Raw genomic sequence first — 72,089 nt, 5'->3', positions numbered from 1 at the left:
ACCTGGAGCAAATGCTCAGAGACTTTTTTGTACTGGGCATTGGCCACGAGACCATCCTACAAAAACTTTTAACTGAAGAGACAGTGACCCTCAGTAAGGCCATTGCAATAGCACGGACGTTTATGTCCACCAGTGATAACACCAAACAAATCTCTCAGTACAAAAGTGCTCGCAATGTTCATAAATTAACTGGAACTGTGTTTGCGAGCAGAAATGTACAGGGCAGAACCCACGAGTCTGCAACTGCCAGCAGGCCTCAGGTGACCCAGATGACTCAGAGTCCGCAACAAAGGATGAATGCAAGGCAATTAACACCTTGTTGGCGTTGTGGAGGCTTCCATTCAGCCTATTCATGCTGCTTCAAAGGGTATGTTTGCAAGAGCTGTGGAACAATGGGGCACCTCCAACGAGCTTGCAAACGAGCTGCAAGCTCTGCAAAACCTGCTAACCACCACATGGCAGAGGAAGATCGGTCCATGGTGGATCAAAGCAATTTCGAGCCTCAGAGAGAGGAGGCAGATGCTGAAGTACACAGGATGCACACATTTTCAACGAAATGTCCACCTATAATGCTAAACGTAAAATTGAATGGCTTACCCATAGCTATGGAACTGGACACTGGCGCTAGCCAATCCATCATGAGTAAAAAGATGTTTGACAGACTGTGGTGCAACAAGGCACTCAGACCAGCCCTGAGCCCCATCCACACGAAACTGAGAACGTACACCAAAGGGTGTATCACTGTCCTGGGCAGCGCCATGGTCAAGGTCACCTACGAGGGCATGGTGCACGAACTGCCACTCTGGATTGTCCCGGGCGATGGCCCCACACTGCTTGGAAGGAGCTGGCTGGGAAAAATCTGCTAGAACTGGGATGATATCTGAGCGCTATCACATGTCGGTGAGGCCTCATGTACCCAGGTTCTTAACAAATTTCCTTCCATTTTTGAGCCAGGCATTGGAAACTTTTCCGGAGCGAAGGTGCGGATCCACTTGGTCCCAGAGACACGACCCATTCACCACAAGGCGTGAGCGGTACCTCACATGATGAGGGAGAGAGTGGGAATCGAGCTGGACAGACTGCAACGCGAGGGCATCATCTCCCCAGTGGAATTCAGCGAGTGGGCCAGCCCGATTATTTCAGTACTCAAAAGCAATGGCACGGTTAGGATTTGTGGTGATTATAAAGTAACTATTAATCGTTTCTCGCTACAGGACCAATACGTGCTACCTAAGGCAGATGACCTATTTGCGACGCTGGCAGGAGGAAAGACATTCACCAAGCTCGACCTGACTTCGGCCTATATGACGCAGGAGCCGGAGGAGTCTTCGAAGGGCCTCACCTGCATCAACACGCACAAGGGTCTGTTCATCTACAACAGATGCCCATTTGGAATTCGGTCGGCTGCAGCGATCTTCCAGAAAAACATGGAGAGCTTACTCAAGTCGGTACCACACACGGTGGTCTTTCAGGATGACATATTGGTCATGGGTCGGGACACTGTCGAGCACCTACAAAACCTGGAGGAGGTCCTCCAGCGAATGGATCGTGTTGGGCTGCGGCTGAAGAGTTCGAAATATGTCTTCATGGCAACAGAAGTGGAGTTTTTGGGGAGAAAGATCGCAGCGGACGGCATTCGGCCCACAGACGCCAAGACAGAGGCTATCAGGAACACGCCCAGGCCACAGAACGTCACGGAGCTGCGGTCGTTCCTGGGACTCCTCAACTATTTTGGTAACTTCCTACTGGGGTTAAGCACCCTTTTAGAGCCCCGACATGTGTTATTGCGCAAAGGTGAGAACTGGGTATGGGAAAAAATCCAAGTAATTGCTTTTGAGAAAGGCAGAAACATTTTCTGCTCCAACAAGCTGCTTGTATTGTATAACCCGTGTAAAAGACTCATGCTAGCATGTGATGCGTCGTCACACAGAGTCGGGTGTGTATTACAACAAGCTAACGTTGCGGGGAAGTTGCAACCTGTCGCCTATGCTTCCAGGAGCTTGTCTAAGGCCGAGAGGGCCTACAGCATGATTGAGAAAGCGACATTAGTGTGTGTGTTCGGGGTAAAGAAAATACATCAGTACCTGTTTGGCCTAAAATTTGAGCTGGAAACCGATCACAAGTCCCTCACATCCCTGTTCGATGAAAACAAGGGGATAAATACTAATGCCTCAGCCCGCATACAAAGGTGGGCACTTGCGCTATCAGCGTATAACTATACCATCTGTCACAGGCCAGGCACCGAGAACTGTGTGGATGCTCTCAGTCAGCTACCATTGCCCACCACGGGGGTGGAAATGGCGCAGCCTGAAAACTTGTTGATGGTGGCGCAGCCCGCAGACTTGTTTGATGGTTATGGAAGCATTTGAAAATGATAAATCACCTGTCACGGCCCTCCAGATTAGGACTTGGACCAGCCAAGATCCTCTGCTGTCCCTCGTAAAAAACTGTATACTGCATGGGAACTGGTTGAAATGCAAGAGCCTATCAAGCCATTCCAGTGGCGAAATGGCGAGCTGGCCATTCAGGCAGACTGCCTGTTGTGGGGTAACCGCGTAGTGCTACCCAAAAAGGGTAGGGAGATGTTCATCTCAGATATCCACAGCACACACCCGGGTATAGTAATGATGAAAGCGATAGCCAGATCTCACGTGTGGTGGCCCAGTATCGAGTCTGACTTAGAGTCCTGTGTACGGCAATGCAGCGTATATGCAACGCGCCCAGAGAGGCACCACTAAGTTTGTGGTCCTGGCCCTCCAGACCATGGTCGAGGATCCATGTCGATTATGCAGGCCCGTTTCTCGGTAAAATGTTCCTGGTGGTGGTGGATGCTTTTTCAAAATGGATTGAATGTGAAATAATGTCGGGAAGCACCGCCACCGCCACCATTGAAAGCCTGAGGGCCATGTTTGCCACCCACGGCCTGCCTGACATACTGGTCAGTGACAACGGGCCATGTTTCACCAGTGCCGAATTTAAAGAATTCATGACCCGCAATGTGATCAAACATGTCATCTCGGCCCCGTTTAAACCAGCCTCCAATGGGTAGGCAGAGCGGACAGTACAAACCATCAAACAGAGCCTTAAATGAGTCACAGAAGGCTCACTCCAAACCCTCCTGTCCAGAGTACTGCTCAGCTACCGCACGAGACCCCACTCGCTCACAGGGGTGCCCCCGGCTGAGCTACTCATGAAAAGGACACTTAAAACCAGACTCTCGCTGGTTCACCCCAACCTGCATGATCAGGTAAAGAGCAGGCGGCAGCAACAAAATGTAAATGATGGTCGCGCCACTGTGTCACGGGAAATTGATCTGAATGACCCTGTGTATGTGCTAAACTATGGACATGGTCCCAAGTGGATCGCGGGCATGGTGATAGCTAAAGAAGGGAATAGGGTGTCTGTAGTCAAACTAGACAATGGACAAATTTGCAGAAAGCACCTGGACCAAACGAGGCTGCGGTTCACAGACTGCCCTGAACAACCCACAGCAGACACCAACTTTTTCGAGCCCACAACACACACCCAAAGGATCAACGACACCACCCCGGGCCAGGAAATCGAACCCATCACGCCCAACAGCCCAGCAAGGCCAGGCTCACCCAGCAGCCCTGCAGGGCCAACAACACACCAGCCCAGCGAGGGCACAGCCAACATACCAGAACAGACATTTGTACCGAGGCGGTCCACCAGGGAAAGAAAGGCTCCCGACCGCCTCACCTTGTAAATAGTTTTCATTTTGACTTTGGGCGGTGGAGTGATGTTGTGTATCTGTAAAGCATGCACTCCCATGTTCCGCCACCAGGGAGCGCATCCCCTGAAGTCCCAAGGGATCCCAGGATCCCTTGGAAGCAATGTATATAAGCCGGCCCCTAAGGCCTGTTCCTCACTCTGGAGTATCTTAATAAAGACTGAGGTTACTGTTACTTTAACCTCCCTGTGTGCAGCCTCATCTGTGTTAGGAACACAATAGTTATTGATGCTAGTTCATTGGATATATTCAAGAGGGAGTTAGATATGGCCCTTACGGCTAACGGGATCAAGGAGTAAGGAGAGAAAGCAGGAAAGAGGTACTGAGGTGAATGATCAGCCATGATCTTATTGAATGGTGGTGCAGGCTCGAAGTGACAAATGGCCTACTCCTGCACCTATTTTCTATGTTTCTAACCCCCCAAGATGTCTGCACTCCTCTAATTCTGCCCTCTTGAGCATCCTTGATTTTAATAGTTCAACCATTGGCGGCCGTGCCTTCTGTTGCCTCGGCCCCAAGCTCTGGAAATCCCTCCCTAAACCTCTCCACCTTTCTACTTCTCGTTCCTCCTTCAAGACCCTCCTTAAAACCTACCTCTTTGACCAAGCTTTTGGCCATGTGCCCTAATTTCTTATTATGCGGCTGGTTGTCCATTTTTCTACTTAATAATACACCTGTGAAGCACCTTGGGACATTTCACTACTTAAAGGCGCTATATAAATACAAGTTGTTGTTTATTGTGCCACCACATCACATGGCTGCTGTTGTTGTTATTGTTTCTTCTTCTTCTTCTTGCTCCTCCTCCAATCACAGCTTCGCTCCTCCCACCTCGCGCTTGTGCCGTTGGTGGTTTGAATACTCAGGTCCCGCCCCTCCCTATCACGTGACCGCTCCTCTTCCAATCATGGTTTTGCACCGGCTGCTCGCGCTTGAGCCGTCACTCAGCTCAGCGCTGAGCCCCGCCCCTCCCACTCACGTAGGAGCTGCTCCTCCAATCGCGGCTCGGCCTTCTTTTCCCACTCTCTCCGGTGGCTCGAGCATGTGCCGTCCGTCCGCCCGGTGCTGAACCGCTTCACTCCAGCTCCGGCAAATAGCCTTTTCCCATCAGACAACACAAAAGCAAACGGCGGAGTAAGACGGGGGAGTGAAAACAGAGGAGCAAAATGCGAAGGACGAGGAAAAGGTGAAAATATGTTTGTGAAGCGGAGCCTGGGCTGAGGAGGCGGTGCCAGCGAGCTGTTTGACCCACACGGAGAGCCTTTATACCGGGAACATGGCGCTCTGACTCAGGAATCAGTTCCAGTGTGGGAGAAAGGCGGCCAATATGTGAGGATATCATGGTGTCGACTGCTAGGTCCCAGTGACATGCCATTGCCCGAGGAGTGGATGTAACTAGCTGGATCCGGCTGGTCTTGTGCCCCAAGTCCAATGCCTTTGATCTCTCGGTGAGAAATGTGGAAGGAGGGAGGAAATCGAGTTCGGGGCCGCATAGCAGGTTCGCCCAATGAACAAATTCACGAGGTTGTTTTGGTGACTTGTCTGTTTGAGGTAAAAAGGGGCTAACTATTTGTACTGCACTTTTTTTGACCGACAGGCGACAAGCCCCGCCCCCTGCCACGCTCCGCCCCCCGGCCGAACCATTCCTTGTGCATGGCACCGAGAAGCAGCACCTGAGACTCTGACTCTTTCCTCCCCGCGGGCCTGGGCCGATGGCGAGAGAGGGCTAGGGGCGGCAGGACCCTGCGATCAGTCCGACCACGTTGTTGCTCTACGGGTTCTTTAACCGAGCAGCTGCTCCTCCGCGAGCCTGCTTCTCTGGCCGACCGGGTCTCCCGCTGAGCCGTGATCCCCGAACGGCAGCGGGTAGGGAAAAGAGAGAGCCGGAGGAGGTGGGAGGGCGAGGGAAGAGAGGCTGGGGAAAATAGCGAGAGGCTGGGGTGGGTGGATCGCAGGGGAGAGAGGGAACTCAGCGAAGATGAATCGTGTTCTTCCAACCCCCGACAAGGAGGTTGGATGATATCCGACATTGTCACTATTCACTTCATACCCAATAAACCTGTTAACAATCCGTACACAATGCCTGCTCCATCTATGGTGGGGGCAGGATGCACTTGCGCTGCGGTAAGCCACTTTGACTGGCCCTTGCTGTCTTCTGGGGAGCTCTGTCTTCTGTCGCTTAAAGTGGATCGAGTTACAATTTGCAAAGTCAGTGAACCTTGGGATGGGCTGTTCCAGTGACACATTCCTATGAAACTTCAGGGTGTGGCTTATCCTCCAAGGGAACCAATCAGAAGCAAAGGGTGGAGCATGTTGGCCATTTTGATAGCACAAATAAACACGTAATTTTAAAAAAACAAAATGGAGAAGGACAGTCTAGTGACCCTGATGTTGTCAATAGTGGTTTCTAGCCCGAATTCCTAATCTTAGTCGATTGTTGTCAATATTGTGATGTCACCAATGATACGTGTTGACCACGTTGTCAATATTGTGATGTCACCAATGATACGTGTTGACCACGTTGTCAATATTGTGATGTCACCAATGATACGTGTTGACCACGTTGACAATATTGTGATGTCACTGATATTGTGTGTCAACCACGTTGACAATATTGTCACTTCCCTCCTGTCCTCCCTTAATCTTTCCCTCCATGTGAATTCCTCAACCCATATTCACAGCCATGTCCTTGATCTTGCGGCCTCGCTATTCCTACCATGTCAATTACAGATAAGGCCATCCATGACCATTTCCTGTATCGCTCTCCACCCACATCCCCCTTCGCCCACTCAAATCTACTTCCTTCTGCGACCGCCCCTCCAAAAACCTCCAAACTCTCTTTCAACTGCAATTATCAACTACAAACTGTCCGGCCTTTGGCCCTCTTCACCATGATATTTCTGCAGCCACTGATCTGCTCAACCACACCCTCACCACCATCTTTGGAGCCCTGGTCCCTATTAAAACCATTACTCTCTCTAACCTTGTCCGTTCCCCCGGTACAGCCCTCATCTTCCTCGCTCCCTTAATTCCGAGGGACGCAGACTTTTAACAGGTGCAGCGGACAACTGGTCTAGCAATTCACCGACGGGTCTGGCTCGACCACATAAAGCATTCTCGGGTCTGCAAAAACTGCTCACTATTCCAGGATCATTCTGGAATGCAAAGATAACACCCGGCTACTATTCTCTACTGCTAACCATCTTCTTAAACCCCTCTCCCCTGTCTCCACCACACTCACCTCCAACAACAAGTGTGAGGAGCTCATGGACTCCTTTGTCTCAGAGATTGAGACCATCCGATCAGCTGCCTCTGCGAGTTCCCTTCCTTCACCTAGCCCACCGGGACAAACTTGCTCTGAGGTACCTGTTACATATGTAAACTTGTATTTACTCTGTACAGCCACCAAAGGGCTTATCCCCTGGAGTCCCAAGGGATCCCATAATCCCTTGGGAGCACAGGTATTTAAGGAGGCCTCACAGGTTGTAGAGGCACTCTGGAGACCTGCAATAAAAGACTACGGTCACACTTTACTTTGAGGTCACAGTGTTGAGTCTGACTCTTTTTCCATACATAACAGTACCCCACTGTCCTAGCCCTAAACGTGCATCTTTCTCTAGTTTCTCTCTGATCTCCCCTCTTGACCGCTCCGCGCTCATCAGACCCACTTCCTGCTCCCTTGACCCTATTCCCGCTAGACTGCTGACCACCCAACTTCCTTTTTTGGCTCCCATGTTAGCCGACATTGTTAACGGTTCTCTTTCCTCGGGTACCGTCGCCCTCTTCTTCAAATCTGCTGGCATCACCCCTCAAAAAACAACCCTTGATCCCCACTGCGCTTGCTAGTTACCGCCCCTTTTCAAACTCCTTTTCCTCTCCCAAGTCCTTGAACATAGAAACATAGAAAATAGGTGCAGGAGCAGGCCATTCAGCCCTTCGAGCCTGCACCGCCATTCAATGAGTTCATGGCTGAACATGAAACTTCAGTACCCCCTTCCTGCTTTCTCGCCATAACCCTTGATCCCCCTAGTAGTAAGGACTTCATCTAACTCCCTTTTGAATATATTTAGTGAATTGGCCTCAACAACTTTCTGTGGTAGAGAATTCCACAGGTTCACCACTCTCTGGGTGAAGAAGTTTCTCCTCATCTCGGTCCTAAATGGCTTACCCCTTATCCTTAGACTGTGACCCCTGGTTCTGGACTTCCCCAACATTGGGAACATTCTTCCTGCATCTAACCTGTCTAAACCCGTCAGAATTTTAAACGTTTCTATGAGGTCCCCTCTCATTCTTCTGAACTCCAGTGAATACAAGCCCAGTTGATCCAGTCTTTCTTGATATGTCAGTCCCGCCATCCCGGGAATCAGTCTGGTGAACCTTCGCTGCACTCCCTCAATAGCAAGAATGTCCTTCCTCAAGTTAGGAGACCAAAACTGCACACAATACTCCAGGTGTGGCCTCACCAAGGCCCTGTACAACTGTAGCAACACCTCCCTGCCCCTGTACTCAAATCCCCTCGCTATGAAGGCCAACATGCCATTTGCTTTCTTAACCGTCTGCTGTACCTGCATGCCAACCTTCAATGACTGATGTACCATGACACCCAGGTCTCGTTGCACCTCCCCTTTTCCTAATCTGTCACCATTCAGATAATAGTCTGTCTCTCTGTTTTTACCACCAAAGTGGATAACCTCACATTTATCCACATTATACTTCATCTGCCATGCATTTGCCCACTCACCTAACCTATCCAAGTCACTCTGCAGCCTCATGTTGTCGCCTCCGAAATCCGTGCCTATCTTTCCCGCAACTTGATGTTTGAATCCATTCAATCTGGTTTCCGCCCCTGCCACAGTACCCAAACGGCTCTCATCAAAGTCACAAATGATATCCTTTGTGACTGTGACAAAAGTAAACTTTCGCTCCTCGTCCTTCTGGACCTGTATGCAGTCTTTTGACAGAGTTGACCATTCTGACCTCCAACGCCTCTCCAGTTGTGAGACTGCACTTGCCTGGTTCCATTCATATTTATCTACTCGTAGCCAGAAAATCTCCTGCAATGGCTTCTCTTCCCACTCCCGCATCGTTACCTCTGGTGGCCCCCAAGGATCTATCCTTGGCCCCCTCCTATTTCTCATCTGTAAGTTACCCCTTGGCGATATCATCCGAAAGCAGGGAGACAGTTTTCATCTGTACGCAGACGACACCCAGCTCTACCTTATTACTACTTCTCTCAACCCGTCCAAGGTCGCTAAATTGTCAGGCTGTTTGTTCGAAATCCAGTACTGGATGAGCAGAAATTTTCTCCAATTAAATACTAGGATGACCAAAGCCATTGTCTTTGGGCCCCGTCACAAACTGCGTTCCCTAACCACTGACACCATCCCTCTCCCTAGCATCTATCTGTTCGCAACCTAGGCATCATATTTGAACCTGAAGTAAGCTTCCAGCCACACATCTGCGACATAACTAAAACTGCCTATTTCTATCTCCGTAACATCGCCCACTTCCGCCCTTACCTCAGCTCATCTGTTGCTGAAACCTTCATCCTTGCTTTTGTTACCTCTAGACTTGACTACTCCAATGCACTTCCAGCTGGCCTCCCTCATTCTACCCTACGTAAACTCGGCAGTCCGTGGCCTAAATCGCACCAAGTCTCAATCACCCATCACCCCTGTGCTCGCTCCAGGTTAAGCAACGCCTCGATTTCTAAATTTTCATCCTTGTTTATAAATCCCTCCATGGCCTGGCCATGAGATGTCGGTGCTCCTCGAATTCTGCCCTCTTGAGCATCCCTGATTATAACTGCTCAACCATCAGTTGCTGTGCCTTCAGCTGCCTGGGCCCGAGGCTCTGGAATTCCCTCCCTCAACCTCTCCGCCTCTCTACCTCTCTTTCCTTCTTTAAAACGCTCCTTAAAACCTACATCTTCGACCAAGCTTTTGGTCATCTGTAGCTTCATAGAAATTTACAGCACAGAAGGAGGCCATTTCGGCCCATCGTGTCCGCGCCGGCCGACCAAGAGCTATCCAGCCTAATCCCACTTTCCAGCTCTTGGTCTGTAGCCCTGTAGGTTACGGTACTTTAAGTGCACATCCAAATATTTTTTAAATGCGGTGAGACTTTCTGCCTCTACCACCCTTTCAGGCAGTGAGTTCCAGACCCCCACCACCCTCTGGGTAAAGACATTTTCCCTAATATCTCCTCTAAACCTCTCCCCAATTACTTTAAATCTATGTCCCCTGGTTGTTGACCCCTCTGCCAAGGGAAACAGATCCTTCCTATCCATACTTTTGAGGCCCCTCATAATTTTATACACCTCAATCGGGTCTCCCCTCAACCTCCTCTGTTCCAAAGAAAACAGACCCAACATCTCCAATCTGACAAAGGGTCATCGACCTGAAACATTAACTCTGCTTCCTCTCCACAAATGTTGCCTGACCTGCTGAGATTTCCAGTAATTTTCTGTTTTTATTTCCAATCTTTTCTGATGGCCAAAATTCTCCAGTTCAGGCAACATTCTTGTAAATCCCCTCTGCACACTTTCCAGTGCAATCACATCTTTCCTGTAATGTGGTGACCAGAACTGCACGCAGTACTCCAGCTGCGGCCTAACCAGTGTTTTATACAGTTCAAGCTTCACCTCCTTGCTCTTGTATTCCATGCCTCGACTAATAAAGGCAAGTATAACATATGAGTTCTTAACCACCTTATCTACCTGGCCTGCTACCTTCAGGGATCTGTGGACCTGCACTCTAAGGTCCTTTGTTCCTCTACACTTCTCAGTGTCTTACCATTTAATATGTATTCCCTTGCCTTGTTAGACCTTCCCAAATGCATTACCTCACATTTATCCAGATTGTTTTCCATTTGCCACTGCTCTGCCCACCTGACCAGTACGTTGATATCTTCCTGCAGTCCGCAGCTTTCTTCTTCATTATCAACCAAGAAGAGGTGGAGGACCCAAGCACCGCCTCACTGCATCTCTCATCCGCAGGCACCAGCTCAGTGACTGCCACTACGCATTCGTTAGAGGCAAGCTTAGTAGAGGGGTCTGTATGAAGGCAGGGTTGGCTAAAGTGGACTGAGAAAATAGATTCAAGTGTAAGACGGTTGATAAGCAGTGGTGGACATTTAAGGAGATATTTCATAACTCAACAAAAATATATGCCAATGAAAAGGAAAGACTTTAAGAGACGGGATCACCATCGGTGGTTAACTAAGGAAATAAAGGATGGTATCAAATTGAAAACAATGGCATACAAAGTTGCCAAGATTAGTGGGAGGCCAGAGGATTGGGAAACTTAAAAATCAGCAAAGAACGACTAAAAAAATAATAGAGGGAAGATAGCTTATTAAAGTAAACTAGCATGAAATATAAAAACAGTAAAAATTTCTACAGGTATATAAAAAGAAAGAGAGTGGCTAAAATAAATGTTGGTCTCTTAGAGGATGAGACTGGGGAATTAATAATGGGGAACAGGGAAATGGCAGAGGCTTTGAAGAAATGTTTTGCATCGGTCTTCACGGTAGAAGACACTAAAACATTCCAATAAGGGAAAATCAAGGGGCTATAGGGAGGGAGGAACTTAAAATAATCACTGTCACTAAAGAAGAAGTACTCAGTAAAATAATGGGACTAAAGGCGCACAAATCCCCTAGACTGATGGCTTGCATCCTAGGATCTTAAAAGAAGTGGCTGCAGAGATAGTGAATGCATTGGTTGTAAATTATCAAAATTCCCTGGATTTTTGGGAGTTCCTAGTGGATTGGGGAGTTCCCAGTGCAAATATAATGCCCCCTATTTAAAAAAAGGAGGCAGTCAGAAAGCAGGAATCTATAGATGCTAGTTAGCCTAACATCTGTTGTTGGAGAAATGCTGGAGTCCATTATTAAGGAAGCAACAGCAGGACATTTGGAAAATCATAATTTAGTCAAGCAGAATCAGCATGGTTTTATGAAAGAGAAATCATGTTTGACACATTTTCTGGAGTTCTTTGAGGATGTAACAAGCAAGGTAGATAAGGGGGATCCAGTGGATGTGGTGTATTTGATTTTCCAGAAGGCTTTTGATAAGGTGCCACATGAAAGGTTACACACAAGATGAAAGTTGACGGGGTTGGGGGTAATATATTAGCATGGATAGAAGATTGGCTAACTAAACATCAACAGAAAACAGAGTCAGAATAAATGGGGCATTTTCCGGTTGACAAACAGTAACTAGTGGGGTGCCACAGAGATCAGTGCTGGTCCTTCAACTATTTACAATCTATATTAATGATTTGGATGAAGGGACTGGGTGTAATGTAGCCAAGTTTGCTGATGATACAAAGATGGGTGGGAAAGCAAGTTGTGAGGAGGGCACAAAAAATCTGCAAAGGGATATAGACAGGCTAAGTGAGTGGGAAACAATTTGGCAGATGGAGTATAATGTGGGAAAGTGTAAGGTTATCCACTTTGGCAGAAACAATAAAAAAAGCAAATTATTATTTAAATGGAGAACAATTACAAAATTTAGCAGTACAGAGGGACCTGGGGATCCTTATGCATGAAACACATGAAATTAGTATGCAGGTACTGCAAGTAATCAGGATGGCCAATGGAATGTTGGTCTTTATTGCAAGGGAGAGAGAGTATAAAAGCAGAGAAGGCCTGCTACAACTGTACAGGATATTGGTGAGGCCACAGCTAGAGTACCGTGTACAGATTTAGTCTCATTTAAGGAGGGATATAGTTGCATTGGAGGCAGTTCAGAGAAGGTTCACTCGGTTGATTCCTGTAATGAAGGTGTTGACTTATGAAGAAAGATTGAACAGGTTGGGCCTGTATTCATTGGAGTTCAGAAGAACGACAGCTGATCTTATCGAGACATATGAGATAATGACGGGGCTCAACAAGGTAGATGCAGAGAGGATATTTCCACTCATGAGGGAATCTAGAATAAGGGGTTTTAGAATAAGGGGTTGCCCATTTAAAACTGAGATGAGGAGAAATTTTTCTCTGAGAGGGTTGTAAATCTGGAATTTTCTACCCCAGAGAGCTGTGGAGGCAGGGTCATTGAATATATTTAAGGCAGAGATAGACAGATTTTTGAGCGATAAGGGAGCAAAGTATTCTGGCAAGCGGGCAAGGAAGTGGAGCTGGTCCATGATCAGATCAGCCATGATCTTATCAAATGGCGGAACAGGTTCGGGGGGCTAAATAGCCTACCAGTGCTCCTATTTCTTATGTTCTTACTATTGCACTTGTCACTGCCTGTCATCAAGCCATCACAGAATGTTGCCGTCCGGCCTGATGTGGTTCAGTCTACAGCCGGACCTTCCAGGCCCAGAGCTGGATGCAAGGACATCTGTAGTCTATGGTCCTAACACTCAGCAGCCTTCCACCAGCCCTGCTGCATCCACTGAGGAGACACTATGTAGGAGCAGTAGAATAGGTAAGGGCAATGTTAAGAGGGGCTATAAGGTTTCGCACAAAGACGAATAATAAATTTAATAGTTGTTTATATTTGTGCTTAATGTGATGCGATAAATTTTTTAGTTGAATGTTGCACACTTGGTGCTGTCTCTCATTTCAGTTTTGGAATGTGATATGGAATGAGAAATTGATGTACTGAAAGGGCCGTGCACAGCAACGGAAGTGGCCTTCAATTCAATGGAACCGAATTCTGATGAGGCAGTCGCGGACTGTCCTTGCAGAAGGCCGATTGAGTGCCTGCCTCCATTGCTGCTGTTGCTGCTCCTGTTCCTCCTCCTCTTTATCCTCCTCCTACTCCTCCTCCTGAGGTGGTGGAGCTATGCCTGGTGGCAATGGGTGTGCCCTCATGATCGGCAAGTTGTGCAGCATGCAGCAGATGACAATGAAAAGTGACACCCCGCCAGACGTGTACTGGAGGGCATCTCCCGAGCGGTCAAGGCAACAGAAATGTTTCAGCGCTCCGATGGTCTGCTCAATGATGTTCCTGGTGGCAGCATGGCTGTCATTATATGAGTGCTGAGCGGCAGTGTTGGGGGTCCAAAGGGGAGTCAATAGACAGGTAGAGACTGATAGCCCTTGTCTCCAACTAGCCAGCCGCGAGCTTGATGTGGTGGCTGGAAGAGAGCTAGGAAACCAGTCTGGCGCAGGATGAAGGCTTCGTGCCTGCTGTCAGGATAGCGGGCATCGATGGTGAGGATTCGGCGTGTGTGGTCGCACACCAACTGCACATTAAGTGATTGGTAGCCTTTGCAGTATACCTCTGGATTGTTCTGCCATACATGCAAAGTGATGGGTGCAGTCAATGGTGCCCTGCACCGTGGGGAAGCCCGCTATCCGAGCAAAGCCACATGCCTGCTCGTGCTGCTTCTCTCTGGTCATGGGGAAGGAAATGTATTCCCTTCTCCTTCGGTACAGAGCATCAGCAGCCTGGCGGATGGAGCAATGGTCGGCAAACTGGGAGATGTCGCCTGTTGGGTACTGGAAGGATCCGATGGGGTAAAAATTGAGCATGATGGTCACCTTTACTGCACTGAGTGACCCATCCTCACCCTGGTCTGAGGTTCAAGGGCTGGTTGCAAGAGGTGACAGAGCTCTTTGCCACTTCCTTGGTGAAGTGGAGCCTTTAAACACATTGTTCCTCATTCAAATGAATGTATGTGACTTGCTGCCGGAATACCCTGGCTGGGCAAGGCCTGTTGACAGCCCTGTTGGCTCTCCTACCTCTGGCAACAGTTTGCTGTCTTTCTTGTTGTTTCCTGCGTTGGCGACACTGGAGGGCATGGTCCAGTGCGAGTACAGTCGCCATGAAACACGACAGATATAACACTTTCAAATGTGACCTCAGTGAAAGTGAACAATATTTAAGAGCCACACCGCTGGAAAAAGCACAAAATGCTGAAATCACTGAAAACACAATGTCAAACAACGAATGCTGCCTTCTTTGCTGACTGATAGTGAACCGGATGTGGACGCCTTTAAATAGCACCCCTGCAGCCAACATCTGATTGAAATCTGCCTTCTCAAACTATCGTTGTCATATATGTAGACCATGTATACTAACTGTATAGTCACATAAGGTGTGCCACCAGAGGGCACTGCGGTGGGAGACCTGAGGGTCACCTGTACAGGTGTGCCGGGCCCAGTATAAAAGGCTGCCCACCATGTTTGTGCCTCACTGGAGGTAAAATAAATGGGACTAAGGTCACTACAATACTCAACCTCGTGGAGTCATTCATAAGAGTATTAAAGACATAACAACAGGTGACGAGATTACGAACTTTCACGCAAAAATGACTAACGGTGCATGAGAAAAGTTCTCAGAAGGTGAAGATTGGGAAGCCTTTATATAGCGGCTCGACCAATATTTCGTAGCAAACGACCTGGTAGGCGATGATCCGGCCACGCTGACAGATAAGCGCAGAGCTATCCTGTTGACCAGTTGTGGGCCCGCGGTCTACGGCCTCATCAGGGACTTGCTTGCACCAGAGAAAACAACGACCAAGTTATACGAGGAGCTGAAAGTGCTAATTCTGGACCAATTCAAACCGAAGGAGAGCATCTTCACGGCCAGGCATCGATTTTATACACACCGCCGCCCCGAGGGCCAGGAAATCGTAAAGTACGCTGCCAACGCTGGCAGGACTGTGTGAATTCGGTGCATCCCTCGCCAATGCAGTGTGGGACGCCTTCGTAATTGGCATCGGTCATGTGGCCCTTCTTCACAGGCTACTGTCTGCCGAAACCACCGTCACTCTGCAGAAGGCCATCAGCATCAGCCAGGCGTTCATGATCTCGAGCTGCAGCTCCAAGCAGATGATGACTCACTCTCAGGACTCAAACCGGGCAAGTACTGTAAATAGAATGGCGCCTTTCACAGGCAGAACTGTTGAACATGAATCTGCCCAGAGCAGAGCGTACAGGCCCTCGAGTCCTTTAACTCAGAGTCCGCCGAGGGGTGCAAACGTAAGTCGAGTAGCACCAAGCTGGCGTTGCGGAGGTAATCACAGGGCTCATCAGTGTCGGTTCAGAGACTGTGTGTGCAAAGGCTGCAGCACAAAGGGCCACCACCAGGGAATGTGCAATAGAGCTGTGACTCATCACGTGGAAGAGGAGTCAGCAGATGGCTGTGAATCCAGTGCGGATTACGAGGAGATGGCTAGAGAGGCAGCTCAGTCCCAGGATGAAGTGTATGAAGTATATACCTGCACCACAGATTGTCCTCCAGTGATAATGGAAGTCGAGCTAAATGGCGTTCCAGTCTTCATGGAAGTGGACACGGGGGCGAGTCAGTCAGTAATGAGCCAGGAAGCCTTTGAGAGGCTATGAAATGATCAAGCTGAACAACCCAAGCTGGTCCCGGTTCAGGCAAAGCTGCACACCTACACCAAGGAACTGATATCAGTTGTTGGTCGTGCGGATATAAGTGTATCCCATGATGGCGCGGTGCACAAGTTACCATTGTGGATTGTTTCAGGTGATGGACCAACGCTACTTGGAAGAAGATGGATGGGGAAGATTCATCCCTCCAGCAATCGACGTCCCCCGTGCTCAGGAGCAGAGCGAGCCCCCACCTTCGGTTGGACCAGGCACCAGAGAGCAGATCCGCGCAGCCCCCGAGGCACAGACCGCTCATCACGACTGCGTGGCGATGATCCGGCCGATACGACCCGAACGCACCTTCCCGGTTTCAGTGGCAGAATCCCTGGGGAGGAAGACTGGATCCGAGGGCGCCTTCCCAGCTTCAGTGGCAGAATCCCTGGGAAAGAAGATCACGGCAGTCGACATCACGGACAGGGAAAAGATGGTGTCCAAACCACGAGGTGCAACGCTAATGGAGCAACAACACCTGGTTCCACGCAAGGAAGATGATTGGGGTAAAAGTAGTAAGGCCATTTTAAAGGAGGCCAGCAACCCGCCATTTTTGAATGAACTGCTTGAAATTGGTGACCAATGTAAAAGTCCAGCTGCAACGAGCAAAATGTTGTTGAGTGATGTCGGGTACAATCAGCCAATGTAGCGGGCGGACACCTAACGGTCGTATACAGGTCCAGCAGGCTACCCAATGCTGCAGCCTGCATCCCCACAGCTGACAGAAGTAGACAAGCTGCAGAGTAAATGATCCCCGGAGAGCAGAGGCACCGGTAGTGATACCCTGCCTCAGATTGGTTTAACATTGCAGGCACCCGATGGCATGAACCGCCACGGGCCAGAAACAGTAAACTGCGCCAATGCTCACAGTCGGCTACCGTCGCCCATCACCCGCAGCCCACAAACCCACTCACCACCACGGCAATGCCCAAGAGCGAAGGGTCACCCACAACGGCTCCTCCGAACGGGACCTGAACCAGCCAGGATCCCAAACCAGAGAGTGCTCACAATGGTGCCCTCAAGGAAAGCGAGTCAGCAGTGCCCTGCGAACTGCTCGACAAGACGAGACAGCTCCACCGTCGCTTAGACGAAATGCTCACTCGGTCAGGGAGCAGCAGAGACACTGTGCAAACGAAAAGGACAGGGAGGTCACAGACACATCAGCTGTCTTTGGGCCTGCCCGACACTAGGAGTAACAGCAAGAGCCCTGAGCTCCGGCAACTCGAGCAAAATGAGCTCACCTCACCCACAGGCCCACAAAAAGAAACGCAACTGTAATCCACCCAACAAATGTACCAAGATGTAAATGTAAAACCCATGTGATGAACTTGAATACAACTTGCATGTAACTGGCCACTAGCCTGATCTGTGCATGTGTGGCGTTGGGGGGGGGGGGGGCAGCGAGTGGGGAGAATGGAATAGTCATGGACTCACAACCAGAAACCACGGGGACCTCCACTGGCACCAAATCTCACTACCAACCCACCCAAGCTAGAAGCGATCCTCCAATGGTCAACCAGGAAGAGCAAAGCCCAGGTCACCGTCAATGTACGAGTCAATTTGCATTAAAGACTTGGGGGAAGTGATGTCATGTATACTAACTGTATAGTCACATAAGGTGTGCCACTATAGGGCACTGCGGTGGGAGACCTGAGGGTCACCTGTACAGGTGCACAGAGCCCAGTATAAAAGGCCCACCATGCTTGTGCCTCACTCTGGAGTTACAATAAATGGGACTAAGGTCACTACAGCTCAAGTACAATACTAGACCTCGTGGAGTCAATCATAAGAGTATTAAAGACATAACAGTTGTTAATGGCAGGCACAACAGCAGGGGGCGCAAGAGCTAATTTTGCTTCCGGGGTGCTGTGCATGGCAATGATATCACGATCTCCGGGTGCAGGAGATCAGGGTGCAATGTCATACCGCCACCACTAAACTCCCGCCGAATTTAGCGGGAGGTGCTGATCTCGCCGCGCCTGGGCGCTAACGCGTTTGCGGCCCGTCAGAGCCTCCGGAAACGCAAACTGGAGGTGCAAAGCAGCCCAATTTCTCCCCCTATGCCTCTATGAAGCCCAGGATCCCATATACTTTTTTAACCACTTTCTAACCTGCCCTGCCACCTTCAATGATTTGTGCCCATATACCCCCAGGTGTCTCTGTTCGTGCACCCCCTTTAGAATTGTACCCGTTGTCAGCTGCGGGGAGTCTGCTTTGGGGGCTTAATCCTCTCCAAGCTCTGCTCAGCTGGACACAGATGCTGAACCCAGGGCTTGAAAAGGAGAATGCTAGAGGTACGTCAGCAACTGAGCCAGGTACTGACCGACGTATACCGTAGACTCTCCACAATAGTGTAGAGTTTGGAGGAGACCGACTCGATCGCTAGTGAATTGGTGGCTCAGCTAATTTTGAAAATGTCTGCCATGGAGAGAGTGACCGCCCCCACTGAGTTTCAAACAAACCTCTCATGAGTCCATGCAGGCCATGACCACGGCCGTGCAGATTTTAGATGCCAACATGTCTACTGCCTTAAACAGGATGACGGATATTGTATCTATACCAAGCTGGTCTGCTAAAGAGTGGTAAGAGTGATTCTGAAGGTGATTGACAGGGTAGATGCTGAGAGGTTGGTCCCCTTGGCTGGAGAGTCTAGAACTAAGGGGCATTGTCTCAGGAGAAGGGGTAGGCCATTTAAGACCGAGATGAGGGTGAATTTTACTTCCCGGAGCGGTTCCGTTGCGGTATGCGCACTGATGACGTATTTAAGATGCATCTGTAGGAGCGGAGCAGATCGTAACACCACAGCAAAAAGCCCCGAGCTGAATTTAGTGAGCATCGGCCAGGCCGCCCCAAGTTGGTGGCCATTCGGCGCTACCCCATGGCCGCCGATTTCAGGTGCCCAGAGGCCTTATCGGGAGGCTGAATTTTGTTCCCCTCATCACCTGATGGCCGCATCTGCCTCTGCACAGGTGCAGGTGGAACAGTCTTTGGCGTGGAGGACATAGGCCAAAAGCATCTCAACATTCAGAGTAGGGATCTGAGCAGTCTGCTTATACCTCTGTTGAAGCCACACGGGTGTTGGCATACGGACCTCAGTTAATTAATCTTCTGAAAGGTGTTCAGGTTTAGTTCATTCAATATGGGAAAAAAGGTGGTTGGCATCATGATACAGATTTCCTTTAGCAACAGCCACTGATCAAGATTGAAGTTGGCTCTTGGGATGTATATAGTATTGCCATACTGTAAACATCCCATCACATACCATTGCAATCTTCGTAAGAGGATGTTGAAGTACAAGCCGGTTGAAAGGTGATCTATTGAATGTAAACTATCGAATGTTGATGTACGAGAAATGTAAACTTATGTGCAATTGGCTGAAGGATGCTGTTGACTGGAGACTACCAAATAAGGCAAGGATACTTCCACTTAGATGAAGAGAATAATGTATAAATATAAGCTTTTTCCTTTGTTCAAGCAGCATGAGGCGGGACCCATGCCTATGTTTGGGTGCTCTATCTGTGACTATACTCTGCTTGTAAATTGCTTTTTATGCTGAAGTTTGTAATAGAGCTCTCCTTAGACTACTGCTCCACCTAGTGGACTACTGTGGTAATGCAACTACTGATGTAAATAATAAAGGATCATGTGGTAAGGTCACATATTTTCTAGGGCAGAGCCATCTTGTAGAGTGTGTTTCTCAGTGATATCGTAAGAATATATCACATTGGTGAACGAGGATAGGATAATCGGATTCCCTAGTTGAAATTTTTGTTGGTGGATAATCCAACCAATCGCCAGAGAAACTTTGCTGGCTGAGCTGCAATTTTCCCCAGTTAAACATTAAGATCCAATGCCTTCGGCCCTTCCACAGCATCTGTACCTATGCCTCCGATTCCATCCCTCTCCCCGGCTACCATCTCAGATTGAAGTGATTTGATGCTATTTTGAGCTTCTATACCCTATCCTCACCATCACAAATACTGCCCATTCTATCTCCATATCGCCCATCTCTGCCTCTACCTCAGACCATCTATTGCCAAATCCCTTGTGTTGCCTTTGTCACCTCCAGACGCAACTGTTCCAATGGTCTACTGGACGGCGTCCCATCGCCCATCCTCAATTCCATCCTGTGAAGCATGGGGAAGTCTAAAATGCTCCACCATACTTGCAGCACCAGAGTAGACCCTCCTCCACCCTCAGGTATTACACAATCAAAGCAACCAAAATGTGGCAAAGCATCTCTGGCAAAGGAGGTTGTATATTGTGGGCAGTAATACTAACTTCACATTCAGCTTGACATTCTTTTTTTTTGCAACAAACGTTTCCATAATTAATGTCAGTTGTTCATCAACGACAGTATAATGTGATATCATCCCACCAAACAGCAAATGGCCTTAATCACTTCTCAAAACTCGTAAGCAAGCACAGATGAAGGCGAGAGATCTATTTTTTAAATGACAGGTGGAAGATCAAGCCTTCTACTGTAGAACATCAGCAATGTTGAAAAAAGTAGAAGAGAAGATGAGGCAGATGAACAGAAAATGCTGGGAAAACTCAGCAGGTACATAAGAACATAACATAAGAAATAGGTGCAGGAGTAGGCCATTTCGCTCCTCGAGCCTGCTCCTCAATTCAATAAGGTCATGGCTGATCTGATGTCATCGACCTCAAACATTAACTCTGTTTCTCTCTCCACATATACTGCCTGACCTGCTGAGTATTTCCAGCAATTTCTGTTTTTATTTCAGATTTCCTGCAATCTGTAGTATTTTGCATTTTGCAATAATAAATTGATGTTACTCAACCTGGGATTTGAAAGCTTGGAAGCTGCAGAATGAAGGGAGAACTGAGATAGATATGGAAACTCCACACTTTTGAAATCTTCAGAAGGAATGCTAGACTAAGGAATGGTCCAATAAGCATTGATTTCCAACAGTGAGGCTGCAAGGGGCAGGGGGAGTGTGTAGAATGGTCCATAGAGGAAAAGAGGCACAGACTACAGTAAAATCAAAATATAGAGAAGGAACAGGAAATGCTGGAATAATCAGTGGCAAGTCCTCTTTTTTGCACAGTCACTGATGTTTGACAGGGACAAACCAGGAACAATACTCACGTTTCGTTATTCAAGTACAATCTCTAAATACTTACGTGTCCTGATTATCCTTTGTATCGACTGTTGTTTATTGCAAGTTACCACCAATACAAAAACTCGATATTCATTGTCGGGTATTAGTTGATTGAATACTGCATTTTTCATATCAGTTCTAATCGTGGTTACTTTAAAACCAGCCCTGAATAAAGTGACTTTGTAACGAGCCTGGGTGATTGCATTGTTAGTGTCCCAGGAAACTGAAATTTCTTCACTTTTCACTCGAAGAAATTTCATACGAATGAACCTTATTGGTACTGAAAAAGAAAAACATAATGTTTAATATTGAGCATCTGTTGATTTCTTACTTTAAAAGAGAGATTTGCATTTATTCAGTCCCTTAACATATCCTGAAGAAACATCTAACTTGCTTCACATTACTTTTGAGTGTTAGTGTCTGTTGCTATGGAAGCAAATGTGGCTGGCAGCCATTTTTGTGCACAGAAAGATTCCACGAACATAATGGGCAATGAATCCATATTTTTGGTGGTGTTGATTAAGGAGGAAATAATGACCTGTGCACCAGGAGAACTCCAGCATCTTCTATGAATAGTGCCGTGCGGATTGTTTAATGCCCACTTGAACAAGCAGAGGGGCCCTCACTTTAACATCTCATCCGAATGACAGCACCTATGACAATGCAGAACTCCTCCAGTACAGGAGGGACTGAGGGAGAGAGGGTTAACCGAGGTTATGCTTGGGTTCTGAAGTCAAGGAATGAACCCACAACCATATTTCCTTTAGTCATCTCGGATGCATTTTTATGAACAGCTGACACTTTGGCCGGAAATTTCCTCAGAGCTGCTGCTGCTCTGCTGCTGTACATAGGAACAGGGGGAGGCCATTCAGCCCCTCGAGCCTGTTCCGCCATTCAATGAGATCATGGCTGATTTGTGTTATAACTACATCCACTCGGCTCAGCTCCATGAGCAAAGATTTCACTGGAACAGTGCCACCTGGGACGCTAACAGGCCGCTAAACACTTACTGCCAGCTTGGATGGAGAGCTCATTCATCCGCCTGTGAAACGGTCTGACCTCCTCAGGGCATGCTCCGTGTGCGGGCGCCCAATCCCCAGTCAGGACACATTTCTTAATCAGAGATAGGAGGGGATCTCTGTTTGTCCAGATTTTGATCTGGCGGGCTGTGATGGGGGAGCCTGCGCTGTCAAAGGCATCAACGGCCATGACCAACTCAGCGTTTTGTTCCACTGCCCCCTCGATGGTGGCCAGTGGAAGCTGGCTGAGCGCTTCAGTGCAGTTTTCGGTGCCGGGCCAGTGCCGGATGGAGTAGTCATAAGCAGCCAGCGTGAGAGCGCATCGCTGTATGCGAGCTGACGCGTTGTCAGACAGCAAGGCTGTCAATGCCAATAGGGATGTTAACGGCTTGTGGTCCGTTTCTAATTCGAACCTCCTGCCAAAAAGGAACTGATGCATTTTTTTTTAAACCAAAGACACACGCGAGTGCCTCCTTCTCAACCATCACATAGCCCCGTTCTGCTTGAGAGAGCGACCTGGAAGTATAAGCCACAGGTTGTAGTTGGCCCTCAGCATTACTCTGCTGCAACACGCACCCAACCCCATAGGACGATGCATCACATGTCAGAACCAATTTCTAACAAGGGTCGTCCAGGGTCAATAACTTATTTGAACAAAGTAGGTTCCGCGCCCGATTGAAAGCCCATTCTTGACAGCTCCCCCAAAACCAATCACAACCCTTACGCAGGAGCACGTGAAGCGGCTCCAACAACGTGCTTAAGTTTGGCAGAAAGTTCCTGAAATAGTTCAAGAGTCCCAGAAATGAACGCAACTCCGATGTGTTGCCGGGCCTGGCTGCTTGTCGAATCGCCTCTGTTTTGGATTCGGTGGGCCGAATCCCATCTGCAGCAACCCTCCTGCCCAGAAACTCAACCTCAGGAGCTAAGAACACACATTTAGACCTCTTGAGTCGCAGGTTGTGGAGGTGTTCCTCGGTGTCTCGACCCGTGATGAGGAGGTCATCCTGAAATACAATTGTTCCAGGAATGGATTTGAGCAGGCTTTCCATGTTTCTTTGAAAAATCGTGGCCGCTGATGGAATGCCAAACAGACACCTGTTGTAAACGAACAGTCCCTTGTGCGTAGTGATGGTGGTCAGTAGTTTAGATTCCTCGGCCAGTTCCTGGGTCATATAGGCTGAAGTGAGGTCCAACTTGGTGAACAGCTTGCCGCCTGCCAGCGTGGCGAAAAGATCCTTCACTCTCTAGAGCGAGTATTGGTCTTGTAGGGACAGCCGATTGATAGTGGCCTTGTAGTCGCCACAGATCCTGACGGAACCATCCGCTTTTAGGACAGTAACGATGGGCTCGCCCAGTCACTGAATTCAATGGGCGAGATGATGCTCTCTCTCAGCAAACGGTCCATTTCGCTCTCAATTTTCTCCCGCATCACAAACGGCACCACTCTGGCTTTGTAGTCCACTGGTCTGGCATCCAGGGTGATGCGTATCACTACTTTGAATGTCCCGACGCCAGGTTGGAATAGTGACTCAAATTGTTGTAGAACTTGTGAGCACGAGCTTCGCTTCACAGATGACATTGCGTGCACATCCCCCCCATTTCCAGTTCATCTCAGCTAATCAGCTCCTTGTGCGGGACCATTGCCAGGACAATCCAGAGCGGCAGCCGGTTCACTGATCCATTGTGTGTGACCTCCAACATTGCACTGCCTAATACTGGAATAATTTATTTGGTCTATGTCCGTAGTTGTGTCTCAATACGTTCTAGTTTGGGTCTACTGGCTTTGAGTGGCCATAGCTTTTCAAATTGCTGAACGCTCATGAGTGACTGGCTAGCCCCCGTGTCCAGCTCCATGTGTACAGGGATGCCGTTCAATAAAACCTTCATCATTGGTGGCGTTTTAGTATATGAGCTGTGAATGTTTGCCACATGAACCCGCTGAACTTCAGCGTCCATTGATTTGCCCCAAGAGTCTTCCTGCCTCACAGACCCCTCTTCTGGTCCATCCGCCTTGTAAATTAGCCTGGTTACAGGCTTCCTGCACATTCCAGCTAAATGGCCACTGAGGTTGCAATTTCTGCAGACAACTTGTTGAAACATGCAAGTCCAGGCAGAGTGTTTGCCCCCACACCTCCAGCATGAGCTGAGATTCCCATTGTTGTGAACAAAGGAGCTATGATCCGATATTCCTCGCTGATTGTCCCTTTGACTGCCCTTGAGTACCCTGTTAGTGGGTGTCAATGGCCCCATCCCGGACCGCATTGTTCACTGTAATAGCGTAAATGTCCGTTCAGCCTGCCATTGTCTCTATTGAAAACCTACTCTGCGGTCTATTGCTGCCTGGGGTGTGTCGAACTGCCCTTGCCTGCCTGCAGGGCTCTGAGTCACATTGATGATGTTGACTCCCTGATCCCCGCCGCGTTTGAGGCAGAATTGCGCGCATATATTATTTTGGTTTCCTCCTCCCCCGCCATGAAAGTCTGAGCCATCAACGCCACCACTTCCAAAGTCAAGTCCTTGGTCTGAATTAACTTTCGAAAAATCCCCGCATGACCGATGCCCTCAATAAAGAAATGCCTTAACATCTCCCCCCTGCAGGCTTCTGTGAACTTGGAGGCTGGCCAAACACCGGAGGTCCACAACGAAGTCCGGTATGCTCTGTCCTTCCCGATGTCGGTAGGTATAGAATCTGTGTCGGGCCATGTGTATGCTGCTCACCGGTTTGAGGTGCTCATCGATTAGTTTGCTGAGCTCTTCAAAGGTTTTGTCCGCCGGATTTTCGGGTGCTAGTAGGTCCTTCATGAGTGCGTAAGTCTTGGGTCTGCAGCTGGTCAACAGATGGGCCCTTCGCTTGTCGGCCGCTGTATCTCCCAGCCATTCTTTCGTGACAAAGCTTTGCTGGAGCCTCTCAATGAAATCGTCCCAGTCCTCACCAACACAGTACCGTCCCTCTGTGCTACCGGTGGCCATTCTTATGGGTCGTTGATTCCTGTTTCTCGTCGCCAATGTAATGTCCTTACTCAATGGCACAAAACACACACGAGGCACATTCTATGGACAAGGTCACTCTATGATCTGAACCTTTATTCATAGGACCAAGAAGTGATGACCCTGCGTGGGACCTCCCTTTCTATACCTGGATGACCAGGTAAGGAGTGTCTCCCACAATTTCACCCCCTGTGGTCAAGGTGTGCATTGCTTAAGTATATACAGTATTGCAGTGGTGTTACATTGAGGTTACATACATGACCGTTACGGCTGTAGTCATTGTTCTGGCTGTGGGTGTGGTTGTGGCAGCTAGTGTGGTTGTTGCTGGTGTGGTTGTAGCTAACGGTATGGCTCTGGCTGCTGGTGTGGTTGTTGCTAGTGTTGTCACCGCTGGTGTGGTTGCAACTGCCGGTCTGGTCATGGCTGCTCACGTTGCTGCGGCTGCTGAGGTGGTTGTGCCTGCTGGTGGTGTTGTGGCTGCTGTTGTGATTGTGGGTACTGGTGTGGTTGTGGCTGCGGATGTGCTTATCTCCGCAGGTTTTGTGACCACTGGTGGTGGTATGGCAACTGGTGTAGTGGCTACTGGAGTGGTTGTGACTACTGGTGCGGTTGTCACTGGAGGCGTTGTGTCTGCTGGTGTTGTAGCTGCCGATGTGGTTATGGCTGCTGGTGTTGTCGTTGCTGAGGTGGCTGTGGTTGTGGCTGCTGGTGTTGTGGCTACCGGTGTGGTTGTGGCTGCTCATGTGATTGTGGGTACTGCTGTGGTTGTGGCTGCTGGCATTGGTACTGGTTTTGTTATGGCTACTGGTGTTGTGGCAGTTGATGTTGTAGTGGCTGCTTGAGTGGTTGTGACTACTAGAGCGGTTGTCACCGGAGGTGTTGTTGAGTCTGCTGGTGTTGCTGTGGCTGCTGGTGTTGTCACCGCCTGCGTTGTTGTGGCTACTGGTGTTGTAGCTGCCGATGTGGTTGTAGCTACTGGTGTGGTTTTGGCAACTAGTGTTGTGGTTGTTGGTATGGTTATGGCTGCTGGTGTTGTTGTGGCTACTGGTGGTGGTGGCACACTTGTGTGGTTGTAGCTGCCGGTGATGTTGCTACTGCTGTGGCTGTGGCTGCTGGTGTGGTTGTAGCTATTTACGGATGTGGTTGCGGCTATTGGTGTGGTTGTGGCTGCTGTTGTGGTTGGAACTGCTGGTGTGGTTGCAGCTGCTGGTGTGGTTGCAGCTGCTGGTGTTGTCATGGCTGATGGTATTGTGGCCACAGGTGGTGTTGTGGCTGCTGGTGTTGTCGCCCCCAGTGTGGTTGTGGCTACCGGTGTTGCCACTGGTGTGGTTGTGGCTGCTGGTGTGGTTGTGGCTGCTGGCGTGGCTGTGGCTATTGGTGTTGTGGCCGCTGGTGCGGATGTGGCCAGTGGTGGTGTTGTGACTGCTGGTGTGGTTGTAGGTGCCAGCGTGGTTCGCACCGCTGTTGTGGTTGCGTCTGCCGGTGTGGTTGCAGCTGCTGGTGTTGTCGCCGCTGGTGTGGTTGCAGCTGCTGGTGTTGTCGCCCCTGGTGTGGTTGCAGCTGCTGGTGTTGTCGCCCCTGGTGTGGATGTGGCAGCTGGTGGTGTCACCGCAGATGTTGCTGCTAATTTTGTTGTGGCTGCTTGCGTGATTGTCGCTTCAGGTGTTGTGGCCACTGGTGTGGACGTGGCCACTGGTGTTGTGATCAGTGATGGTATTGTGGCTGCTGGTGTGGTTGTGGCTGCTGGTGTGGTTGTGGCTGCTGGTGTGGTTGTAGCTACTGGTGTGGTTGTGGCTGCTGGTGGTGTTGTAGCTGCCACTATGGTTGTAGTTGCCGGTGTAATTGTGGCTGCTCATGTCATTGTGGGTACTGGTGTTGTAACTGCTGGTGTGGTTGTAGCTACTGGTGTGATTGTGGCTACTGGTCTACTCGTGTGGTTGTGGCAGCTAATGTTGCCGCCACTGGTGTGGTTGTGGCAGCTGGTGTGGATGTTGCAACGGGTGTTGTGGCTGCTGGTGTGGTTGTGGCTATTGGTGTCGTTGTCGCCGCAGGTGGTGGTTCTAGATACTGGCGTGGTTCTAGATACTGGTGTGGTTCTAGATACTGGCGTGGTTCTAGATACTGGTGTGCTGGTTGCCGCAGGAGTTGTGACTGCTGATGTTGTTGTGGCCACTGGCGTTGTGGCTGCTAGTATGGTGTAGCTATTGGTGTTGTGGCTACTGGTGTTATGGCTGCTGGTGTGGGCGTAGCTGCTGGTGAGTTTGTGGCTGTTGGAGTGGTTGTCACCGCAGTTGTTGTTGTGGCGACTGTTCTTGTAGCTGCCAGTGTGGTTGTAGTTGCCGGTGTTGCTGCTGGTGTGGTTGCGGCTACTGCTGCGGTTGTTGCTGCCAGTATGGTCGTTGCCGCAGGTGTTGTGCCTACTGGTGTTGTGGGTACGGGTGGTGTTGTGGCTGCCGGTGTGGATATAGCTGCCTGTGTGGTTGTGGCTGCCGGTGTGGTTGTGGCTACTGGTGTGTTTATGGCAGCTGGTGTGGTTGCTACTGCCATTGTTGTTATGGCTGCTTGTTATAGCCTCTGGTGTGGTTGTAGCCACTGGTGTGGTTGTAGATACTGGTGTGGTGGTTGCCACAGCAGTTGTTGTGGCCGCTGGTGTGATTGTGGTTGCTGGCGTGGTAGTGACTACTGGTGTTGTGGCTGCTGGTGTTGTGGCTATTGGTGTTGTAGCTGCCACTGTGGTTGTAGTTGCCAGTGTAATTGTGGTTGCTCATGTCGCTGTGGGTACTGGTGTTGTGGCTACTGGTGTTATGGCAGCTAATGTTGCCGCCACTGGTGTGGTTGTGGCAGCTGGTGTGGATGTCACAACCCGTGTTGTGGCTGTTGGTGTGGTTGTAGCTACAACTGTGGTCGTGGCTGCTGGTTTTATCATGGCTGCTGGGGTTGTCGTGGCTATTGGTGTGGTTGTCACCACAGATGTTGTTGCTGGTGTGGTTGCTGCCGCAGGTGTGGTTTTCGCTGCCGGTGCGGTTGTGGCTACTGGTGTTATCGTCTCTGGTGTGGTTGTTGCTGCCGGTGTGTTTGTGGCCACAGGAATTGTTGTAGCTATAGGTGTGGTTGTAGCTACTGGTGTGGTCCTGGCTACTGGTGTTGTGGCTGCCAGTGTTGTAGCTACTGGTGTGGTCCTGGCTGCTCATGTGGTTGTAGCTACTGGTGTGGTTGTAGCTACTGGTGTGGTTGTAGCTACTGGTGTGGTTGTAGATACTGGTGTGGTGGATGCCGCAGCTGTTGTGGTTGCTGGTGTTGTAGCTGCCGGTGTGGTTTTCCCCGCAGGTGTTCTGGCTGCTGGTGTGGTTGTGGCTGCTGGTGTGGTTGTTGCAGATGCTGTGGTTGTCGCCGCCATTGTTATGGCTGCTGGTGTTGTCACCTCTGGTGTGGTTGTTGCTGCCGGTGCGGTTGTGGCTACTGGTGTTATTGTGAATACTGATGTTGTGGCAGCTGCTGTGGATGTTGCTACTGGTGTTGTAGCTGCCGGTGCGGTTGTGGCTACTGGTGTTGTCGTCTCTGGTGTGGTGGTTGCTGCCGGTGTGTTTGTGGCCACAGGAATTGTAGCTACTGGTATGTTTGTGGCAGCTGCTGTGGTTGTCGCTGCCATTGTTATGGCTGCTGGTGTTGTCACCTCTGGTGTGGTTGTTGCTGCCGGTGTGTTTGTTGCCACAGGTGGTGTTGTGGCTACTGGTGTTATTGTGGGTACTGATGTTGTGGCTGCTGCTGTGGATGTAACAGCTAATTTTGTTGTGGCTTCTGGTGTGGTTGTGGCAGCTGGTGTAGATGTTGCTACTGGTGGTGTTGTGGCCGCTGGTGTTGTTTTCACCGCAGGTGTTCCGGCTACTGATGTGGGTGCAGATGTTGTGGCTGCTGGAGTGGTTGACGCCACTGGTGTCGTTGTGGCAACCGGTGTGGATGTAACTACTGGTGTGGTTGTGGCTGCTGGTGTTGTGAATTCTGGTGTGGTTGTGGCTACTGGTATAGCTGCCGGTGTGGTTGTGGCTGCCGGTGTGGTTGTGGCTGCCGGTGTGGTTGTAGATACTGGTGTGGTGGTTGCCACAGCAGTTGTTATAGCTTCTGGTGTTGCTGTCGCCTTGGTGTTGTGGCTTCTGGTGTGGTTGTTGCTGCCGGTGTGGTTGTTGCCGCAGGAGTTGTTCTGGCTACTGGTGTGGGTACGGATGTTGTGGCTGCTGGTATGGTTGATGCCACTGGTGTCGTTGTGACAGCCGGTGTGAATGTAACTACTGATCTGGTTGTGGCTGCTGGTGTTGTGGCTGCTGGTGTTGTGGCTGCTGGTGTTGTGGCTGCTGGTGTGGTTGTCGCCTCTGGTGTGGTTATTGCTGCCAGTATGGTCGTTGTCGCAGGTGCTATTGTGGCTGCCGGTGTTGTTGTGGGTACTGGTGTTGTGGGTACTGGTGTTGTGGGTACTGGTGTTGTAGCTACTGGTGTGGTTGTGGCTATTGGTGGTGTTGTAGCTGCCACTGTGGTTGTAGTTGCCGGTGTAATTGTGGCTGCTTATGTCATTGTGGGTGCTGGTGTGGTTTTAGCTACTGGTGTGGTTGTGGCTACTGGTGTTGTGGCTACTGGTCTACTCGTGTGGTTGTGGCAGCTAATGTTGCCGCCACTGGTGTGGTTGTAGCTACTGGTGTGATTGTTGCCGCCATTGTTATAGCTGCTGGTGTTGTCACGTCTGGTGTGGTTGTTGCTGCCGGTGGTGTTGTGGCTACTGGTGTTATTATGGGTACTGATGTTGTGGCTGCTGTGGTTGTAACAGGTAATTTTGTTGTGGCTGCCGGTGCGGTTGTGGCTACTGGTGTTATCTTTGGTGTGGCTGTTGCTGCCGGTGTGTTTGTGGCCACAGGAATTGTAGCTACTGGTGTGGTTGTAGCTACTGGTGTTGTGCCTACTGGTGTTGTGGCTGCTGGTGTTGTAGCTACTGGTGTGGTTGTGGCTGCTCTGTGGTTGCAGCTACTGGTGTTGTTGTGTTGCTGGTGTGGTTGCAGCTACTGGTGTTGTTGTGGTTGCTGGTGTGGTTGTAGCTACTGGTGTGGTGGATGCCGCAGCTATTGTGGCTGCTGGTGTTGCAGCTGTCTGTGGTTTTCACCGCAGGTGTTCTGGCTTACTGGTGTTGGTACTGATGTTGTGGCTGCTGGTGTGGTTCTGGCAGCTGGTGTGGTTGTGGCTACTGGTGTGTTTGTGGCAGCTGCTTTGGTTGTCGCCACCATTGTTATGGCTGCTGGTGTTGTCACCTCTGGTGTGGTTGTTGCTGACGGTGTGTTTGTTGCCGCAGGTGGTGTTGTGGCTACTGGTGTTATTGTGGATACTGATGCTGCTGCTGTGGTTGTAACAGCTAATTTTGTTGTGGCAGCTGGTGGTGGTGTGGCCGCCAGTGTGGTTGTAGCTGCCGGTGCGGTTGTGGCTACTGGTGTTATCGTCTCTGGTGTGGTTGTTGCTGCCGGTGTGTTTGTGGCCACAGGAATTGTTGTAGCTATAGGTGTGGTTGCAGCTACTGGTGTTGTGGCTGCTCGTGTGGTTGCAGCTTCTGGTGTTGTGGCTGCTCGTGTGGTTGTAGATACTGGTGTGGTGGATGCCGCAGCTGTTGTGGCTGCTAGTATTGTAGCTGCCGGTGAGGTTTTCACCGCTGGTGTTGTTCTGGCTACTGGTATTGGCAGTGATGTTGTGGCAGCTGGTGTTGTCGCCTCTGGTGTGGTTGTTGCCGCTGGTGTGGTTGTGACAGCTGCTGTGGTTGTCGCCGCCATTGTTGTTGTGGCTACTGGTGTTGTGGGTACTGATGTGGCTGCTGCTGTGGTTGTAACAGCTAATTTTGTTGTGGCTGCTGGTGTGGTTGTGGCAGCTGGCGTTGTTGTGGGTGCCGGTGTGGTTGTGGCTCTCGGTGTGATTGTGGCGGCTCATGTGGTTGTAGGTTCTGGTGATGTGGCCACTGGTGGTGTTGTGGCTCCTGGTGTGGTTATAGCTGCCGGTGCAGTTGTGGCTACTGGTGTTGTCGTTGCTGCCGGTGTCTTTGTAGCCACAGGAATTGTTGCAGCTACAGGTGTGGTTGTGCCTACTGGTGTTGTGCCTACTGGTGTTGTGGCTGCTGGTGTTGCAGCTGCTGGTGTTGTAGCTGCTGGTGTTGTAGCTGCCGGTGTAGTTTTCACCGCAGGTGTTCTGGCTACTGGTGTTGGCACTGATGTTGTGGCTGCTGGTGTGGTTGTGGCTGCTGGTGTGTTTGTGGCAGTTGCTGTGGTTGTCGCCGCCATTGTTATGGCTCCTGGTGTTGTCACCTCTGGTGTGGTTGTTGCTGCCAGTGTGGTTGTTGCCGTAGGTGGTGTTGTGGCTACTGGTGTTATTGTGGGTACTGATGTTGTGGCTGTTGCTATGGTTCAGTTTTGGATTCGGTTGGGTGGATTCCATCAGCGGCAATCCTTCTGCCCAAAAATTCAACCTCAGGCGCGAGAAACAGACACTTGGATTTCTTAACCCTTAGGCCTAACCGATCCAATCGATTTAGTACTTCCTCAGGACTGCGGAGATGAGAATCTGTGTCCCTGCCCATGATGAGTATGTCATCTTGAAACAACCGTCCCCGGGATGGACTTGAGCAGACTCTCCATGTTGCGCTGGAATATAGCAGCTGCCAACCTGATGCCGAATGGGCATCGATTGTATACAAAAAGGCCTCGATGTGTGTTGGTGGTGGTGAGTAGCTTAGACTCTTCGGTCAGTTCTTGTGTCATATACGCAGATGTGAGGTCAAGTTTCGAGAAAAGTTTTCCTCCAGCCAATGTGGCAAATAGATCCTCCGCTCTGGGCAGCGGGTATTGGTCCTGTAGGGAGACTCTGTTTATGGTAGACTTGTAATCCGCACAGATTTGCACAGATCCATCAGGCTTCATGACGGGGACGATGGGACTTGCCCAGTCGCTGAATTCCACGGGAGAAATTATGCCTTCCGGCAGAAGCCTGTCCAGTTCGTTTTCAGTCTTTTCCCTCATCACATAAGGCACAGCTCTAGCCTTGTGATGGACCGGTCTGGCATCCTGTGTGATGTAGATTCTAACTTTAGTCCCTTTGAAGGTGCCCACACCTGGCTGAAAGAGATGTTCAAAGCGGCTTTGAACTGTTGAGCAGGAGGTCCGTTCCTCTGACGACATGGCGTGAACATCATCCCATTTCCAATTAAGTTCTGCTAGCCAGCTTCTCCCCAGCAGTGCTGGGAGATCTCTGGGGATCCACAGGGGAAGTCGGTTCACCGTCCCTTTGTGTGTGACTGAGAGCATGGCGCTGCCAAGGACTGGGACAATTTCTTTAGTATAGGTCCTTAGTTTGGTGTCGATCTTTATGAGTTTTGGTCTGTTGCTTTTGTGCGGCCACAGCTGTTCAAATTGTTGAACGCTCATGAGGGATTGACTGGCCCCCGTGTCCAGTTCCATGTTGACGGGTATCCCGTTGAGTAGAACCCTCATCATAATTGGAGGCGTCTTGGTGTAAGAACAGTGGACATTGATCGTGTTAACCCGCTGTACCTCGGCATCCCGTGCACTGTTCCAACCGTCTCCTGGTCGCTTTCCGACCCTTCCGATTCGTATACCAGCCGAGCTGCTGTTTTTCTGCACATGCGAGCCAGATGTCCTGTGTAGTTGCAGTTTCTGCAAACGGCATGCTGAAATTGACACAACCTGGTTGAGTGCCTTCTCCCACATCTCCAACACAGACCGCTTCCATTGTTTCCGAAGGATGAGCTGCGTCTGGCTGATCTCCCTTGAGCTTCTCTCAATCTGTTGTTGATTGCTCGCATTGTGGGTTGATGAGGTGTGATCGGCCGTTCATGTGGCCCTTGATTTTGATGGCTTCTGGCGCCACTGTCTGCTGTTGAAGGCCTGCTCTCCTGCCTTTGTTGTGTATGGGGGTAGCGGTTTGTTTCACAATGTGAGCCCCTTGTTCCGATGCCTCGTTGGTTGTCGTACCCGAAGTATAGATCAGCCTCGTTTCTTCTTCGCCTGCCAAGAACATCTGTGCGACCAGTGCTGCTGCCTCTCGAGTCAAGTTCTTATTCTTTATAAGCTTTCGGAATATTCCTGCGTGGCCTATTCCTTCAATAAAAAAAGTCTCAGTACTTCTCTCCTTAGTTCACCGGGGAACTCACATGAACTAGCCAGCCTCCGAAGTTCCGCCATGAAGTCGGGTATGCTTTGGCCCACACAGTGTCTGCAGTTGTAGAACCTGTGTCTGGCCATGTGTAGGCTGCTCGCTGGCTTCAGGTGGTCTCTCACCAGTGTGCTCAACTCCTCAAACGACTTGCTTGCTGGTTTCTCGGGTGCCAGCAGGTCTTTCATTAAAGCGTATGTTTTCGAGCCACAGCTGGTCAAGAGATGGGCTCTTCTCTTGTCTGCCTTATCGTCACCCAGCCGGTCTTTGGTCACAAAGCTTTGCTGGAGCCTTTCTATAAAGTCATCCCAATTGTCTCCAGCATTGTATTTTTCATCTGAGCTGTTGGTAGCCATTCTGTGGATTCTGTGATCCCATAACTCGTCGCCACTGTTAAGTCCTGACTCTAATGTACTGACTCACATGAGACACATGCTGAAGTCAAGGTCACTCAGGACCTGCACCTTTAATTCCAGCTCTCCAGTGCTGCACTTGCCTGAGACCTCCCTTTATATACCTCAGTGGGACAGGTATGGAGTGTCTCCTGCAAGTGCACCCCTGGTGGTAAGGTATGCTTATTGTTACAGGTCATATCCAGTTACAGTCATGTATAGCATGGTAAGATACAGTAATGAGATACATGACAAATTTCATAACCAGGTTATCACTGTCCCTTTTATTCCATGGACTTTAACTTTACTGGCAAGCCTATTATGTGATAATTTGTCGAACGCCTTTTGGAAATCCATGTACACCATGTCAACCACATTCCCCTCATCAACTTTCTCTGTTACCTCATCAAAAAACTCGATCAAGTTGGTTAAACATAATTTGCCTTTAACAAATCTGTGCTGGCTTTCCTTAATTAATCCACACCTAACCAAGTGACTGTAAATTTTGTTCCTGATCACTGTTTCTACAAGCTTCCCCACGATCGAGGTTAAACTGACCGGCCTGTAGTTGCTGGGTTTACCTTTACATCCTTTTTTGAACAATGGTGTAACATTTTCAATTCTCCAGTCCCCAGTATCGATGAAGGATTGGAATATTATGGCCAGTACCGCCGCGATTTCCGCCCTCAATTCCCTCAGAGTCCGAAGATGCATCCCATCGGCTCGTGCTATCAGAAGATTGACTGAATTTAACCACTGACAAAAAAAAGCTACTCGTATCCTAAGCTATAAATTAAATTGCAAACAGCCATTTGCCAGACACGTGTTATATTGGAAACGTAAGAAACAGCCATGAGGAGTCTGGCAGGACTTGATCGATTGTATATGAAGGTGGTGGCTGACAAGTGGAAAACCTCAGATGGATGCCGGAACATCAATCGTCTCCTTTGCCAAGGTTCTTCTTTTGTGGATCATTCTGGATTGTAAAAATAACCCCCGGTTACTATTCTCTACTGCTAACCGTCTCCTTAAACCCCTCTCCCCTGTCTCCACCACACTCACCTCCAACATCAAGTGTGAGGAGCTCATGCACTCCTTTGTCTCAAAGATTGAGACCATCCGATCAGCTGCCTCTGCGAGTTCCCTTCCTTCCCCTAGCCTCCGGGGCCAAACCTTATCTGAGGCTCCCACCTGCCCCACCCCTAAACTCATATCTTTCTCTAGTTTTTCTTTAACCACCACTGAGGTTAGGCTGACAGGCCTGTAATTTGTGGTTAGGAACAGTTTTTGGTGGGGACCAAAGATAATGGCTTCAGTCTTCCCAATATTTAATTGGAGAAAATTTCTGCTCATCCAGTACTGGATGTTGGATAAGCAAGCTGACAATTTAGAGACCAATCAGGGGTTGAGAGAAGTAGTGGAGAGGTAGAGCTGGGTGTTGTCCGCATACTCTGTGTTTTCAGATGATATCTCCAAGGGGCAGCGTATAGTTGAGAAATAAGGGGGGCCAACAGAGGTAATGATGTGGGAGTGGGAAGAGAAGCCATTGCAGGAGATTTTCTGGTTACGATTAGGTAGATATGAATGGAACCAGGCGAGTGCAGTCCTACCTAGCTGGATGTTGTTGGGGTAGTATTGGAGCCGGATGGGATGGCAACTGTGACAAAGGCTGTCATTTGCGACTTTGATGAGAGCTGTTTCGGTACTGCGGTATGGGGAAAAAAACAGATTGAAGGGATTCAAGCACTTAATTCGTGAAAAGATGGTCACGGATTTGGGAGATGACAACACGTTTAAGTACTTTGGACAGGAAAGGGAGGTTGGAGATGGGGCGATAGCTAGCAAGCAAAGTGGGGTCAAGGTTTGGTTTTTGAGAGGGGTGATGACAGCAGATTTGAAGGAGAGGAGAACAGTACCTGAGGAGAGAGAACCATTAACAATGTCGGCTAACATAGGAGGCAAAAAAGCAAGTTGGCAGGTCAGCAGTTAAGAGAGCAGGAAGTGAGTCTCATGGACATGGAATTTAGCAAGGCTTTTGATAAGATCCCACATGGTAGACTCGTCACGAAGGTTAAAGCCCATGGGATCCAGGGCAAAGTGGCAAGTTGGATCCAAAATTGGCTTGGAGGTAGGAAGCAAAGGGTAATGATTGATGGATGTTTTTGTGACTGGAAGGATGTTTCCAGTGGGGTACCGCAGGGCTCAGTACTGGGTCCCTTGCTTTTTGTGGTATATATCGATTTAAATTTGAATATCGGGAGTATGATTAAGAAGTTTGCAGATGACACTAAAATTGGCTGTGTGGCTGTGTTGATAATGAAGAGGAAAGTCATGGGCTGCAGGAGGATATCAATCTACTGGTCAGGTAGGCTGAGCAGTGGCAAATGGAATTTAATTCTGAGAAGTGTGAGGTGATGCACTTTGAGAGGGCTAATAAGGAAAGGGTATACACATTAAGCGATAGGCCACTTAATAGTGTAGATGAACAAAGGGACCTTGGAGTGCTTGTCCACAGATCCCTGAAAGTAGCAGGCCAGGTGGATAAGGTGGTTAAGAAGGCAAACGGAATGTTTGCCTCTATTGGCCGAGGCATAGAATACAAGAGCAGGGAGGTTATGCTAAAATTGTATAATACTCTGGTTAGGCCACAGCTGGAGTACTAAGTGCAGTTCTGGTTGCCATATTATAGGAAGGACTTATAGGAAGTGATTGCACTAGAGAGGGTGCAGAAGAGATTTACTAGGATGCTGCCTGGAATGGAGAATCTTAGTTGTGAGGATAGATTGGATAGTTTGGGTTTGTTCTCATTGGAATAGAGGAGGTTGAGGTGAGACCTCATCGAGGTGTACAAAATATTGAGGGGCCTGGACATAATGGATAGTAAGGGCCTATTTCCATTGGTGGAGGGGTCTATTATGAGGGGGCATAGTTTTAAGGTGGTTGGTGGAAGGTTTGAGAGGGAATTTGAGGGGGGCTTCTTTACACAGAGAGTTGTGGGGATCTGGAACTCGCTGCCTGGAAGAGTGGTGGATGCAGAAACCCTCACCACTTTTAAGAGATGGTTGGATGGGCACTTAAAGTGCAGTAACCTGCAGGGTTACGGACCTAGAGCTGGTAATTGGGATTAGACTGGATGGCCTTTTGTTGGACTGTGCAGTTATAATAGTAAGTACTGCAGGGAATAGAATACAGCCAGGATGATCTGGACTAGTGTCGATCGCCTGGATGGGTCGGAGAGGAATTTTCGCAGATTTTTTTTTCCGGGCCTGGGTTTGTAATCTGGTTTTTGCCTCTCCCAGGAGATCACATGGCTCCGGTTGGGGTGGAGTGTAGAATGTTTCAGTATAAGGGGTGTCGCAGTTGTGTGAGGCGGACTGGTTGGGCTGGGTGCTCTTTGCCTTTCCGCCATTGTTCATTGTTCGTAGGTTTATATGTAACCTTCAGGGCTGCTGACCGAGGGCCGTGCGGTTCTTTGTTGGCCGGCATGGACATGATGGGCCGAAATGGCCTCCTTCTGCACTGTAAACTTTTATGTTTCTATGTCTCCATCCCTCTCCCTAGCATTAATCTGAGGGTGAACAAAACTGTTCACAACCTAGGTGTCATATTTGACCCTGAAATGAGCTTCCAGCCACATATCCGCAACATAATTAAAACTGCCTTTTTCCACCTTGTAACATTGCATGTCTCCGCCCCTGTCTCAGCTCTTCTGCTGCTGAAACCCTCATGCCTTTTTTACCCCTCCAACTCTCACCTGGCCGGCCTCCCACATTCTACACTATATAAACTTGAGGTCATCCAAAACTCAGCAGCCCGTGTACTAATTCGCACCAAGTCACGATCACCCATCGCCCCTGTGCTTTCTGACCTATATTGGCTCCCAGTTAAACAACAACTCGATTTCAACCTTCTCACCCTTGTTTACAAATCACTCCACGGCCTTGCCCTCCCTCCCTCTAATCTTTTTCCGCCTCACATCCCCACAAGATGTTTGCGTTCCTCAAATTCTGCCGTCTTCAACATCCCTCAATATAACTGCTCAACCATTGGTGGCCGTGCCTTCAGCTGTTTGGGCCTTAAGCTCTGGAACTCCCTCCCTAAACCTCTCTGCTTCTCTACCTCTCTTTCCTCCTTTTAAGATGCTCCCTAAAACCTACCTCTTTAACCAAGCTTTTGGCTATCTGCCTTAATTTATTCTTTTGTGGTTCGGTGTCAAATTTATCTGTCCTGTCTTGCAACACTGTTGTGAAGCGCCTTCAGGCATTTTACTATGTTAAAGGCGCAATATAAATAAAAGTTATTATTGTTATTTTATACTTTTATTGCTTGTCGGGCGGCAGGGGCGGGAAGGGTTGCATTTTCCGGTGGCTTTCTGGGAGGCCTGTTTATGGGTCAGTAAATCAATGGGTGAAACCTCATGGGACAAGCTTTTAGTTCAGCACCTGTATCAAACTGCAAATCCCTCGGCGGTTTCTGTATCCCTAAAGACCCTCAGATAGCCTGGAACCGCATCGCAACATTTTAAAATCACCGCTGATAAGATCTCTGTTATCTTTATGATTGCATCCCCAGAACATCACCCCAGAGCAAATCCAGCCTCCACTGCTTAAGATTTTAAGGAATCATAATTAATTTATTCAAAATTACATGACCAATTACTTATCAAATAATTATTTTTGTGTTGAATATGCAAGAGCCACGAAAAGCTGGCACGATCAAAACACATTTAAACACTTTGAAGAGTAACCATTGGAGAAAGATTAGTGTTACAGAGAATGCAGAAGGAAGAAAAAACATTTTTTTTACAGTTTGTATCATGACACCTTGGTTCATTAACTTACATTCATTACGTTTTACGGTCGTGTGCCATGATTGGGTAGATTGCATTCATGGTTCAGTCAATGTGCAAAGTTAAAGCACATGGGATTGGGGGTAGTGTGCTGACGTGGATTGAGAACTGGTTGGCAGACAGGAAGCAAAGAGTAGGAGTAAATGGGGACTTTTCAGAATGGCAGGCAGTGACTAGTGGGGTACCGCAAGGTTCTGTGCTGGGGCCCCAGCTGTTTACACTGTACATTAATGATTTAGACGAGGGGATTAAATGTAGTATCTCCAAATTTGCGGATGACACTAAGTTGGGTGGCAGTGTGAGCTGCAAGGAGGATTCTATGAGGCTGCAGAGCGACTTGGATAGGTTAGGTGAGTGGGCAAATGCATGGCAGATGAAGTATAATGTGGATAAATGTGAGGTTATCCACTTTGGTGGTAAAAACAGAGAGACAGACTATTATCTGAATGGTGACAGATTAGGAAAAGGGCAGGTGCAAAGAGACCTGGGTGTCATGGTACATCAGTCATTGAAGGTTGGCATGCAGGTACAGCAGGCGGTTAAGAAAGCAAATGGCATGTTGGCCTTCATAGCGAGGGGATTTGAGTACAAGGGCAGGGAGGTGTTGCTACAATTGTACAGGGCCTTGGTGAGGCCACACCTGGAGTATTGTGTACAGTTTTGGTCTCCTAACCTGAGGAAGGACATTCTTGCTATTGAGGGAGTGCAGCGAAGGTTCACCAGACTGATTCCCGGGATGGCGGGACTGACCTATCAAGAAAGACTGGATCAACTGGGCTTGTATTCACTGGAGTTCAGAAGAATGAGAGGGGACCTCATAGAAACGTTTAAAATTCTGACGGGGTTAGACAGGTTAGATGCAGGAAGAATGTTCCCAATGTTGGGGAAGTCCAGAACCAGGGGACACAGTCTAAGGATAAGGGGGAAGCCATTTAGGACCGAGATGAGGAGGAACTTCTTCACCCAGAGAGTGGTGAACCTGTGGAATTCTCTACCACAGAAAGTTGTTGAGGCCAATTCACTAAATATATTCAAAAAGGAGTTAGATGAAGTCCTTACTACTCGGGGAATCAAGGGGTATGGTGAGAAAGCAGGAATGGGGTACTGAAGTTGCATGTTCAGCCATGAACTCATTGAATGGCGGTGCAGGCTAGAAGGGCCGAATGGCCTATTCCTGCACCTATTTTCTATGTTTCTAAGTTTCTATGTTTCTTTCTATGGTCAGTACTGAGGTAGCAGTACAGGTATGTGAGGACGCTAGTTCCAGAACAAGCGGATGGGGTCCTAGTCGTCTGATGGTGGGGCTGTGCCCCCTGCTAGTGGGGTGGGCCTGGTTCACTCACCTAGCCAGGACTCAGGGCCTTTGCCATTGCCTAGTGGTGGGCAGAGCCACAGATGTATGTGGCCTCCCTGTCCTCCTGTGAGGGCTGCAGAATCTTCTGCCTGCTCTCCAATGGTTTTGGGAACCTGGCTGTTCCAGGTGCCGTGTGGGGCACTCGTTGGTTCTGACCTTTTGCACCCGGCCATGGCCGAGGTAGTGACCGGGTCTGGGGGCTGCACCATCTCCACCCGGGTGTTGGGTAACGGTGGCCGACTGCGTGTATTGGCATCGTTTTCGTTTCCGGGTCCGTGGCAAATAGTGCCATTGGGTGCCTGCAACGTGGGATAGACCTGGCCAGGGTATCACGATCAGTGCCTTCACCCTCCTGAGGTCACTCGCTTGCTACTTTTGGAGACACTCTATTCCCAACATCTCGCAACAACATTTTGTTCTTTGCATTAAGAATAGTACCGACAATTCGCAACAACATTTTGTTCACAATCGGTTCATTACATTGATTGCCATGCATACAATGTCTCTTTCAGTTCAGTTGGTTGCAGGTCTCCTTTAAGAGAACCCTGCTGACTTTACCCCAATCAGATCCTTTGTTAGACCCCACGTGTTGGTCCCTCAGGGTTGCACCTCGTGGTCTGGCCGCGGACATCTTTTTTTCAGCCACGCTGCCCCTCGCTGCAGCAGGGACGCCATCTTGCCTCTGTCCTCGAGGTCGACTGCCTTGATCCTTCTCTCCCGCGATTCTGCCACAAACGCTGGAAGAGTGCCTGTGAATTCGATCTTCCTCCCCAGGAGTCCTGCCACTGGAGCCGGGAAGGTACTTTTAGGTCGTTCCGGTCGGATCATTGCCACGCAGTCGTGATGGACAGTCTGTGCCTCAGGTGCTGTGCTGGTCTGTTCTCTGGTGCCTGGCCCAAGTGAAGGTGAGGTTTTGATCTCCCTCTGAGCACGGGGGACATTGATTGCTGGAGTGAAGAGGTCTTCCCATTTCCACTGGATCTTCCCCATCCATCTTCTTCCGTGTAACGTTGGACCATCACCTGCAACAATCCACAGAGGAAACTTGTGCACCACGCCATTATGGATTACACTTACATCCGCACTACCGAGGACTGGGATCAGCTCCTTGGTGTAGGTGTGCAACTTTTCCTGTACTGGAACCAGCTCGGGTCGTTTCTCGTTCCATATGCCCTCAAAGGCATCCTGGCTCATCACTGACTGGCTCGCTCCCGTGTCCACTTCCATGAAGACTGAAACGCCATTTATCTCCACTTCTATTTTCACTGGAGGACAATCGGTGGTGCAGGTATACACTCCATACACTTCTTCTTGGGGCTGAGCTGCCTCTCTGGCCAAATCATCATACTCCCCGCTGGATTCAAAGTCATCTACCGACTCCTCTGCTAGACGGTGAGTCATATTTCTTTTACACATATGCTGAAGTTCCCCTTCATGTTACAGGCTTTGCCTACGTACTCAGCAAACTGACACTGGTAAGTCCTATGGTTTCCTCCGCAATGCCAGCGTGGTGCTACTCGATTAGCACCCCTCGGCAGACTCTGAGTTCTGGAACCCTGAGGTCTGTGCTCTCTGCCCTGGGCAGAGCCACGTTCTACAGTCTTACCTGTGAAAGGCACCATTCTGTGTACAGTACTTGCCAGGTTTGAGTCCATAGGATGAATAATTTGCTGGGTGCTGCAGGTCGAGGTCATGAATGCCTGACTGATGCTGATGGCCTTCGGCAGGTTGACTGTGCTGTCGGCAGATAACAGCTTGTGAAGGAGGCCCTCGTGGCCAATTCCTATAACGAAGATGTCTCGCAATGCTTCATTGAGGTGTGGCCAAAATCACATGGTGCCGCAAGTCTCCTGAGGTCGGCAGAATATTTTGCAGTTTCCTGGCCCTCAGGTCTGTGGTGGGTGTAGAATCTGTGCCTGGCCGTGAGGATACTCTCTTGGTTTTAGTTGGTTACAAATTAGTTCAGTCAGCTCATTGTATGTCTTATCCTTGACCTTCGTGGATGCCAGCAAGTCCCTGATGAGGCGGTAGACCTCGGGCCCACAACTGGTCAGCAGTATAGCCTTGCGCTTCTCCGCCAATGTGTCCGTCTCCCCTGCCAGGTCGTTTGCCACAAAATATAGCTCGAGCCTTTCCGTGAAGGCATCCCAATCATCACCCTCTGCAAAGTCTTTTAGTGTGCCAAAGGTAGCCATGTTCGTGTGAAAGTCCTTATTCTCATCGCCAGTTGTTATTTATTGTACATGTGTTGTACTCAAACTGTAGTGACCTTGGTCCTTTATTCCAAACTCCAGAGTGAGGCACTAGCATGGTGTGCAGCCTTTTATACTGGGCCCTGTCACCAGGGCAGGAAACCCCCGGTCTCCACCAGTTGCACCCTCTAGTGGTGCCAGCATGTATATACACATTGTAAACCTTATTGAAAGTACATCAGGTAAACAAGTCTCCATCTTATGCAACCACACAGTGACTACACAGAGAGTACATCCATAGTCTGCATACACAACATGGGTGGCAGGTAATATTTTTGTAGCATGTACAGCAACTGTTCCGTACAAGGCCGACAAGTTCGCTTCTTTCTTCCCTATTCTCCTTCACTGCAAGCGGGAGGCAGACGCAACCTTCAGCCTTTTGCTGAGCTTAGCACTGGAAAGGGCATGTTACACCATAAAATCTCTATACCGCTGATGTTAATTAGCAGGCAGCACCAAAATACCGGTGTTGCCCATGCTCTTAGCCTTGGCCGGCATTGTTACCAGCAGGTTTCCAGCATACTGGAGTTTTTAGCCCAACATTTCTAAGCCCTTGGCTGCACCTGTTTTAAATGTAAAAATGCCTTCGGTCAGTAGTTTTCTTCATGTATTTCAATGATTTCGTGTTTATATAACCCTCCCTTTGTAATGATCTGCTACTCACACCCTCTGTTGTAAAATTCAGATCAGAAATCTTCAAGTGACAGGTTGCAGAAAGGATTTCAGAAGGGAGTAAATTCACTACTAAAACAATGCAATATACTCTGGAAAGGATTTTAAAATTCAGGCTCTATTCTTTATATTGGCAGAGTAATGTATTTTTATTTCATTTTATTAAATGTGATATATTCTAAAACACCAAACTACTAAATGCACTGGAGCTACTGATTGGGTTATGGCACCACAGAGAGAAGGGATAGAGGTTAGATCCATCACTGAGTTCCTCATCCAGCCACGTCTATCTGGTGAAGGTCTATCTGGTGTGGGGAAGCCAGAGGGAGAGTCATTTCTTGGCTCACGGTGCACACTTCCTCGCAGACAGGTGAAGGGAGACAGTGGCAAGCCACTCACCCACTGCTTCAGTCACACAAGATTTGTGACCCAGGAAGAAAAAAGGGACAAAAGACAAGGGGAATTTATACACTAGGAAAAAATCACCCAGAATTTACAAGTCATCTTGAAAATACCTGACACCAATAATATTGTCATGATGTAACAACACAAAAATAATTTGTTTTAAATTACTTTTACATTGATAATTAATATGCCAAAAAATGTGAACGATTAATATCTGAGCTTAATATAATAAGCTGAGTCTAGTGTATATCTTGCACATTGATAACTGGATCCTGCTCACAAAATACCAAAAGAATAATTCTGAATTAAATATATCTAAGGTTTAAGACTTTTTAAAATAAAACAAATATCAGCAAACTTACAGAACAGTACAGCTGTGAAAATGAAGAGGTAAAGCATCCTGGGCTCCATATTGAGACAGAGCCTGCCTCAGTCTTTGAATCTTCTCACAAACTGAATGTTTGGTGCATCAGATCCTATTTGAATAGTCTTGAGACACTTTTTTGGGGAGGAGGTGTTCTTTTTACATATCTTGGTTAGGACCAGGTAAATAATTCATCCTTGCTGATAATAGGCTCCCTGGGTATGGAAAGCGGTCCACGTTGATCTTGATCACTGGGGGCGGTGCTGATTGGTGGAGGACCTTTGTCTTATGGATGTTTAGTGTAAGGCCCATGCTTTTGTATGCCTCGGTGAGGATGTTGACTATGACTTGGAGTTCAGCCTCTGAATATGCGCAGACGCAAGCGTCGTCCGCGTACTGTAGTTCGACGTCAGAGGATGGGACGGTCTTGGATCTAGCCTGGAAGCGATGAAGGTTGAAAAGGTTCCCACTGGTTCTATAGTTTAGTTCCACTCCAGCGGGGAGCTTGTTGAGTGTGAGGTGGAACATTGCAGCGAGGAAGATCGAGAAGAGGGTTGGCGCGATGACGCAGCCCTGCTTGACTCCAGTTCGGACGTTGATTGGGTCCGTGGTGGATCCGTTGATCAGGATCATGGCTTGCATGCATTCGTAGAGCAGGTGGAGGATGGCGACAAACTTTTGGGGGCAGCCGAAACGAAGGAGGACGCTCCATAGTCCTTCGCGGTTAACAGTGTCAAAGGCCTTTGTAAGGTCAAAGAAGGCCATGTATAAGGGTTGGTGCTGTTCCCTGCATTTCTCTTGCAGTTGTTGCGCCGTAAAGATAGAAACATAGAAATTTACAGCGCAGAAGGAGGCCATTCCGACCCATCGTGTCCCACCGGCCGACAAAGAGCCGCACGGCCCTCGGCAGCAGCCCTAAAGGCCTATGAACAATGACGGAAAGGCAAAGGGCACCCAGCCCAACCTGTCCACCTTACTCAACTGCGACACTCCTTATACTGAAAACATCTACACTCCACCCCAACCAGAGCCATGTGATCTCCTGGGTGAGACAAAAAAACAGATAAAAACCCAGGCCAATTTAGGGAGAAAAAATCTGGGACAATTCCTCTCCAACCCATCCAGGCGATCGACACTAGTCCAGGAGATCACCCTGGCTGTATTCTATTTCCTGCCGTACTGACCATTATATCTGTGCAGTCCAACAAAAGGTCATCCAGTCTAATCCCAATTACCAACTCTAGGTCCGTAACCCTGCAGGTTGCTGCAGTTTAAGGGCCCATCCAACCATCTCTTAAAAGTGGTGAGGGTTTTTGCATCCACCACTCTTCCAGGCAGTGAGTTCCAGATCCCCACAACCCTCTGCGTAAAAAAGCCCCCTCTCAAATCCCATCTAAACCTTCCACCAACCACCTTAAAACTATGCCCCCTTGTAATAGACCCCTCCACCAATGGAAATAGGCCCTTACTATCCACTATGTCCAGGCCCCTCAATATTTTACACCTTGATGAGGTCTCCTCTCAACCTCCTCTGTTCCAATGAGAACAAACCCAGCCTATCCATCTGTTCTCATAACTAAGCTTCTCCATTCCAGGCAGCATCCTAGTAAATCTCCTCTGCACCCTCTCTAGTGCAATCAATCCTTCCTATAATCAACATCCTTCGCCTGCTTCACGATGACATGCAGGCTGTGATCCTTATCAACAGATCCATTACAGACCCAATCCACGTCCGGATCGGGGTCAAACAGGGCTGCGCCATCGCTCCAACCCTCTTCTCAATCTTCCTCACCTCCATGCTCCACCTCACAATCAACAAGCTCCCCGCTGGAGTGGAACTAAACTACAGAACTAATGGAAAGCTGTTTAACCTACGTCGCCTCCAGGCCAGGTCCAAGATCACCCCAACCTCTGTCGTTGAGCTACAGTACGCGGACGACGCCTGCGTCTGTGCACATTCTGAGGCTGAACTCCAGGATATAGTCAATGTATTCACTGAGGCATATGAAAGCATGGGTCTTATGCTTAACATCTGTAAACAAAGGTCCTCCACCAGCCTGTCACCGCCGCACAGCACTGCCCTCCAATCATCAAGATTCACGGCGCGCTCTCAATAACGTGGACCATTTCCCATATCTCGGGAGCCTCTTATCAACAAAAGCAGACGTTGATGTGGAGATTCAACATCGCCTCCAGTGAGCCAGTACATCCTTCGGCCATCTGAGGAAAAGAATGTTTGAAGACCAGGCCCTCAAATCTACCACCAAGCTCATGGTCTACAGGGCTGTAGTAATTCCCGCCCTCCTGTATGGATCTGAGGCATAGACAATGTATAGAAGGCATCTCAAGTCGCTGGAGATATATCACCAACGATGTCTCCGCAAGATCCTACAAATCTCCTGGGAGGACAGGTGCACCAACATCAGTGTCCTCGACCAGGCTAACATCCCCAGTATTGAAGCACTGACCACACTCGATCAGCTTCGCTGGGCAGGCCACATAGTTCACATGCCAGATACGAGAATCCTTAAGCAAATGCTTTATGCGGAGCTCCTTCATGGTAAACAAGCCAAAGGTGGGCAGCGGAAACGTTATAAGGACACCCTCAAAGCCCCCCTGTGCGACATCACCACTGACACCTGGGAGACCCTGGCCGCAGACCGCCTGAGGTGGAGAAAGTGCATCCGGGAGGGTGTTGAGCTCTTTGAGTCTCGACGCAAAGAGCGTGAAGAGGCCAAATGCAGGCAGCGGAAGGAGCACACGGCAAACCAGCCCCACCGACCCCTTCCCCCGACGAATGTCTGTCCCACCTGTAACAGTGTCTGTGGCTCTCGTATCGAACTGTTCAGCCATCAAAGTACTCACTCTGGGAGTGGAAGCAAGTCTTCCTCGATTCCGAGGGACTGCCTATGATGATGAATACGGCAACCAGAACTGCACACAGTACTCCAGCTGTGGCCTAACTAAAATATTATACAGTTTAAGCATAACCTCCCTGCTCTTATATTCTATGCCTTGGCCTATAAAGGCAAGCATTCCGTATGCTTTCTTAAACACTTTATCCACCTGGCCTGCAACTTTCAGAGATCTGTGGACAAGTACTCCAAGGTCCCTTTGTTCATCTACACTATTTAAGTGGCCTACCACTTAATGTGTATACCCTTTACTTATTAGCCCTCGCAAAGTGCATCACCTCACACTTCTCTGAATTAAATTCCATTTGCCACTGCTCTGCCCACCTGACCAGTAGATTGATATCCTCCTGCAGCCCATGACTTTCCTCTTCATTATCAACCACACAGACAATTTTAGTGTCGTCTGCAAACTTCTTAATCATACTCCCTATATTCAAATCTAAATCATTGATATATACCACAAAAAGCAAGGGACCCAGTACTGAGCCCTGAGGAACCCCACTGGAAACATCCTTCCAGTTACAAAAACATCCATCAATCATTACCCTTTGCTTCCTACCTCCAAGCCAACTTGCCACTTTGCCCTGTATCCCATGGGCTTTATCCTTCATACCCAGTTTACCATGTGGGACCTCATCAAAAGTCTTGCTAAAGTCCATATATACTACATTGTACGCACTACCCTCATCGACCCTCTTAGTTACCTCCTCAAAAAATTCAATCAGGTTAGTCAAACATGATCTTCCCTTAACAAACCCGTGCTGACTGTCCCTAATTAATCCTTGCCTTACCAAATGCAGATTTATCCTGTCCATTGCACCCCATAGTAGACAGGATCCGCACTGTGACTGGGGGAGCTCCTCAGCCACAGGGAGAAGACTGTTGAGGAGGATTCTAGCGATAACTTTCCCAGTGGCTGACAACAGGGAGATTCCTCTTTAGTTGCCGCAGTTGGACTTGTCCCCTTTTTTTAAAAGATGGTCGCCGACGAGGTTCAACGCCACCTCCAGTGCGCCCGCGCAGCCTTCGGCCGACTGAGGAAGAGAGTGTTCGAAGATCAGGCCCTCCAATCTGGCACCAAGCTTATGGTCTACAGGGCTGTAGTGATACCAGCCTTCCTGGTATCAGAGACGTGGACCATATACAGTAGACATCTCTAATCGCTGGAGAAGTACCACCAACGATGCCGCCGCAAGATCCTGCAAATTCCCTGGGAGGACAGACGCACCAATGTTAGTGTTCTCGATCAGGCCAACATCCCCAGCATCAAAGCACTGACCACACTCGACCAGCTCCGTTGGGCGGGCCACATTGTCCGCATGCCCGACACAAGACTCACAAAGCAAGAGTTCTACTCAGAACTCCTACACGGCAAACGAACCCCAGGTGGGCAGAGGAAACGTCTCAAGGACACCCTCAAAGCCTCCTTGATCCACACCGACACCTGAGGGTCCCTGGCCAAAGACCGCCCTAAGTGGAGGAAGAGCATCTGGAAGGGCACTGAGCACCTCGAGTCTCGCCTTCGACAGCATTCAGAAGGAGCAGAAGGAGCGTACAGCAAACCAGAGTCCCCACCCACCCTTTCCTCCATCGACTGTCTGTTCCACCTGCGTCAGAGACTGTAATTACTGTATTGGACTGTTCAGTTAATTGAGAACTCACTTTTGGAATTGAAGCAAGTCTTCCTCAATTTCGAGGGACTGCCTATGATGAAGTCATCCTTACAGACAAGGTGTAAAACCTGTTTTCAGAGGACCAATTAAAATGTCAAAGAGTTTCATTCATCAGATGTTGCCTCAGATTTAATGATGTGCTTAAAAGCTTAAATGTTTGCTCGAGATGTTAGTTATTTAAAAAACCCCAACTCGACGTAGGCAACTAGGCTCATACCACAGTGCCTGGTCTCCAGTCGTCTTGGACCCTCTTGCCGTTGGACCAAGACCTTGCTCTGCTCGGTCTGTATGGTAGCCGATGTGCAATGGCCACCCCACGTTAAAAGAACTCGTGCACAGGCATCTTCCACCCTTCAAAATGAAGTTCGTGACCTGGAACGTCAGGACCCTCATGGACAACTCCAACAGCGACAGAGCGGAACGCTGCACCGCCATAGTTACCCAGGAACTTAGACGCTTCGATGTCGACATCGTCGCCCCAAGTGAGGCCTGGCGGGCAGGGGAAGGCCAGCTCGTGGAACAGGGTGGAGATTACTGGTTACTTTCTTCTGGAAAGGCAAACAAGAGGAAGAACGGCGTCTCCACGGAGTCGGTTTTGCCATCTGAGCTGGTCGACCGCCTCAGAAACTCCCCCTGCGGGATTAGCGAACGTCGCATGACTCTCCGACTCACCATCCTGGAACTACTCACCATCGCGGAACTAGTGCACCACAGTTATCAGTGCGTACGCCCCAACACTCGACGCAACAGATGAGGCCAATGAGGGATTTTACTCCAGCCTTGAATAATCCCTGTCCCACATCCCTACGGATAACAAACTGATCCTCCTCGGCGACTTCAACGCAGACCTCTGGGGAGGCGTGATCGGCAGAGAGGGGGTAAGGAAAACCAACTCCAGTGCTACCCTGCTTCTGACAAAATGCCTAAAACACTACCTTGTCATCACTAACACCTTGTTTCGCCAGAGGGACAAGTACTAGGCATCGTGGCAGCACTCTCACTCCAATATATTCAAAAGGGAGTTGGTTGTGGCCCTTACAGCTAAAGGGATCAAGGAGTATGGAGAGAAAGCAGGAATGAGGTACTGAAGTTGCATGATCAGCCATGATCATATTGAAGGGCCGAATGGCCCACTCCTGCTCCTACTTTCTATGTTTCTAACACTGGCACCTGCTCAACTACATCAGCGTTCGAGCCAGGGACCTGCGCCATGATCGGAGCTGACAATTGCTGGATGGACCACCGCCTAAACCGTTCCATCATCAACATCAATATAGTCCCAAAGAGGCAATGGCAACAGAAAAATCAATGCCGGGGCACTCAAAGACCCAGCTAAGAGAGCCCTATACAACCTGCTAACCGGGCAACCCTTGATGACCCCAAGATGCAGAATGCCCACAGTGCTTGGTCTGTCCTCCAGACCACCATAACCAGTGCCTGCGAAGAGATGCTCGGTCACTCATCCAGGAAACACCAGGACTGGTTTGATGAGAATGACCAGGAGATCCGAGAGCTAATAAATTGCAAGCGCAGGACATTTCTGAACCTAAAACAACCCAACTTGGGAGCAGCAAAGCAGCTTTACAGACGGTTCAAGGCCGAGGTCCAACAAAAAACCCGTGACCTAAAGAATAGACGGTGGATGGAGAAAGCACAGGAGATTCAGCAGCTGGCCGACAACCATGATGTCTGAGGATTCTTCACCGCAGTCAAGTCCACCTACTGCCAAGCACCCAAGGCTCCACCCCATTGCTGGGGAGATACTCATCAAGGACACTGAGGCAGTCAAGACCCGCTGGAAGGAGCACTTCGAAGATCTCCTTAACTCTGCCTTTGACACGAGAGTCCTCGACTCCATCCCGCAACATGCTACCCGCCACCATCTCAGCAAAACCCCAGCCGTGCACGAGGTAGAAAAGCTCAAGAACAACAAGACTTTGAGAGCAGATAGAATCCCCGCTGAGGCACTAAAGTATGGTGGAGAGATATTATTGGCACGAATGCATGACCTCATCTCTCATCTGGAAGGATGAGAGCATGCCGGGAGCTCTGAGATGCAGTAATCATGACAATCTGTTAAAAAGGGGACAAGTCTGACTGCGGCAACTACAGAGGAATTTCCCTCTTATCAGCCACTGGGAACGTCATCGCTAGAATCCTCCTCAACCGTTTTCTCCCTGTGGCTGAGGAGCTCCTCCCAGAGTCACAGTGCAGATTCCGTCTACTACCGGGTACAACGGACATGATATTTACAGCACGCCAACTGCAAGAGAAATGCAAGGAACATCACCAACCCCTGTACTTGGCATTCTTTGACCATACAAAGGCCTTTGACACTGTTAACCGCGAAGGACTATGGAGCGTCGTCCTCTGTTTCGGCTGCCCCCAAAAGTTTGTCGCCATCCTCCGCCTGCTCCACGACGACATGCGAGCCATGATCTTGACCAACGGATCCACCACAGACCCAAACCACATCCGGACCGGGGTCAAGCAGGGCTGCTTCATCGCGCCAACCCTCTTCTAAATCTTCCTTGTTGCAATGCTCCACCTCACACTCAAGTTCCCCGCTGTAGTGGAACTAAACTACAGAACCAGTGGGAACTTGTTCAACCTTCGTCGCCTCCAGATCAGATCCAAGACCATCCCAACCTCTGTCGTCGAGTTACTGTACACGGACGACGCTTGCGTCTGCGCACATTCAGAGGCTGAACTCTAAATCATAGTCAACATCTTCACCGAGGCGTACGAAAGCATGGGCCTTACACTAAACATCCAGAAGACAAAGGTCCTCTGACAACCTGACCCCGCCATACAGCACTGCCCCCAATGATCCATGTCCACGGCGCGGCCCTGGACAATGTGGACACTTTCCATACCTCGGGAGCCTATTATCGGCAAGGGCAGACATCGCCGCCGAGGTTCAACACTGCCTCCAGTGTGCCAGCGCAGTCTTCAGCCGCCTGAGGAAGAAAGTATTCGAAGGTCAGGCACCAGGCTTATGGTCTGCAGGGCTGTAGTGAGAACCACCCTCCTGTATGGCTCAGAGACATAGACCATGTACAGTAGACACCTCAAATCACTGGAGAAATACCACCGATATCTCCTCAAGATCCTGCAAATCCCCTGGGATAGAAACATAGAAAATAGATGCAGGAGTAGGCCATTCGGCCCTTCTAGCCTGCACCGCCATTCAATGGGTTCATGGCTGAACATGCAACTTCTACTGCTTTCTCGCCATACCCCTTGATCCCCCGAGTAGTAAGGATTTCATCTAACTCCTTTTTGAATATATTTAGTGAATTGGCCTCAACTACTTTCTGTGGTAGAGAATTCCACAGGTTCACCACTCTCTGGGTGAAGAAGTTTCTCCTCATCTTGGTCCTAAATGGCTTACCCCTTATCCTTAGACTGTGACCCCTGGTTCTGGACTTCCCCAACATTGGGAACATTCTTCCTGCATCTAACCTGTCTGAACCCATCAGAATGATAGATGCACCAACGTTAATATCCTCAATCAGGCCAACATCCCCAGCATCGAAGCACTGACCACACTCGACCAGCTCCATTGGGCGTGCCACATTGTTCGCATGCCTGATACAAGACTCCCAAAGCAAACGCTCTACTCGGAACTCCTACACGGCAAGCAGCTGCAGGTGGGCAGAGGAAACGTTTCAAGGTCACCCTCAAAGCCTCTTGATAAAATGCAACATCCACACCGACATGTGTGAGTCCCTCGTGAAAGACCGCCCTAAGTGGAGGAAGAGCATCTGGGAGGGCGCTGAGCACCTCGGGTCCCATTGCTGAGAACAAGCAAAAAGTAAGCGCAGGCAGTGGAAGGAGCGTGCGACAAACCAGATTCCCCAACCACCCGTTCCCTCAACGACTGTCTGTCCCGCCTGTGACAGAGACTGTAATTCCCGTATTGGACTGTTCAGCTAACTTTTAGAGTGGAAGCAAGTCTTCCTCGATTTCGAGGGATTGCCTATGATGATGATATTTAAAATCAAGTTACTTATAGGTGGTGGACAAGCCACTCATTGGAAATGCTTATTCTTTGTGATAAACCCAATTTTCAGCTGTATTAATAAAAATGCACCAGGTTATCACTGTTAAATACATCAAGGAATATGTTTTTAATGCAAGGGGAAAAAAATAGACAATGACATTCGAAAACAGTGCCTGACTGCGCCGGTTCATGGAAGATTTTACGTTTGTGGTTACGAAAATGAGTTCGAGAGGAAACTTATACCATAACTAAAATTTGGAAAACTAGCGCAATTTCAAGCGCAATTTGCACCCAAATATCCGATTGCGGCCAAAGCGGAAACTCTACCCCATTTTTCGTCCCGACTTTGAAGTTGACCGAGGCTTAATTTAGATGTAACATTCATGGCGCAAAAACATCATGTGTACCACAACGTGGTTTTTACAAAGACTCAGACGGAGGCCTGCCCGGTGTCAAAGCCACACGAGAATCCAGCCTCCCCTCCAACTACAATTGTGAGGAGCTCATGGACTTATTTGTCTCTAAGATTGGGACCGTCCGTTCAGCTGCTTCTGCCACTTCCCTTCCTTGCCTGAGCCCACTGGGCCAAACTTCCTAAAAGTATCCGCCCTGCCCTAGTGCAGACCTCACATCTTTCTCCAGTTTCTCTCCGATCACCCCTCATGACATCCCATGCTCATCGTCTCTGAGACCCACTTCCTGCTCCCTCAACCCTATTCCCCCCAGACTGCTAACCACCCAACTTCCTTTTCTGGCTTCCATGTTAGCTGACATTGTGAACAGTTCTCCCTCCTCAGGTACTGTTCCCCTCTCCCTCAAATCTGCTGTCATCATCCCTCTCCTCAAATAAACAACCCTTAACCCCTCCGTCCTTGCAAACTATCACCCATCTCCAACTTCTCTTTCATCTCCAAAGTCATTGAGTGTCCCCCCCCCCTTATCATAGAATCATAGAATTGTTACAGTACAGAATGAGGCCATTATGCCTGTCAAGCCCGTGCCAGCTCTCTACAACAACACTTCAGCTAGTTCCACCCCACCCTTTCCCTGTAGCCCTGTAATTTTTTTTCCTTCAGGTATTTATCCAATTTCCTTTTGAAATGCAAGATTGAGTCTGCCTCCACCACTCTTTCAGGCAGTGCATTCCAAATGCTAACCACTCGCTGCATAATCCGTACCCATCTTTCCCACAACTCCATGTTTCAATCCCTCCAATCAGGTTCCCGCCCCTGCCACAGTACCAAAACGGCTCTCATCAAAGTCACAAATGACATCCATTGTGACTGTGACGAAGGCAAACCAACCCTCCTCAGTCTTCTTGACTTGTCTGCAGCCTTTGACACGGGTTGACCACTCCATCTTTCTCCAACGCCTCTCCACCATCGTCCAGCTGGATGGGACTGGACTCGGCTGGTGCCATTCTTATCTATCTAATAATAGCCAGAGAATCACCCATGATGGCTTCTCTTCCCACTCCCGTATTGTTACCTCTTATGACCACCAAAGATTTATCCTTGGCCCCTCCTATTTCTCATCTACATGTTGCCCCTTGGCAATGTCATCCAAAAACACAGCGTCAGTTTTCACATGTACCTGAGTGACACCCAGCTTGACCTCACTACCATGTCTCTAGAACCCTCCACAATCTCTAAATTGTAAAACTGCTTGTCCAATATCCAGTTCTGGATCAGCGGAAATTTTCTCTAATTGAATATTCGAAAGACCAAAGCTATTGTTTTCGGTCCCCGCCACAAACTCCATTCCCAAGCCATTGAATCCATCCCTCTCCCAACATCTGTGAGGCTGAACACACTGTTCGCAACCTTGGTGTGATGTGTGCCCCTGAAATGAGCTTTCGACCATATACCCGCAGCATAACTAAGACCGTCTATTTCCACCTCCGTAATATCGCCTGTCTCTTCCCTTGTCTCAGCTCATCCAATGCTGAACCTCTCATCCATGCCTCTAGATTTGACTATTACAATGCTCTCCTGGCTGGCCTCCCACATTCTACTCTACGTAAACTTGAGGTGATCCAAAACTCAGCTGCCGTTGTCCTAACTCACACCAAGTCCCGCTCATCCATCACCCCTGGGTTCGCTGACCTACATTAGCTCCCAGTTAAGCAATGCCTCAATTTTAAAATTCTCATCCTTGTTTTCAAATCCCTCCATGGCCTCGCCCCTCCCTATCTCTGTAATCTCCTCCAGCCCCACAATCCCCAGCCCCCCCCGAGATATCTGCACTCCTCTAATTCTGCCCTCTTGAGCACCCCTGATTATAATCGCTCAACCATTGATGGCCATGCCTTCTGTTGCCTAGGCCCCAAGCTCTGGAATTCCCTACCTAAACCTCTCCTCCTCTATACCTCTATTTCCTCCTTTAAGATGCTCCTTAAAACCTACCTCTTTGACCATGTCATGGAACGAACCAGTGAACAAGCTATTTTAGATCTTGTATTTTGTAATGAGACAAGGTTAATTCACAATCTCATAGAATAGGATCCTCTGGTGCAGTGATCATAATATGATAGAGCCTCACGTTACGTTTGAGAGTGCCTTGCCTAACTCCGAAACCAGAGTCGTAAACTTAAATAAAGCCAATTACATAGGTATGAGGGGTGAGTTGGCTATGATAGATTGGAAAAATAGATAAAAGGTGTGGCAGTAGATAAATGCAATGGTTAGCATTTAGAGAAATAGTTCCTAATTCTCAACAACTACATTCCATTGAGAAACAAAAACTCCACAGGAAAGGTGATCGATCCATGGCTAACTAAAGAATTTAAGCATATCATTAGATTGAAGGAAGAAGCTTATAATGTTGTGAAGAATCGTTGTAAGCCTGAGGTTTGGGAAAGTTTCAGAAACCAGATGACCAAAAATTAATAAGGGAACAAAATTGACCATGAGAGGAAACTAGCAAAAAGTATGAAAACAGATTGTAAGAGCTTCTACAAGTATGTAAAAAGAGAGTAGCAAAAGTAAACATTGGTCCCTTAGAAACTGAGGCAGGAGAAATTATTATGGGGAATAAGGAAATGGCAGAAACATTAAACAAATATTTTGTATCTGTCTTCACAGCCAAAGATGCAAAAATCATACCTAAAATGGTGGGGAACCAAGGATCTAATGAGGGTGAGGAACTTAATGTAATTAATATAAGTAAAGAAAAAGTACTAGAGAAATTAATAGGACTAAAAGCTGACAAATCGTCATGTCCTGGGCCTGCAACCTAGGGTTCTAAAAGAGGTTGCTGCAGAGATAGCGGATGCATTGGTTTATCTGAATGGTGGCAGATTAGGAAAAGGGGAGGTGCAACGAGACCTGGGTGTCATGGTACATCAGTCATTGAAAGTGGCATACAGGTACAGCAGGCGGTGAAGAAAGCAAATGGTATGTTGGCCTTCATAGCTAGGGGATTTGAGTATAGGAGCAGGGAGGTCTTACTGCAGTTGTACAGGGCCTTGGCGAGGCCTCACCTGGAATATTGTGTTCAGTTTTGGTCTCCTAATCTGAGGAAGGACATTCTTGCTATTGAGGGAGTGTGAAGGTTCACCAGACTGATTCCCGGAATGGCAGGACTGACATATGAGGAGAGACTGGATCAACTGGGCCTTTATACATTGGAGTTAAGAAGGATGAGAGGGGATCTCATAGAAACATATAAGATTCTGACGAGACGGGACAGGTTAGATGCGGGTATAATGTTCCCGATGTTGGGGAAGTCCAGAACCAGGGGTCACAGTCTAAGGATAAGGGGTAGGCCATTTAGGACTGAGATGAGGAGAAACTTCTTCACTCAGAGAGTTGTTAACCTGTGTAATTCCCTGCTGCAGAGAGTTGTTGATGTCAGTTCATTGGATATATTCAAGAGGGAGTTAGACATGGCCCTTATGGCTAAGGGGCTCAAGGGGTATGGAGAGAAAGCAGGAAAGGGGTACCGAGGGAATGATCAGCCATGATCTTATTGAATGGTGGTGCAGGCTCGAAGGGCCGAATGGCCGACTCCTGCACCTATTTTCTATGTTTCTATGATCTTTCAAAATTCCCTAGATTCTAGAATGGATTGGAAGGTCGCAAATGTAACACCACTTTCAAGAAAGGAGGGAGAGAGAAAACAGGGAACTACAGGCCAGTTAGCCTGACATCTGTCATTGGGAAAATGCTGGAACCATTGTAAAGTAAGTGGTATCAGGACACTTAGAAAATCATAATATGATTAGGCAGAGTCAACATGGTTTTATGAAAAGGAAATCGTGTTTGACAAATTTATTAGAGTTTTTTGAGGATGTAACTAGCAGGGTAGATAAAGGGGAACCAGTGGATGTAGTATATTTGGATTTCCAAAAGGCATTCGATAAGGTGCCACATAAAAGATTATTACACAAGATAAGGGATCATGGAATTGGAGGTAATGTATTAGCATGGATAGAGGATTGGTTAATGGGCAGAAAACAGAGAGTAGTGATGAAGGGGTCTTTTTCAGCTTGGCAGGCTGCAACTAGTGGGGTGCTGCAGGGATCAGTGCTGGGGCCTCAGCTATTTACAGTCTATATTAGTGACTTAGATGAAGGGACCGAGTGTAATGTATCCAAGTTTGCTGACGATACAAAGCTAGGTGGGACAGTAAACTGAGGTGAACATAAATGTCTGCAAAGAGATATTGTTGGCCTAAGTGAGTGGGAAATAAGGTAGAAGATGGAGTAATATGTAGAGAAATATTAGGTTATTCACATTAGTAGGAAGAATAGAAAAATATATTTTTTAAATGGTGAGAAACTTTTAAATGTTGGTGTTCAGTGAGATTGGGATGTCCTTGTGCAAGAAACACAGAAAGCTAGCATGCAGGTACAGCAAGCAATAAGGAAGGCAAATGGCATGTTATCCTTTATTGCAAAGGGTTTGGAGTATAAGAGTAAGGAATTCTTGCTACAATTGTATAGGATCTTGGTGAGACCACAGCTGGAGTACTGTGCACAGTTTTGGGGCTAGAACCTCCAAATGGCATGCTTAACATCCACTTAACGCCCATTTTACCGCCGAAATGACGTATAATGCCTATATTTTGCCCATTTTGGCACAAAATGGAAACTGATGGGCATTTTTAGGAAACTTATCACCGAGCGTTACTTTCCCCATGTGGTTAACACCGGGAAAAAATATTACCGCCTGCCCACATTTTTGGGGCGGAATCATCAGAATGAGCGAAATCAACACCCATAGTGTCGCTCAGCGTTACTTTCCACATGGAATTAACGCCGAAATTCAATAATACCGCCCGCCCACTTTTTGGGGGCGGAATCATCAGAATGAGCGAAATCAACACCCAGAGTGTCGCTCAGCGTTACTTTCTGCACAGAATTAACGCTGAGATTCAATAATACCGCCCGCCCACTTTTTATTGTCGTAAAGAGCACATTTGGCGAAACTGACGTCCAGGAGATCGCCCCCTGTCACTTTCCCCACCTCGCACACATATCGCCCACAATATCACTCGCTCAAAAAACAGCCCACAAAAAGTGGAACTGTTCTGAACGAACGCCAGCGGTGTGGCTGGCATTTTTAAATCCCACTCTTATGAGGAGCTGAAATTTGAACGATTTGCCTGAAAGAGCGTTAATGTGAGTGACAACCCTGACACACTGCTGTGCGTGTGCAGCTTAGACATCAGTGGTGCCCATCGCCTTGGTGCCAGTTAAAGTTTACGTTGATTGATGTTAAGTTGTATTTAGCCCTTTCATGGTAAGGAATCACCAGTGTGTAACAGTGCAGCTATCTAAGACAATGCGCAACAAGGTTATGTTCAATAACAAAAATTTTATACCAACATTGGTCTGAAATCAGAAGTATCGCAGGCAATAACACCAAACCACCGCCCGCATCCCACTTTTTCCACCATTGACATCAATCACATGTTCAACATGTCCAGCAACACAGAATACAAAGGCAAAAGAGGACCATGTCCCCAGCCCCCATACAATGCAACAAATTGCATACACCCAGATGGAGATATAACACAGCCATCACCTGCGGACATGCACCTCACTTTCCTTCCCCCCCTCTGATTCACCCCACCTCTACCCCTTCCCCTCCTCGCTCCACGGCGCCTGGCCGAGGAGCTCCTCAGGCGGTGCCTCATTGGGGGGGATGAAGGCAGATGCATTGGTTGGACAGGTACGGGAGTGGGGGGTGCCGAGGGGGCAACATTCTCTAATACAGAAGCAGGATCTTAGTCCTTGCTCTCATCTGTCGTTCGCAGTGGTGATGCGGAACCTAGGAGTGGAGTGTCGCGCTCGGGGACCATTGGGAGGCCGGTGGCAGCAGTGTTCCTGGCTATCGCATCCAGGGTCTCCTCCATCCGCGGAATGTACTCGGTCATGGTGGCCACTGTCGGGATATGCCCCTAATGCTTCGATGAGCTGGTCACCAATATCTACGGTCCTCCTGGACAACTGTACCATCTCTCTGCTGTCATGTGGCACTCGTGGAACAGACCTGCCATGGCCACGGAACCTCCACGTGGTCGGCGCGACCCTGGGGACAAATGGGATGCACTGCGGCGAGGTGCTCAGAGCTCCTCAGCACCAGATGTAGGATCGATCATTCGTCGACTCCTGCCCCGCGCCCCCACCTCCTGGCCTCTGTGGTCTTGCCTTGGGACGCGCTGCTGGCTGAGCTAAAAAACACAAATGAGGTTATTAGAGGAGAAGGGGGTGCTAGGGTCACAAGGTGAGTCCAGCGCTACACACAGCATATGCACGACAAAAGCACCATCGCAGACATAACGTTTCATGACATTTGCATTGCAATGATTTTCATTCGACCATCATTATTTCTATAACAATTTTAGAAATCATCTATCATATATGAGTGGGTGTGGCATCTATAGATTTACATTACGCAATGGTGTAAACTTTACTCACGTGGCATCGCTTCAGGGTCTGCAGATGTGTCCGTGGCTGTCCGGGGGTACTTCCCCACGAGTGTGAGCACTCGCTCCTCCATCTCAGTGATGTCGCTGGGGACTGGTGGCCCCCCACCCGTTCGCCTCTGCACGGACCTCATCGTCGAGAGCTTCTTCTGTAAAAGGTGACAGGATGACATGGCATGAGATCATTGCGTGATATCATTGCTAGGTACTGTCACAGACACTGATACAACTCATAACCGACAGATGTAATCATCATTCTTATGAAAATTATCCTTCTCACCTAAAGACATGCACTGTGACCGCAGGCTTTGAGTAAAACATTCCGGGTAAAAGTGAGAGACCTCACATCTGACGATAGTCACTCATGACTGTTACAAATCAAATTATATAAATACATAAGTACATGTAAATCAATGTAATACTCTTGCGGATCCCACAAGGTCGTTCCATCGTTTGCGGCATTGGTTGCCCTCATGAACCTCGTTGGTCACCGACGAGACCACCTCTGCTATCTCGGTCCATATCCTCTGGTAGGCCTTTGGGGTGGGCTTCCCACGCCCTCCCTGTGTCAAATCACCCCAACGTAACTCGACCTCCTGCAGGAGGGAGGCATTTGCCTCGTCCGAGAACCCTCCTGGCTCTTTTGCGCCCTCCAATGTGCTCCTCTCCCACCTCACTGCTCTCTCCAGCGTCAGTCTCCAAAGCGTGCTGTGATGCCTCCTCCTCTCTCAGACACGTCTTCAAAAAAATTTAACGCTATCACCCATTTGATATCGCTTCCGGTAATGCCCATTTTCATAAATGGAAACGAGGTGTTTTGAGAATGGGCGAGAAGCCGGTGATCTGAAAATCCTTTTTTAATGCCCACGCCGAAAATAATGTCCATCTTTTTGGTGATAACCACAAAAGTGGAGGTTCAAGGCTTCTCTAACAAAGGTTCACTAGATTGATTCCTGGGATTAGAGGGCTCTCATGATGGGAGATTGTGTCGAATGGACCTATTCTCTGGGGTTTAGAAGAATGAGAGGTGATCTCATTGAAACATACAAGATACTGAAGGGGATTGACAGGGTAGATGCTTTGAAGTTGATTCCCCTAGCTGGAGTGTCTAGAACTAGGGGGCAAGTCTCTGGATAAGGGGTAGGACATTTAAGTCAGAGATGAGGAAGAATCTGTTCACACAGAGGGTTGTGAATCTTTGGAATTCTCTGTCCCAGAGGGCTGAGGCTGCTGAGACTCTGAATATTTTCAAGGTTAAGATAAATAGATTTTTGGAGTCTAGGAGAATCCAGTGATATGGATATTGGGCAGGAAAGTGGAGTTGAGGTCAATGATCAGGCATGTTCTTATTGATGACTCATCAGGGGAGGGCAGCAGCAGCCAAGTTCATGGCACCATGGGTGGCTCTGCTGCACAGGAGGACAGGAAAAAGAGTGGGAGAGCGATAGTGATAGGGGATTCAATTGTAAGGGGAATAGATAGGCGTTTCTGCGGCCGCAACCGAGACTCCAGGATGGTATGTTGCCTCCCTGGTGCAAGGGTCAAGGATGTCTCGGAGCGGGTGCAGGACATTCTGAAAAGGGAGGGTGAACAGCCAGTTGTCGTGGTGCACATTGGTACCAACGATACAGGTAAAAAACGGGATGAGGTCCTCCGAGACGAATTTAGGGAGCTCGGAGCTAAATTTAAAAAGTAGGACCTCAAAAGTAGTAATCTCAGGATTGCTACCAGTGCCACGTGCTAGTCAGAGTAAGAATCGCAGGGTAGCTCAGATGAATACGTGGCTTGAGGAGTGGTGCAGAAGGGAGGGATTCAAATTCCTGGGGCATTGGAACCGGTTCTGGAGGAGGTGGGACCAGTACAAACCGAACGGTCTGCAATGTCCTAGGGGGAGTGTTTGCTAGTGCTGTTGGGGAGGAGTTAAACTAATATGGCAGGGGGACGGGAACCTATGCAGGGAGGCAGAGGGAAATAAAAGGGAGACAGAGGCAAAAGATAGAAAGGAGAATAGTAAAAGTGGAGGGCAGGGAATCCCAAGGCAAAAAACAAAAAGGGCCACATTACAGCAAAATTCTAAAGGGGCAAGGTGTGTTAAAAAGGCAAGCCTGAAGGCTCTGTGCCTCACTGCGAGGAGTATTCGGAATAAGGTGGACGAATTAACTGCGCAGATAGCAGTTAATGGATATGATGTAATTGGCATCACAGAGACATGGCTCCAGGGTGACCAAGGCTGGGAACTCAACATCCAGGGGTATTCAACATTTAGGAAGGATGGACAGAGAGGAAAAGGAGGCGGGATGGCGTTGCTGGTTAAAGAGGAAATTAATGCAATAGTAAGGAAGGACATTGGCTTGGATGATGTGGAGTCGGTATGGGGGGAGCTGCGGAATACCAAAGGGCAGAAAACGCTGGTGGGAGTTGTGTACAGGCCACCAAACATTAGTAGTGAGGTTGGAGACAGCATCAAACAAGAAATGAGGGATGTGTGCAATAAAGGTAACATAGAAACATAGAACATAGAAAATAGGTGCAGGAGTAGACCATTCGAGCCTGCACCACCATTCAATAAGATCATGGCTGATCATTCCCTCAGTATCCTTTTCCTGCTTTCTCTCCATACCCCTTGATCCCCTTAGCCGTAAGGGCCATATCTAACTCCCTCTTGAATATATCCAATGAACTGGCATCAACAACTCTCTGCGGCAGGGAATTCCACAGGTTCACAACTCTCTGAGTGAAGAAGTTTCTCTGAGTGAAGAACGGCCTACCCCTGCACCTATTTTCTATGTTTCTATGAATGGCAGAGCAGGCTCGAGGGGCTGTTTGGCCTACTCCTGCTATTTCTTATATTCTTATGTAAGCTTTTGATCACCTGCCCTAATTTCTCCTTATGCGGCTCTGTGTCAATTTTTTTGTCTTCAAATGTTCCTGTGAAGCGCCTTGGGACATTTACTATGTTAAAGGTGCTATTATAAATACAAGTTGTTGCTCTGGTTGAGAAATCCGGCGGGATTGTTGCAATTGTGCGGTGGGGTCCAGGAACAAATCCTCAGGCCTCTCTTGCCCCGGCCTTCCCTCTACTTCCCCACACGATGCGGGTTTGGGAACCGCCCCCCAATCCCAGCACTTACCTTATGCCAGGGCCCGATCCCTTAGGTCTCCAGTGGTGGCTGTTATGGGTGCTGATAGTGGGTGCATTTGTGATCAAAAATTTCCTAGATTCTGGAATGGTCTCAGTGGATTGGAAAATAGTAAGTGTAACCCCGCTATCCAAGAAAGGAGGGAGAAAAAAATCATGGAACTACAGGGCCAGTTAGTGTGACATCAGTTGTCAGGAAAATGCTGGAAACCATTCAGGAAGTGGTAACAGGGCACTTAGAAAATCATCACATAATTAGGCAGAGTCAACATAGTTTTATAAAGGGAAATCGTGTTTAACAAATTTATTAGAGTTTTTTGAGGATGTAACTAACAGAGTAGATAAAGCGAAAACAGTGGATGTAGTATATTTGGATTTTCAAAAGGCATTTGCTAAGGTGCCACACAAAAGTTGTTACACAAGATAAGGCCTCATGGGGTTGGGAATAATATATTAGCATGGATACAGGATTGGTTAAAGGACAGAAACAGACAGTAGGTATAAATGGGTCATTCTCAGGTTGGCAGGCTGTAACCCGTGAGGTGCCGCAAGGATCAGTGCTGGGGCCTCATCGGTTTATAACCGATATTCATGTCTTAGATGAAGAGACTAAGTGTAATGTATCCACGTTTGCTGATGATACAAAGCTAGGTGAGTAATTAAGTTGTGAGGGGTACACAATGGGCTAAAAATTTGGGTGGTTTGCGCCACCTGTTAACGCCATGAAATGTCGAAAAAAACGGCGGCTGCACTCTTCGATCAGCCGAATTTCAGAGATGTACAAAAACTGTAGGGAAGTAATAGTAGGAGATTTCAACTACCCTAATATTAACTGGGATAGAATTAGTGTGAAAGTTATAGAGGGTGCAGACTTCCTAAAATGCATTCAGGAGAACTTTTTTAGCCAGTATATACTAAGCCAAACAAGAGAGGGTGTGGATCTGGACTTAGTTTTAGGGAATAAAGCTGGGCAGGTGGAAGGGGTATCAGTGGAAGAGCATTTTAGTGCTAGTGATCATAATTCGGTTAGATTTAGGGTTTAGGACAAAGATAGACCAGGAATAAAAGTTCTAAATTGGGGAAAATCCAATTTTACCAAGCTGAGATGTGATTTAGCCAAGCTGGACTGGAAACAGCTTGTGGAAGGTAAATCAGTGCCAGATCAATGGGAGGCATTCAAGGAGGAGATCCTGAGGGTTCAGAGCAAGTATGTTCCCTTAAACAAAAATGGTAGGACAAATAAATCTAGAGCCCCTTGGATGTCAAGGGACATGCAGAGTACGAAAAAGAAAAAAAGGGAGGCTTATGACAGATACCGAGGGCTCAATACTGCAGTAACCCTAGAGGACTACAGAAAGTGCCCACTCACTTATCCTGTCTATATCCTTTTGCAGATTTTTTGTGTCCTCCTCACAATTTGCTTTCCCACCCATCTTTGTATCATCAGCAAACTTGGCTACATTACACTCGGTCCCTTCATCCAAGTCATTAATATAGATTGTAAATAGTTGAGTACCCAGCAACGATCCCTGCTGCACCCCACTAGTTACTGTTTGCCAACCATAAAATGACCCATTTATCCTGACTCTCTGTTTTCTATTAGTTAGCCAATCCTCTATCCATGCGAATATATTACCCCTAACCCCATGAACTTTTATATTCAGTAACCTCTTATGTGGTACCTTATCGAATGCCTTCTGGAAATCCAAATACACCACATCCACTGGTTCCCCCTTATCAACCCTGCTCATTAAATCCTCAAAGAACTCCAGCAAATTTGTCAAACATGATTTTGTTTTCATAAAACCATGGTGACTCTGCTTGATTGAATCATGCTTTTCCAAATGTCCCGCTACTGTTTCCTTAATAATGGACTCCATTTTCCCAACGACAGATGTTAGGCTAACTGGTCTACAGTTTCCTGCTTTTTGTCTGCCTCCTTTTTTTAAATAGGGACGTTACATTTGCGGTTTTCCAATCCGCTGGGACCGCCCCAGATGCATACAACCAATGCATCCACTATCTCTGCAGCCACTTCTCTTAAGACTCTAGGATGTAAGGCATCAGGTCCAGGGCACTTGTCCGCCTTTAGTCCCATTATTTTACATACTACTACTTCATTAGCGATAGTGATTGTATTAAGTTCCTCCCTACCTATAGCCCCTTGATTATCCACTATCCACTCCTTCCATGCTGTAAACTTCTATGATTCTATGATGAATTCCAAAATTGCATTACAAAGTTAACTAATCACCCGAGTACATTCCCTTAGTGGCTACAGCATGGCTGGTGGAGGTTTACTGACTTTCCATAGGGGACACTGTAGATGGTCTTACAGGATGATCTTGAGCAGCTCTGAGCCAAACGGCCCGGCTGGAGACTGCACCATCTAGCATGGGCGCCTGCAGTCTGGATTGGATGGCTGACAGGCAACACAATGGCACTGGCAGAGTGGCAGTGCCGTAATTTCCTTGTTGTTATGGTGGATTCTAACTCCACCCCTACCAACGAGTTACCCAGTCGCATAAGCCCCTTCGTCTGGCTAAACCGAAAGAATTCCTCCCGAGAAATAGCCCCTAATGCTTCACTTCTGAGAAAACCCCGAGCCCTTTGTCTCACCCAGCTCACCTGGGATCTCTGGTTAGCGGCTTGGGACACTCACGATCAGGCTCACCACTACACACACTGTTGGTTTCCTCGCTCAGCTCAGCTGTGGCAAGGCGCTGCCTGGTTTTCAGTCTCGGTGGCTCCTTCTGCGGAACTGTGGCTTCCTCCTCTGGTACATCAATCTTGGTGGAGCGAGAGGGAGAGAGAGCTCTCTCTAGATACAAGTTGCAAGCTACAAGCTAAAGTGGAAAAGAGCTTCTCTTTATGGGAGTCTTGCTACTCCCTATCTTTCCCACCAATCTTTAAAATCCTTTTGTTTCTAAGCATGGGCACTTAGAGAGATGGGCCATCCAACCCATGTGTATTGGACTAATGGCCCTTAATCTGGGCATCTCTCTCAGTCTTTGTGTTGGGAAAGACCTGGCTCCTCTTTGGCTGGCCAGGCTGGTGGGTTCATTGTTCTGCTCTTCTTCTGAGGTGGAGACGAGAGCTGCTTTTGTATATTAGGGTGGCCCTTCCTGGCCAACAGCTCTTTTGTCAATAGTCATGGCCCCCATCCTTTAGCTGGGACTGGTGGGCAAACCCGTACATGACTGACAGTTCTTTTGTCACAGCTAACTGCCATGCGGTCTCTGGAGGTTTAACAAAAATCAGCTTTTTCACGTATCTGCCCAGGGTGACCCCAGCGCAGGGAAAATACCCTCAGAAAAAAAATAAAGTCCACGGAATGTTCTCGACTAAGTCCACTCTTTAAACAGAAACTTTGCGATCGCTTCAGCTTAAAGCTTTGCGCAAGGTTGGGGCCAGATTCCTCCATGCTCCTTGACAGTGGCAAGAGGTTCTCTGGCAGGCCTGCCATTGCACCAAACATTTCTGTGTGCATGCTCATCATCCTTCTTCTGTAGGCTGCCCCATCAAAGTCCTCATCTGAGTCAAGTGCAGCAGAAAGCATGTGTGACCTTGCCTTCCGGGAGCCAGTATCAGCGCTACCCTTTCCCCCTACACTGGCTGAGCCCACGTGTGACCAGTGACTCACCACGTGCAGATCCCAGCTCGATAGAAACCTTTAAGGTTTGTGCAGGGCCATTTTCTGAGCTGGTCTCTGGAAGTGTCAGATCGAGTGACGCTGTCTCTCCTTCTCTATTGCTCTCCTCCTCTAGTTCTTGATGTATAGACTGGGCTGGTTAGAGATCTTGTGTATCTGAAAGTGCCGTTCCATTGAGTCAGCTCTTAGTTATTGTGAGCAAGGGTGGTACCAAAAAGCTCAAATTAGAGGTTGTGATGCTGTACAATACTTTAAGGTATTAACCTAAGGCAATGGATTCAAATACCTCGGTGAAGTTAAATGTAGTGGCAAGAGGGTGATTTTGTCATTCTATTCTCCTTGCAAAGGAAAAGTTGTTCCATAATGATTGGCAACAAGCAGCATTAAATTCCACAACAGTGCTGAGAGTGCTGCACTATCGGAGGTGCTGTCTTTCAAATGAGACGCTAAACTGTGGCCCCATCTGCCCTCTCAGGTGGGCTTAAAAGATCCCGTGGCACTATTTCAAAGAAGAGCAGGAGAGTTATCCCCGGTGTTCAGGCAAATATTTATCCCTCAATCATAGAAACATAGAAACATAGAAAATAGGTGCAGGAGTAGGCCATTCAGCCCTTCTAGCCTGCACCGCCATTCAATGAGTTCATGGCTGAACATGCAACTTCAGTACCCCCTTCTCTAACATCACTAAAAACAGATTATCTGGTCGTGATCACATTGCTGTTGTTGGGAGCTCGCTGTGCACAAATTGGCTGCCGCGTTTCTGACATTACAACAGTGTCTACACTCCAAAAGTATTTTATTGGCTGTAAAGTGCTTTGAGACGACCAGTGGTCCCGAAAGGCACTATATAAATGTAAGTCTTTCTTTCTTTAAAGTTACTTGGCTGCCAGTAGGAGATGGAACAGTAGGAGGCCAGCTACCAAACACAGGTTTGATCCACTCAGTGTTTGGCGTTCTGCCATCTGTTTGGAGGCACTTTGGTGGTCATGTTTTACATTAAACAATCTGAATAAACTGCTTTACTGAAGCACAGAGTCATGATCAGGGCAACACTGCCCTGAAGACAGGTAGTGCTATAGCGGTTGCACGGCACATTTATAAGATAGCACACTTGAATAAGTTAACATTTCAAAATTTAATAAATTAGCACCAGACGCTAATATTTTTTAACTTAAAAAAAATTTGCCGTTTCTGCTCCAGGGAGGAAGTGGGGCGCTAAATCAGGCACCCCACTTCCTTCCTGAACCGTAGCAGGCAGCAGGTGGAGCGGGAGGTGTGCAACGCTGTACACTGGACCACGTGCTGCCGCGTTGGAAGGCTCCATCCCTCCCTTAAAGGGAAGGGCCATTGCTGCAGGCTCTGCAAAGGAAAAACTTACCTAGACCCCGCGTCAGCCGCAATCCGGCCCGATCAGCCCGATGTACTGCAGCAGAGTGCCAGGCTGATTGGTCGCGGGGGCTAAACAACAAAAAACATTCAAAGAGAGCATTGTATAATTTTTTTTCACCTACCTCGGTCACCTCGCCTTGAAGTATTGCCCCCGAATCTCCCGGCTCCCTGATGCACGCCTCTTGCGGCTGATAGTGTTTTCGTCCAGCGATGCTGCAGGGGGCGCTACCGGGGGCGATGCGCACAGTGATGATGTCACAATCTTCGAGCGCAGGAAATCGGGGCACAACGCCATACCGCCACCACAACATTCCTGCCGAATTTAGCGGGAGTTGCTGATCTCGCTGCGCCTGGTCGCAAACACGTTTGCGTCCCATTATCGCCCCCCAGAGGCGTTAACAGGAGATTCAAATGAGCCCAATTTCTCAAACGATTCAAAACTTTGGAGTCAGGCTTGAATGCCCAAAGCAAAATTGAAGAATTAGATACATTAGTAACAATGGAGGGATATGACATAGTAATCATATCAGAGACATGGCTTATGTTTGGGCAGGACTGGGACCTTATATTCCTTGTTGTAACATTTCAGGAAGATAGATAGGTGGGGTGGCAGTGGTATAGTGTGAAAATATAAGGGCCTGGAATTTCCTCAGAGTTGGACCCATTTCAATGCCTTAAGTACACAGGAAGTGCAGCGGAAACCCTATTAGGCTACTCTGAGGAACTTTCCGGCCAATTATGCATCTTTTTTAAAGGGTTAGAAGCTTTCAATAAGATGTTTTAAGCAAAGAAAGCCCATGTTCTATCCGAATATCTGAGGCATGTAAACATAAGTGTCTAAGAAAATCTGAAAGGGTTGACCAACAGAGAGATTTGGACAGAAACCATATGGTTGGAGATCAAAGTAAAGTTACATTAGTGGGTTTGCATTACAGGCCCTCTAACTGTGGAGCAATATGGAAGAGGAAATTTGTAGACAAATCAGGGCGATGACTAGGAATTTAAAAAATCTATTCTTCTAGGACAGAGGTGGGCAATTATTTAGGCTGGCGGGCCAATTAACAAGTTTCGGTGAGCTGTTGAGGGCCACCCATCAATGTTCCCGCCAAGGCACATGGTTGCACGGTCGCGTAACAATCGCACGGTCCCACACAGGCCGTTCCCCAGCTACTGCCACTGGAAGAGATACTGCGCATGCACGGCTGCATTGTGGCTGGCTGCGCAGCAAACTTAAAGGGAGCATGCATAAAAAAAATTGGAGGGAATATTGCATAAACATAAACATTGCATAAACATAAATTCAGACAGTAGTCAGATGCTATCTTACATACACAACATATATTTGATACTGCTTAGAAATGAATCAAAGATAAAAGTTGAAAATGTTATGGTATCTTCTGGAGCCTGTGTCTGCATCAATTTCCCACCTCAGTCATCCTTATGCCCCTTAGCAAAGATTACTAATGCCGCCCCAATTGGTGCCAGATGAAAACTCCCAGGAGAGGAAAGATGTAGCACTAGTCACTTTTTTCGGTGAAATAGTTGTGCAGATGAGAAGCCATGACTCCAATCTAAAATGGATAGGGTACATTCGAGTGCGCAGTGCATTCTGGGTACAGATGTCCGCCATTGGGGCCCAGAATCAGGGAACGGATCCTTTTAACATCGGGCCAGGGAGAATCACTTTTGCGAATTATTAATTTGAATGTAAGTATTACTATGGTTTTTCCTTGGCTGCATTTCGGATCTGTCTATGACCCAGGAGAAGTGAAAGTGGCTAGATGAATGTGCTGCTCAAGCTCCGGCTCGCGTTCTATTTCTGTCCCATCCAGCAGGCCAGACAGAATGACTTGCTAGGAGGTTTTAATTATCCACTTATTGATTGCAACAGGGAGGAAGTAAATGGAGGAATTCCTCAATTGCGTGCAGGACTCCATTCATCAAGCAGTATGTCTATGTCTGCGAGGGAGGAATATTGCAAAGATCTAATTATGAGTAATACAATAGAGAACTTCGTTGAGATAAATGTGAGCAAGCACCTTGGAGTATTATTATAAAGATATTTTTTTGAAAGGAAATTGTAAAGTTGTGGAACAAACATGCACCATTTTATAAAAAGGAGACTTCTTCATATTTCGGAATGCCGTGGATAAATAAAGTGGTTGGAAACCAATTAAAAATGAATAAGAGAGCATTTGATAAAAATAAGGTGGGAATAGGAGAAAATAAGGAAAGAGGTTACGAAAGGGATAAGGAAAGCAAGCAGGGACTGAGGAGAAAATCTCAAAAAATATTTTAAAAAAGAGCTCTACAAATACATCAGTAATTATAGGATTGTAAAATGTGAGGTGGGACCCCCGAGAGAAGAGGTTAGTGAGTTAGTAGAGGACAAGCAGAAATCGGTGCGCTATTTAGCAAGTACTTCACTTCAATGTTTACAAAAGGGAAGGATACTAATCCATCCAAGATAGGAGAGATTATAATAAACAAAACGAAAGTTACTTTAGCTAAAGCAGGACAACATTCCAGGACCTGTCTGCAGACAGCCAAGGAATACTTAAGGAGGTGGCCTTGGAAATAGTGGATGCATTGACAGTCATTTTCCAACATTCCATTGACTCTGGATCAGTTCCTATGGAGTGGAGGGTAGCCAATGTAACCCCACTTTTTAAAAAAGGAGGGAGAGAGAAAACAGGGAATTACAGACCGGTCAGCCTGACATCGGTAGTGGGTAAAATGATGGAATCAATTATTAAGGATGTCATCGCAGTGCATTTGGAAAGAGGTAATATGATAGGTCCAAGTCAGCATGGATTTGTGAAAGGGAAATCATGCTTGACAAATCTTCTGGAATTTTTTGAGGATGTTTCCAGTAGAGTGGACAAGGGAGAACCAGTCGATGTGGTATATTTGGACTTTCAGAAGGCTTTCGACAAGGTCCCACACAAGTGATTAATGTGCAAAGTTAAAGCACATGGGATTGGGGGTAGTGTGCTGACATGGATTGAGAACTGGTTGTCAGACAGGAAGCAAAGAGTAGGAGTAAATGGGGACTTTTCAGAATGGCAGGCAGTGACTAGTGGGGTACCGCAAGGTTCTGTGCTGGGGCCCCAGCTGTTTACACTGTACATTAATGATTTAGACGAGGCGATTAAATGTAGTATCTCCAAATTTGCGGATGACACTAAGTTGGGTGGCAGTGTGAGCTGCAAGGAGGATTCTATGAGGCTGCAGAGCGACTTGGATAGGTTAGGTGAGTGGGCAAATGCATGGCAGATGAAGTATAATGTGGATAAATGTGAGGTTATCCACTTTGGTGGTAAAAACAGAGAGACAGACTATTATCTGAATGGTGACAGATTAGGAAAAGGGCAGGTGCAACGAGACCTGGGTGTCATGGTACATCAGTCATTGAAGGTTGGCATGCAGGTACAGCAGGCGGTTAAGAAAGCAAATGGCATGTTGGCCTTCATAGCGAGGGGATTTGAGTACAAGGGCAGGGAGGTGTTGCTACAATTGTACAGGGCCTTGGTGAGGCCACACCTGGAGTATTGTGTACAGTTTTGGTCTCCTAACCTGAGGAAGGACATTCTTGCTATTGAGGGAGTGCAGCGAAGGTTCACCAGACTGATTCCCGGGATGGCGGGACTGACCTATCAAGAAAGACTGGATCAACTGGGCTTGTATTCACTGGAGTTCAGAAGAATGAGAGGGGACCTCATAGAAACGTTTAAAATTCTGACGGGGTTAGACAGGTTAGATGCAGGAAGAATGTTCCCAATGTTGGGGAAGTCCAGAACCAGGGGACACAGTCTAAGGATAAGGGGGAAGCCATTTAGGACTGAGATGAGGAAGAATTTCTTCACCCAGAGAGTGGTGAACCTGTGGAATTCTCTACCACAGAAAGTTGTTGAGGCCAATTCACTAAATATATTCAAAAAGGAGTTAGATGAAGTCCTTACTACTAGGGGAATCAAGGGGTATGGTGAGAAAGCAGGAATGGGGTACTGAAGTTGCATGTTCAGCCATGAACTCATTGAATGGCGGTGCAGGCTAGAAGGGCTGAATGGCCTACTCCTGCACCTATTTTCTATGTTTCTATGTTTCTATGATCCTGAGGGAAATGAAAGAAGAAATAGCGGTGGTCCTAGAAATTATATTTTGTGGTTCTATGAGAGTGTTAGTTTAACATCTCTGGTAAGGAGAATTTTAAAATCTTTAATTAAAGATTAAGGGCTCGACTTTCCATCAGTTTCACTTTGCTACCACTCGCTTACCGCCCATTTTAACGTTGAGATGAAGTATAACGTCCATTTATTGCCCATTTCCCCCCAAAATGGAAACTAACGTCCATTTATCGCCCATTTATCGCCAGGATTAGCTTCGGCATCAAGTTAACGCCGAGAATTAATTAAACCACCCGCCCATATTTTTTTGCCGCAAAGACTCAGAATACAGTTTTTAAACAAAACTAACGCCCAGAAACCGCCTATAATATCGGCGAGTGTTACTTTCGGCATATCGCCCATATATCGCCGAAAAGATCGCTCGCCCAAAAAACACTGAAAAAAAGCTGCACCCACCTGACCTTAACCCAGCGGTATGGACGCCATTTTGTAAATTAGAGGATTTTTCATATAAAAGGCTGCTTCAAGTTCTGGAGAGTTTTGATTTAATC

General features: G+C 48.2%; 1 protein-coding gene across 1 annotated transcript; it reads right to left on the bottom strand.

The window, feature by feature from the left end:
- Positions 1–27,778: 27,778 nt before the first annotated feature.
- On the bottom strand, positions 27,779–67,788 carry LOC139276425 (GATA zinc finger domain-containing protein 14-like). Its single transcript, XM_070894394.1, has 6 exons — positions 67,534–67,788; positions 48,282–48,360; positions 41,100–41,276; positions 30,373–31,696; positions 29,445–29,779; positions 27,779–29,361 (listed from the first exon to the last, which is right to left on the bottom strand). Exons 1-6 carry the CDS (start codon positions 67,786–67,788, stop codon positions 27,779–27,781), a joined length of 3,753 nt encoding a protein of 1,250 aa, XP_070750495.1.
- Between the last annotated feature and the right edge of the window lie 4,301 nt (positions 67,789–72,089).

Source organism: Pristiophorus japonicus, chromosome 11 (assembly GCF_044704955.1).
Source record: "Pristiophorus japonicus isolate sPriJap1 chromosome 11, sPriJap1.hap1, whole genome shotgun sequence".
NCBI classification, from domain to species: domain Eukaryota; kingdom Metazoa; phylum Chordata; class Chondrichthyes; family Pristiophoridae; genus Pristiophorus; species Pristiophorus japonicus.
This window is presented reverse-complemented; position numbering and strand designations above follow the sequence as displayed.

Excerpts from the sequence above, each read along its gene's own strand:
- LOC139276425 (XM_070894394.1), bottom strand. The coding sequence starts at position 67,788 with ATGGGACGCAAACGTGTTTGCGACCAGGCGCAGCGAGATCAGCAACTC. Across the intron at positions 48,361-67,533 it reads TTCAAGGCGAGGTGACCGAG|GTTTTACACCTTGTCTGTAA; the intron begins GTAGGTGAAAAA and ends CTCTGAAAACAG. Across the intron at positions 41,277-48,281 it reads GACTTGCTTCAATTCCAAAA|TGAAAATAGAAGTGGAGATA; the intron begins GTGAGTTCTCAA and ends ATTGTCCTCCAG.